This window comes from Scyliorhinus torazame, chromosome 14 (assembly GCF_047496885.1).
Source record: "Scyliorhinus torazame isolate Kashiwa2021f chromosome 14, sScyTor2.1, whole genome shotgun sequence".
Lineage (NCBI taxonomy): Eukaryota > Metazoa > Chordata > Chondrichthyes > Carcharhiniformes > Scyliorhinidae > Scyliorhinus > Scyliorhinus torazame.
The window spans coordinates 107058325-107130244 of NC_092720.1; positions in this window are offsets into that span (position 1 = coordinate 107058325).

The window sequence follows — 71920 nt, forward strand, 5'->3', positions numbered from 1 at the left end:
TGTCATTTACCCCAGAATTGTTTCTTTCGTTTGCGCTGCCCAAGAACGCTGACAACAACGGTATCAGTCCTCAGAAAAATCTGCCCCACAATCACAAATTAAGTGTCACATTTTTCCTGACTGGAAATTGATCTGCTTGAAGAAAGAACATGCATTTATATTTTACACCACCTCTGGATGTTCCAAAGTTCGGGATAGCCAATGAAATAAGTTTAAAGTGCAACGTTCGAAATGTGCTAACCAGTTTACCAACAAGGCTGATCGCTTCCTCTTCAAAGTATTCTTATAGGCTATGCAATGTAAAAGGTGTTTATGAAATGTTTATCTCTTTACCGCTCAGAGTGTTTACAGGTTTGTTATTCATATTATTTTAAGATAGATTAACTGCACAAACTGATAACAGGTGATTACTAATCTTTGATAAAATCATCACAACTGCGCTTCCTCTTTTATCTCTCTCTGGCATCTTAGGTGAGCAGACCCTGGCTTTTATGATCTGAGTGTTACATCTTTAGCAGACTTGCATGAATAAAATCGATCCAAGTTGTTATCGTCGACCTATGGTATTCACCATTAATTTGCAATGTTACTGCGTTCACTTTGGACGGATAATTGTGAGGGCAAGATATTTGTCTTCGCGCAGCTGCTGTTAAAATTCAGAACTGGAAAATTTTGAGCAGGAGAATTGTGCACACCTTCACATTCTAAACATGCATTCCTGAAAAGGTGGATTTTAAGTCAAGGTTTTGGAAAGTGGCGAAATGTCAAGGCAGAGGATCATGTAAAGAGGAAACCTTACCCCAGAACTTTGCAGACTACAATTGTTAAAATATACGTTTACAATTCAAATAGGCGTATCTAATCCAATTGTATTAAATCAGAAAATTGGAGTGAATCGGCTCAAGGTGTTAGCCGTTTAGTCTGGCAGCTCAGGTGTGGCCATCCTTCATTTCTTGCAGTGGAACACCATGGGCTGGATTCTCCAATTCTGGGGCTACGGCCCCCTGGAACGGTGCCAGGAAAACTGGTGCGAAACGGCCACCGATTCCCCGTTTTTGCTGGGAGCTAGCAGGACCGCAGCATAGAGCACCCGGCTATAGCTGCTGATATACCCCAGAGGAGAATTGCCGGGTCCGTGGCCGCACATTCGCACGGCGGCCTGTAGCGGCCGCGCCGTGCTTCATGGCGGAGGCTGCTCTTGGATTGCAAAATAGTCCCACCCTTCGGCCGGCGCGCGCGCCCCAGACCGCTAAGTTCCCGACGGATGAGACCACACGTGTCCTGCGCCGTCGGGAACTCGGGCGGTCGGGGGCGGAGCATGGGAGGGGTGGGCCTCAGGCAATGTCCAGAGGTCATCAATACAGAGGTGCGGAGGATCATGAAAGTGGCATCGAACGTGGCGAGGAAATAAGGACCGCCGCTGAAGCGATTTCAGAGAATCGCCCGCGCGCGATCTACACTGCACGGCTAGGGGGCCATTTACAGAGGTCCCCCAGCTCCCCCCCCCCTTGCGATTCTCCATACAAAGCTGGATGAGTCCCGATGGCGTGGTTCTAACCATATATAGGTCGTCGGGAACCTCGGGGGGTGGCTGCAGACTCAGTCCGCGGGTGCACTGGTTGGGGAGGCGGGGGGGAATCAATCTCTGGGGGGTGGGGGGAGCGATCGGGCGGCACGGATCTGCAGGAGTGTGTAATCTCGGGGGGGCCTACATTTTGGATGACGGTCCGAGTCCGCCATCGCGCATGGTGCAGCCGCTGCAGGCTGCCGCCGAGCGCATGGTGCGGTCGCTGCGGGCTGCCGCCGAGCGCATGGTGCGGTCGCTGCGGGCTGCCGCCGAGCGCATGGTGCAGCCGCTGCAGGCTGCCGCCGAGCTCATGGTGCAGCCGCTGCAGGCTGCCGCCGAGCGCATGGTGCAGCCGCTGCAGGCTGCCGCCGAGCGCATGGTGCGGTCACTGCGGGCTGCCGCCGAGCGCATGGTGGGGCCGCTGCCGGCTGCCGCCGAGCGCATGGTGGGGCCGCTGCAGGCTGCCGCCGAGCGCATGGTGCGGCCGCTGCGGGCTGCCGCCGAGCGCATGGTGGGGCCGCTGCAGGCTGCCGCCGAGCGCATGGTGCGGCCGCTGCAGGCTGCCGCCGAGCGCATGGTGCCGTCGCCGCGGGCTGCCGCCGAGCGCATGGTGGGGCCGCCGCAGGCTGCCGCCGAGCGCATGGTGCGGCCGCTGCGGGCTGCCGCCGAGCGCATGGTGGGGCCGCTGCGGGCTGCCGCCGAGCGCATGGTGCCGTCGCCGCGGGCTGCCGCCGAGTGCATGGTGGGGCCGCCGCAGGCTGCCGCCGAGCGCATGGTGCGGCCGCTGCGGGCTGCCGCCGAGCGCATGGTGGGGCCGCTGCGGGCTGCCGCCGAGCGCATGGTGCGGTCGCTGCGGGCTGCCGCCGAGCGCATGGTGCGGCCGCTGCGGGCTGCCGCCGAGCGCATGGTGCGGCCGCTGCGGGCTGCCGCCGAGCGCATGGTGCGGTCGCTGCGGGCTGCCGCCGAGCGCATGGTGCGGTCGCTGCGGGCTGCCGCCGAGCGCATGGTGCGGCCGCTGCGGGCTGCCGCCGAGCGCATGGTGCGGCCGCTGCGGGCTGCCGCCGAGCGCATGGTGCGGCCGCTGCGGGCTGCCGCCGAGCGCATGGTGCGGCCGCTGCGGGCTGCCGCCGAGCGCATGGTGCGGCCGCTGCAGGCTGCCGCCGAGCGCATGGTGCGGCCGCTGCGGGCTGCCGCCGAGCGCATGGTGGGGCCGCTGCGGGCTGCCGCCGAGCGCATGGTGGGGCCGCTGCCACCGAGCGCATGGTGCGGCCGCTGCGGGCTGCCGCCGAGCGCATGGTGCGGCCGCTGCAGGCTGCCGCCGAGCGCATGGTGCGGCCGCTGCAGGCTGCCGCCGAGCGCATGGTGGGGCCGCTGCAGGCTGCCGCGGAGCGCATGGTGGGGCCGCTGCGGGCTGCCGCCGAGCGCATGGTGGGGCCGCTGCCACCGAGCGCATGGTGGGGCCGCAGCAGTCTGCCGCCGAGCGCATGGTGGGGCCGCTGCCGCCGAGCGCATGGTGCGGTCGCTGCGGGGTGCCGCCGAGCGCATGGTGCGGCCGCTGCGGGCTGCCGCCGAGCGCATGGTGGGGCCGCTGCGGGCTGCCGCCGAGCGCATGGTGCGGTCGCTGCCGCCGAGCGCATGGTGCGGCCGCTGCGGGCTGCCGCCGAGCGCATGGTGCGGCCGCTGCGGGCTGCCGCCGAGCGCATGGTGCGGTCGCTGCGGGCTGCCGCCGAGCGCATGGTGCGGTCGCTGCGGGCTGCCGCCGAGCGCATGGTGCGGCCGCTGCGGGCTGCCGCCGAGCGCATGGTGCGGCCGCTGCGGGCTGCCGCCGAGCGCATGGTGCGGCCGCTGCGGGCTGCCGCCGAGCGCATGGTGCGGCCGCTGCGGGCTGCCGCCGAGCGCATGGTGCGGCCGCTGCAGGCTGCCGCCGAGCGCATGGTGCGGCCGCTGCGGGCTGCCGCCGAGCGCATGGTGCGGTCGCTGCGGGCTGCCGCCGAGCGCATGGTGCGGCCGCTGCGGGCTGACGCCGAGCGCATGGTGCGGTCGCTGCGGGCTGCCGCCGAGCGCATGGTGCGGTCGCTGCGGGCTGCCGCCGAGCGCATGGTGCGGCCGCTGCGGGCTGCCGCCGAGCGCATGGTGCGGCCGCTGCGGGCTGCCGCCGAGCGCATGGTGCGGCCGCTGCGGGCTGCCGCCGAGCGCATGGTGCGGCCGCTGCGGGCTGCCGCCGAGCGCATGGTGCGGCCGCTGCGGGCTGCCGCCGAGCGCATGGTGGGGCCGCTGCAGGCTGCCGCCGAGCGCATGGTGGGGCCGCTGCAGGCTGCCGCCGAGCGCATGGTGGGGCCGCTGCCACCGAGCGCATGGTGCGGCCGCTGCAGGCTGCCGCCGAGCGCATGGTGCGGCCGCTGCGGGCTGCCGCCGAGCGCATGGTGGGGCCGCTGCCACCGAGCGCATGGTGCGGCCGCTGCGGGCTGCCGCCGAGCGCATGGTGCGGCCGCTGCGGGGTGCCGCCGAGCGCATGGTGGGGCCGCTGCCACCGAGCGCATGGTGCGGCCGCTGCAGGCTGCCGCCGAGCGCATGGTGCGGCCGCTGCGGGGTGCCGCCGAGCGCATGGTGCGGCCGCTGCAGGCTGCCGCCGAGCGCATGGTGGGGCCGCTGCGGGCTGCCGCCGAGCGCATGGTGGGGCCGCTGCAGTCTGCCGCCGAGCGCATGGTGGGGCCGCTGCCGCCGAGCGCATGGTGCGGCCGCTGCGGGCTGCCGCCGAGCGCATGGTGCGGCCGCTGCGGGCTGCCGCCGAGCGCATGGTGCGGCCGCTGCGGGCTGCCGCCGAGCGCATGATGCGGCCGCTGCAGGCTGCCGCCGAGCGCATGGTGCGGCCGCTGCGGGCTGCCGCCGAGCGCATGGTGGGGCCGCTGCAGGCTGCCGCGGAGCGCATGGTGCGGCCGCTGCAGGCTGCCGCCGCGCGCATGGTGCGGTCGCTGCGGGCTGCCGCCGAGCGCATGGTGCGGTCGCTGCGGGCTGCCGCCGAGCGCATGGTGGGGCCGCTGCGGGCTGCCGCCGAGCGCATGGTGCGGTCGCTGCGGGCTGCCGCCGAGCGCATGGTGGGGCCGCTGCGGGCTGCCGCCGAGCGCATGGTGGGGCCGCTGCGGGCTGCCGCCGAGCGCATGGTGGGGCCGCTGCGGGCTGCCGCCGAGCGCATGGTGCGGTCGCTGCAGGCTGCCGCCGAGCGCATGGTGCGGCGGCTGCGGGCTTCCGCCGAGCGCATGGTGCGGTCGCTGCGGGCTGCCGCCGAGCGCATGGTGCGGTCGCTGCGGGCTGCCGCCGAGCGCATGGTGGGGCCGCTGCGGGCTGCCGCCGAGCGCATGGTGCGGTCGCTGCGGGCTGCCGCCGAGCGCATGGTGGGGCCGCTGCGGGCTGCCGCCGAGCGCATGGTGCGGTCGCTGCGGGCTGCCGCCGAGCGCATGGTGCGGTCGCTGCGGGCTGCCGCCGAGCGCATGGTGGGGCCGCTGCGGGGTGCCGCCGAGCGCATGGTGGGGCCGCTGCGGGCTGCCGCCGAGCGCATGGTGCGGTCGCTGCGGGCTGCCGCCGAGCGCATGGTGCGGTCGCTGCGGGCTGCCGCCGAGCGCATGGTGCGGTCGCTGCGGGCTGCCGCCGAGCGCATGGTGCGGTCGCTGCGGGCTGCCGCCGAGCGCATGGTGGGGCCGCTGCGGGGTGCCGCCGAGCGCATGGTGGGGCCGCTGCGGGCTGCCGCCGAGCGCATGGTGGGGCCGCTGCGGGCTGCCGCCGAGCGCATGGTGCGGTCGCTGCGGGCTGCCGCCGAGCGCATGGTGGGGCCGCTGCGGGCTGCCGCCGAGCGCATGGTGCGGTCGCTGCGGGCTGCCGCCGAGCGCATGATGCGGTCGCTGCGGGCTGCCGCCGAGCGCATGGTGGGGCCGCTGCGGGCTGCCGCCGAGCGCATGGTGCGGCCGCTGCGGGCTGCCGCCGAGTGCATGATGCGGTCGCTGCGGGCTGCCGCCGAGCGCATGGTGGGGCCGCTGCGGGCTGCCGCCGAGCGCATGGTGCGGCCGCTGCAGGCTGCCGCCGAGCGCATGGTGCGGTCGCTGCGGGCTGCCGCCGAGCGCATGGTGGGGCCGCTGCAGGCTGCCGCCGAGCGCATGGTGCGGCCGCTGCGGGCTGCCGCCGAGCGCATGGTGGGGCCGCTGCCACCGAGCTCATGGTGGGGCCGCTGCCACCGAGCGCATGGTGCGGTCGCTGCGGGCTGCCGCCGAGCGCATGGTGCGGTCGCTGCGGGCTGCCGCCGAGCGCATGGTGCGGCCGCTGCAGGCTGCCGCCGAGCGCATGGTGCGGTCGCTGCGGGCTGCCGCCGAGCGCATGGTGCGGCCGCTGCGGCTGCCGCCGAGCGCATGGTGCGGCCGCTGCGGCTGCCGCCGAGCGCATGGTGCGGCCGCTGCAGGCTGCCGCCGAGCGCATGGTGCGGTCGCTGCGGGCTGCCGCCGAGCGCATGGTGCGGTCGCTGCGGGCTGCTGCCGAGCGCATGGTGCGGCCGCTGCGGCTGCCGCCGAGCGCATGGTGCGGCCGCTGCGGGCTGCCGCCGAGCGCATGGTGCGGCCGCTGCGGGCTGCCGCCGAGCGCATGGTGCGGCCGCTGCGGGCTGCCGCCGAGCGCATGGTGCGGCCGCTGCAGGCTGCCGCCGAGCGCATGGTGCGGCCGCTGCGGGCTGCCGCCGAGCGCATGGTGGGGCCGCTGCGGGCTGCCGCCGAGCGCATGGTGGGGCCGCTGCCACCGAGCGCATGGTGCGGCCGCTGCGGGCTGCCGCCGAGCGCATGGTGCGGCCGCTGCAGGCTGCCGCCGAGCGCATGGTGCGGCCGCTGCAGGCTGCCGCCGAGCGCATGGTGGGGCCGCTGCAGGCTGCCGCGGAGCGCATGGTGGGGCCGCTGCGGGCTGCCGCCGAGCGCATGGTGGGGCCGCTGCCACCGAGCGCATGGTGGGGCCGCAGCAGTCTGCCGCCGAGCGCATGGTGGGGCCGCTGCCGCCGAGCGCATGGTGCGGTCGCTGCGGGGTGCCGCCGAGCGCATGGTGCGGCCGCTGCGGGCTGCCGCCGAGCGCATGGTGGGGCCGCTGCGGGCTGCCGCCGAGCGCATGGTGCGGTCGCTGCCGCCGAGCGCATGGTGCGGCCGCTGCGGGCTGCCGCCGAGCGCATGGTGCGGCCGCTGCGGGCTGCCGCCGAGCGCATGGTGCGGTCGCTGCGGGCTGCCGCCGAGCGCATGGTGCGGTCGCTGCGGGCTGCCGCCGAGCGCATGGTGCGGCCGCTGCGGGCTGCCGCCGAGCGCATGGTGCGGCCGCTGCGGGCTGCCGCCGAGCGCATGGTGCGGCCGCTGCGGGCTGCCGCCGAGCGCATGGTGCGGCCGCTGCAGGCTGCCGCCGAGCGCATGGTGCGGCCGCTGCGGGCTGCCGCCGAGCGCATGGTGCGGTCGCTGCGGGCTGCCGCCGAGCGCATGGTGCGGCCGCTGCGGGCTGACGCCGAGCGCATGGTGCGGTCGCTGCGGGCTGCCGCCGAGCGCATGGTGCGGTCGCTGCGGGCTGCCGCCGAGCGCATGGTGCGGCCGCTGCGGGCTGCCGCCGAGCGCATGGTGCGGCCGCTGCGGGCTGCCGCCGAGCGCATGGTGCGGCCGCTGCGGGCTGCCGCCGAGCGCATGGTGCGGCCGCTGCAGGCTGCCGCCGAGCGCATGGTGCGGCCGCTGCGGGCTGCCGCCGAGCGCATGGTGGGGCCGCTGCAGGCTGCCGCCGAGCGCATGGTGGGGCCGCTGCAGGCTGCCGCCGAGCGCATGGTGGGGCCGCTGCCACCGAGCGCATGGTGCGGCCGCTGCAGGCTGCCGCCGAGCGCATGGTGCGGCTGCTGCGGGCTGCCGCCGAGCGCATGGTGGGGCCGCTGCCACCGAGCGCATGGTGCGGCCGCTGCGGGCTGCCGCCGAGCGCATGGTGCGGCCGCTGCGGGGTGCCGCCGAGCGCATGGTGGGGCCGCTGCCACCGAGCGCATGGTGCGGCCGCTGCAGGCTGCCGCCGAGCGCATGGTGCGGCCGCTGCGGGGTGCCGCCGAGCGCATGGTGCGGCCGCTGCAGGCTGCCGCCGAGCGCATGGTGGGGCCGCTGCGGGCTGCCGCCGAGCGCATGGTGGGGCCGCTGCAGTCTGCCGCCGAGCGCATGGTGGGGCCGCTGCCGCCGAGCGCATGGTGCGGCCGCTGCGGGCTGCCGCCGAGCGCATGGTGCGGCCGCTGCGGGCTGCCGCCGAGCGCATGGTGCGGCCGCTGCGGGCTGCCGCCGAGCGCATGATGCGGCCGCTGCAGGCTGCCGCCGAGCGCATGGTGCGGCCGCTGCGGGCTGCCGCCGAGCGCATGGTGGGGCCGCTGCAGGCTGCCGCGGAGCGCATGGTGCGGCCGCTGCAGGCTGCCGCCGCGCGCATGGTGCGGTCGCTGCGGGCTGCCGCCGAGCGCATGGTGCGGTCGCTGCGGGCTGCCGCCGAGCGCATGGTGGGGCCGCTGCGGGCTGCCGCCGAGCGCATGGTGCGGTCGCTGCGGGCTGCCGCCGAGCGCATGGTGGGGCCGCTGCGGGCTGCCGCCGAGCGCATGGTGGGGCCGCTGCGGGCTGCCGCCGAGCGCATGGTGGGGCCGCTGCGGGCTGCCGCCGAGCGCATGGTGCGGTCGCTGCAGGCTGCCGCCGAGCGCATGGTGCGGCGGCTGAGGGCTTCCGCCGAGCGCATGGTGCGGTCGCTGCGGGCTGCCGCCGAGCGCATGGTGCGGTCGCTGCGGGCTGCCGCCGAGCGCATGGTGGGGCCGCTGCGGGCTGCCGCCGAGCGCATGGTGCGGTCGCTGCGGGCTGCCGCCGAGCGCATGGTGCGGTCGCTGCGGGCTGCCGCCGAGCGCATGGTGGGGCCGCTGCGGGGTGCCGCCGAGCGCATGGTGGGGCCGCTGCGGGCTGCCGCCGAGCGCATGGTGCGGTCGCTGCGGGCTGCCGCCGAGCGCATGGTGCGGTCGCTGCGGGCTGCCGCCGAGCGCATGGTGCGGTCGCTGCGGGCTGCCGCCGAGCGCATGGTGGGGCCGCTGCGGGGTGCCGCCGAGCGCATGGTGGGGCCGCTGCGGGCTGCCGCCGAGCGCATGGTGGGGCCGCTGCGGGCTGCCGCCGAGCGCATGGTGCGGTCGCTGCGGGCTGCCGCCGAGCGCATGGTGGGGCCGCTGCGGGCTGCCGCCGAGCGCATGGTGCGGTCGCTGCGGGCTGCCGCCGAGCGCATGATGCGGTCGCTGCGGGCTGCCGCCGAGCGCATGGTGGGGCCGCTGCGGGCTGCCGCCGAGCGCATGGTGCGGCCGCTGCGGGCTGCCGCCGAGTGCATGATGCGGTCGCTGCGGGCTGCCGCCGAGCGCATGGTGGGGCCGCTGCGGGCTGCCGCCGAGCGCATGGTGCGGCCGCTGCAGGCTGCCGCCGAGCGCATGGTGCGGTCGCTGCGGGCTGCCGCCGAGCGCATGGTGGGGCCGCTGCAGGCTGCCGCCGAGCGCATGGTGCGGCCGCTGCGGGCTGCCGCCGAGCGCATGGTGGGGCCGCTGCCACCGAGCTCATGGTGGGGCCGCTGCCACCGAGCGCATGGTGCGGTCGCTGCGGGCTGCCGCCGAGCGCATGGTGCGGTCGCTGCGGGCTGCCGCCGAGCGCATGGTGCGGCCGCTGCAGGCTGCCGCCGAGCGCATGGTGCGGTCGCTGCGGGCTGCCGCCGAGCGCATGGTGCGGCCGCTGCGGCTGCCGCCGAGCGCATGGTGCGGCCGCTGCGGCTGCCGCCGAGCGCATGGTGCGGCCGCTGCAGGCTGCCGCCGAGCGCATGGTGCGGTCGCTGCGGGCTGCCGCCGAGCGCATGGTGCGGTCGCTGCGGGCTGCTGCCGAGCGCATGGTGCGGCCGCTGCGGCTGCCGCCGAGCGCATGGTGCGGCCGCTGCGGGCTGCCGCCGAGCGCATGGTGCGGTCGCTGCGGGCTGCCGCCGAGCGCATGGTGGGGCCGCTGCGGGCTGCCGCCGAGCGCATGGTGCGGTCGCTGCGGGCTGCCGCCGAGCGCATGGTGCGATCGCTGCGGGCTGCCGCCGAGCGCATGGTGCGGTCGCTGCGGGATGCCGCCGAGCGCATGGTGGGGCCGCTGCGGGCTGCCGCCGAGCGCATGGTGGGGTCGCTGCAGGCTGCCACCGAGCGCATGGTGCGGTCGCTGCGGGCTGCCGCCGAGCGCATGGTGGGGCCGCTGCAGGCTGCCGCCGAGCGCATGGTGCGGCCGCTGCGGGCTGCCGTCGAGCGCATGGTGCGGCCGCTGCGGGCTGCCGCCGAGCGCATGGTGCGGTCGCTGCGGGCTGCCGCCGAGCGCATGGTGGGGCCGCTGCGGGCTGCCGCCGAGCGCATGGTGCGATCGCTGCGGGATGCCGCCGAGCGCATGGTGGGGCCGCTGCGGGCTGCCGCCGAGCGCATAGTGGGGTCGCTGCAGGCTGCCACCGAGCGCATGGTGGGGCCGCTGCGGGCTGCCGCCGAGCGCATGGTGCGGTCGCTGCGGGCTGCCGCCGAGCGCATGGTGGGGCCGCTGCAGGCTGCCGCCGAGCGCATGGTGCGGCCGCTGCGGGCTGCCGTCGAGCGCATGGTGCGGCCGCTGCGGGCTGCCGCCGAGCGCATGGTGCGGTCGCTGCGGGCTGCCGCCGAGCGCATGGTGGGGCCGCTGCAGGCTGCCGCCGTGCGCATGGTGGGGCCGCTGTGGGCTGTCGCCGAGCGCATGGTGCGGCCGCTGCGGGCTGCCGCCGAGCGCATGGTGGGGCCGCTGCGGGCTGCCGCCGAGCGCATGCCCGGACTCCCGGCCGGAACTGTGGAACCCATATCCACACCCAGAGCCCTGCCAGCTCCCTGCAGGTAGGAGAATCATTCAGGACTTTCTTAAGGAAAGTCAAGAGTGAAACGGCAGTATTTGTACGCTGGCGTGGGGACATAGCCCCATTATTGAAGAATCCCGCCCCCTGTATCCGCAGAAGTTTGCTTTTATTAAACATCTGCAGCTTGTTATTAAAGGGAACGTGTGGAGTGGGCGTGAGTAATGATATTCCCTTTGAACAGTTTGGGGTTCTTCTGCAAGGGGTGCAACAGAACGGGTTTCAAATCACCCTCAGTTAAAAACACAGGAGCAAATTATATTGAGAGAGGTCTATGCAATCAACAAAATCCTCTGTATATGGGAAAAGAAGGATTAAAGAATGGAGCCTGTACTCAATGCTGCCATGATGGCAGTGTTCAGGTAAAGGAGGAGGGCTGGGCAACAACTAGTGCAGCTTCGAGAGCATGTCCAGCCACGGGTCCATGGCCCGGGGAAGCTCCAGCAATGCCCCGAGGATGAGGAGATTAGACCCATCCCATGGAGATGACTCGCTTGACCAAGCGTCTATCAAAAAAGATTTTTCTATTTGGGATAAGTGAAAGGCAATTCGATGCACATCTGTGCTTCTGAAAAGAGGTGGTAGATTGTGGGCAGGTTTCTCCGTTGCCCGACGTCAAAATCGGGGTTCAAGCATTGACACCTGTGCGTTGTCTTCCGAGGAGGGATACAACATGGCGCATAAGGCAACATGATTAAGCATACCATTGGCATCTTGAAGATGTGCTTCCAAACTTTGGATTACTATAAAGGGGCTCTGCAGTACTCTCCACAGAGGGTGTCCCCATCAGAGTGATCTGTTGTGCTTCAAAGGGGGGATATCTTGCTAGGGGAAGACATGGAGGAGGCTGAGAGCTCCTCAGCTAATGAAGAGCAGGAACCTGAATAAAGGGATGAGGGTCTGTTTCCATGGGAGGATACCATCATAGAAGAACAGTGAGGAAGATGTGTCCGTGTCACAATGATAGCCACACAATTCCAGGAGCATTAAGGCACAGACGAGGGGACACACCACATACCTTCTGTCTCTTAGTGACATGCCAGTTAATGGCAGTTCCCATGACTCCTACATCCTACTTCATTCCTGGGGTGTCCAGCTGCTGGTCGTCCTCTTGTGAGTGCCCAAGAGTCCTTGTCTGACTCCCTGAGGAGAAGAGATGCCAGGAGGGAAGTCAAATTGCCCCTGTCTTCTCTTGCCTAGCTACTGATGGATCCCACTGTAAAAAGGTATGGCAGTTCTACACACTTGGATTTCTTACAAGCATGTTGAGAGGTTTATTAGGAGATGTTGCTCAGACAATCTAAGATGGAGAACTGAAGCCCATGTAAAAAACACTCTGCTGATGTCACTACAAATCATGTGATGTTCCACCAGCAGGCGTGCAGGCCCGAGCGCAAACCTGGCAGGATCTGCTGGACCAAGGCCTCCAAGGCAATTCCCATGGAAACCTCGCGATGCTCGCATGCCGCAGTCATGGCATCAGACAAAATGCGGATGGACTTTCCATCCTTAGCTCTAGTCTATTGACTGCCTCTCGCAATCTGCCTAATTTCCTGCTGGCTGTCATTGCATCTGCAGCATGTGTGACGTGGCCGTTTCCCACGGCTCATCAGTCTTCGGCTCAGTGGTTACCTGATCTCCAACAGCCCTCCGACAGCCAGAGACCTGGGCTGTCACTGCCTCCAACTGCTATAAAGACATGTCAATGAGGTATTCATCAGAATGTGACCCCAAACATACTCTATTGTTAGGACCCATCGGGGAATGTATATTTGTGCTAGTGGAGGAATCAGATGAATTCAGTGATGTGTCTTCATCTAATGGCTCTTTAACTTCCTTGTCTGAGGTGGCCTGGGGACTGGGCCTTATGTTCGGTCTGGGTGTGTGTCTGTAAGAGGGAGCAGATAGATTTAGTTAATGAACAGGCAGAATACAACATTGCATGTTACTGAGAATATCAGGATGTGATCATCCCAATGAACGCTCATCCGCACTGGCTAGTTGGAAGAGACCAATCCCGCATTACCCACAGGAACAATCTTTGTCCTGCCCGTCAACTCTGAAACATTCTCCTTGCATTTTGAGAGTTCCATGATGTCAGCCCTGTCAGCCACCCCCCCCCCCCCCCCTCCTCCAGTCTGGGATTGCTCCATCTTGCTGTGGGTGAGCTTGGCCTGCATGAAAACAAATGGATGGTGTGTGATGAGAAGCGGCTCAGAAGTATACATGCCTGCTGTGTGTGTTGAGCCCTCCCCAACAAAGGCTGAGGATGGAGTTTGTGCACAATGATAGATAAGATGCTGGTAATGGTAAAGTGTCCATGAGACCATCAGTGCTGGTGTTGAATGAGGCCCCTGAGCAGTGTAACCCATTGAGTGCATGAAAATGCAAGACTGGAGTGAGTTAAAGGTTGAATGGTGGAGCAGATGAGATCATTCATCCTCTTCCCACATTGGATAGCATTTCACAAGTGGCTGCTCTGATGGACTGACCATCCTTGCAATTGCCTCCCAGGCTGGCAAGGTTGGTGGGCTACCTGGATCTATCCCTGGGTTGCCGGATATCCCGGTGTTGCCACATTCTATTGATAAGGCAGAGAGTCATTATTACATTTTGGGGCATCACTCTCCTTTGACGCAGCCATCTGGAAACATCATGTTCACATAGCTGAGCTGGAGAGAGTAAGGGTGACATTTAAATATGGCGCCTGGACCTTCGGTTCCACTAGGTGACGGTGGGCCCGACAAATCCATTCCTGACCCACCGTGTGATTCGGAGAGAAACTCACTTCTGCATAATGAATGAACTTCCGCGCACAGAATTTGGTATGATCTTCCTCCACACCATCCAACGGGTGCCCTGCCTGCCAAGGACATGGATTCCAAAATGGAATATTCCACCCAACATCTTAGACAGTGACCATTGTCATGTGCAATGATGTTTCAGTACATGAATTGTGTAGAAACTTTCTTTCATGAAAGTCAGGTATTGATATAAAGAGTCCTGATACAACCAAGCACAGTGCGCACTTTGCAGCTTCTCATTTGGCTATCTATGTGCCTGCTATTCCTATTCTTTTACCAAGAGAAGTGCTTGTCAATCACATTCGCAGCCAACATTGAGAAGCATGACATGGACTTTGAGCAAGTGGAATAACCAGCTAAATTGTACTCAACTGAATAAGATTAATTCACTTTTGACATAACCTTTATTGCACAGAAAGCGGAACCTCAATTTTTGCAATACTTGAAGGCAATATTGCTCTTTTCTGTTACTATTAGAGCACATTAAATAGCTAACTGGACCTGTAAATCGTCTTGGATCAGGAAATAAAGAAAACATAGGGATACATCCTGATTTATCAGAAAAGAGAAAACAAATCTGAGATCCTGCTATGCTCTGAAATTAACTATTATGTCCATTTATTTACTTCGAATCGGATATTTTTTAGTTTTGAAATAAATGAAGAAACTATGGAAGTGGTCAGTTCAGTTTGCTCGCAGACATTCATTAAGAGTCATTTGTTGAAGGTTCCTCCTTAGCTGATCAATGGAATCGCTATTGATCTGCAATAGTAGTTGATTTCAAATAAATCATTCAAGATCTGAAGAAGAATGTTTTTGTCTTCATGTTTGTGATTTATATTATTGTCTGTGATACTCAAGTGACTCACCAGAGCCTTGTTCCAAAGGATCTCACATTCCTGAGTGCACAACCAGTTTAATTATAGATACTCAATAATTCATACTCTCATGCACCATTAAAGTATTGATGCCTATAATAGGTTAAAAACTCTGAAGGTGCCAAATCTTATACGTTACTCCCATCTGGCAAGCCCAAGGACACTTCAAAGCACTTCAAAATGCACATCACTCAAAACATCACATTCACTAACACTTGCACACAGGCTGAAATCCCACCAAAATTACCTTTCAAAGTAACAGCAAAATTGGAAATCATGCAGCCCCTATTATTTCCTTAATCATTCCTCACATCATTTTTTAACTCTTGCTGTGAGTTTAACCTTCTTTCTCCATTTCCTGACCCCTTCATTACAGCTCAGAGCTGGGAATGCGCAAGAATCCAGAATTAGAGGAGCACAGAGATCTTTTAAGTGTTGTAAGGCTGGATGAGATTACAAAGATAGGGAGGGACATGATCATGGAGGAATTTTGAAAATATCAATGAGAATTTTAAAGTCAAGATTTGTTTGCCAAACTCCATTTTTACTTTGGCCCTCCGAAGTAAGGGTTATTGAAACGTGAACAAAGATCCCGGGCGTCATTCTCCGACCCCCCAGCGGGTCGGAGAATGGCCGTTGGCCGCCGTGAATTCCGTCCCCGCCGCCCGCCGAAGTCTCCGAAGGGAGAAAAGTCGGCGGGGCGTCAATGGCGCCGCAGACCTCGGAGAATGGCACGGGTGGGCCTGCCGATATTCTCCCGCCCGGATGGGCCGAAGTCCCGTCGACGTGATGACAGGTCACGTCGGCGTAAATCAAACCTCCTTTTAATCGGCGTCAACCTGTGCTCAAGGTTCACGCCGACCAGCGTGGAGGTGAGTGACGGCCTGGGGGGTTGGCCGCTGGGCAGGCGATGGCGTGGCCGCAGTCTGAATGTGTGGGGAGAGGTGTGTCAAGGGTTGTGTGTGTGTGTGTGTGGGGGGGGGGTGGTTAGAGTGGGCTGGGCTCCAGGGGAGTGCCGGGAGGGGGGTTGCATGCCGGGGAGGAGGATGGGGGGGGGGTCCGTGCCGGGGAGGGGTATGGGGGGGTCCGTGCCGGGGAGGGGGATGGGGGGGTCCGTGCCGGGGAGGGCCGGGGAGGAGGATGGGGGGGTCCGTGCCGGGGAGGGCCGGGGAGGGGGATGGGGGGGGTCCGTGCCGGGGAGGGCCGGGGAGGAGGATGGGGGGGTCCGTGCCGGGGAGGGGGATGGGGGGTCGGTGCCGGGGAGGGCCGGGGAGGGGGATGGGGGGTCCGTGCCGGGGAGGAGGATGGGGGGTCCGTGCCGGGGAGGGGGATGGGGGGTCCGTGCCGAGGAGCGGGATGGGGGGTCCGTGCCGGGGAGGGGGATGGGGGGGTCCATGCCGGGGAGGGGGATGGGGGGGGTCCGTGCCGGGGAGGGCCGGGGAGGGGGATGGGGGGGTCCGTGCCGGGGAGGAGGATGGGGGGTCCGTGCCGGGGAGGACCGGGGAGGGGGATGGGGGGTCCGTGCCGGGGAGGGGGATGGGGGGTTCCGTGCCGGGGAGGAGGATGGGGGGTCCGTTCCGGGGAGGGCCGGGGAGGCGGATGGGGGGTCCGTGCTGGGGAGGGGGATGGGCGGTCCGTGCCGGGGAGGGGGATGGGGGGTCCGTGCTGGGGAGGAGGATGGGGGGATCCGTGCCGGGGAGGGGGATGGGGGAGTCCATGCAGGGGAGGGCCGGGGAGGGGGATGGGGAGGTCCGTGCCGGGGAGGAGGATGTGGGGGTCCGTGCCGGGGAGGGCAGGGGATGGGGATGGGGGGCCCGTGCCGGAGAGGGGGATGGGGGGGTCCGTGCCGGGGAGGGTGATGGGGGGTCCGTACCGGGGAGGGGGGGTGCGAGGGCAAGTGAGTTAGTCCACCTGGCCAGGTGCCAGCCTCCAACAGTTGGACCCATGCGGTCCATGCCACCTGGCTGGGGGGAGGAGGGGGTATGGGCAATGATGACATGTCGTCGTTCCCCCGCCCCCCCCCCCACCAGGCCGTCATGTTTTCCGATCATCCAGCAATGTTGGCCGCCGTGGCGGCAGCCGCTAATATCTATGTTGCCCTGGATGAGGATGGGGAGGAGGAGCGTGCCAGAGAGGCGGCGCAGGCTGCCGCAGAGGGGCAGTCGGCAGCCGCCCAGGCTGGAGGGACACCTGACTGACAGGACGAGGAGGGGGAGGAGGACGTCGCGGCCCCACGGCAACGGAGGCACCCGAGGGCGCCCCGTGTGTACCGGCACCGGCAGTCATACCAGGACCTCACGGACCGGGAATGCAGGAGGAGATTCCGGACGAGGCGGGAAACCGTGGCACACATCTGCCACCTGCTGGCACACCTGTCACCGCGTGGCACTGGCGGGGGACACCCTCTCCCCGTGTCCGTCAAGGTTACGGTGGCCCTGAACTTTTATGCAACGGGGTCATTCCAGGCACCGAGTGGGGACCTGTCCGGCATATCGCAGACATCGGTGCACCGGTGCATCCGGGCAGTGACAGACGCCCTATATGCCATGGCGCACCGCTACATCCGCTTCCCTGTGGACCGGGCCAGCCAAGATGCCCGGGCCGTGGGCTTCTCTGCCGTGGCCGGGTTCCCCATGGTCCAGGGCGCGATTGATGGGATGCACGTCGCCGTGCGGCCACCTGCAGATAACAGGGCCGTGTTAACCAATAGGAAGGGGACCTATTCGATGAACGTACAGGTGGTCTGCGACCACCGCATGATGATCCTGCACGTCTGAGCCCGTTACCCGGGCAGTGTACACGACTCATACGTGTTGTCGCGGTCATCCATCACCGGCATGTACGAGGGACGCCATCCCCGGCTGTGGGGCTGGTTGCTGGGCGACAGGGGCTACCCATTGCGATCGTGGCTGATGACGCCTGTACGGAGGCCACGCAATGAGGCGGAGAACCGCTACAATGATGCCCATGTAGCGACAAGGGGAGTGATAGAGAGGTGCTTTGGCATGCTTAAGATGCGTTGCAGTTGCCTGGACCTCTCTGGGGGCGCCCTCCAGTATCGGTCAGATAGGGTCGGCCGCATCATTGTGGTGTGCTGCGTCCTGCACAACGTAGCCCAGCAGAGGGGCGATGTGCCGCAGGCAGAGGAGGGCGGAGTGGAGGAGCAGCAGGAAGAGGTGCAGTCCTCCCAGATGAGGGGGATGGGGGTAATGGTCAGGGCAGACGGGCTAGACACGGGCGGGTGGCTGTCCACCGTTACCGGCTGGGCCAGCGGGCACGGGACAGGCTGATAACCGCCCGCTTCACTGACTAGATGGGCGTGGGAATCGGGTAGTATGGCCACAGGCCGCACACCATGGCAAAAGCCGACCACCCACACCCCCCACCCATCCACCCACCCAGCACCCTCACCCCCCTCCCCAACCCCACCCACCCCACCCGCATGCACACCACCCCCCCCCCATTGCCGATCCACCTGCGGCACAACGGCCGGGCTCACACAGTTGCCGGTGGACGCGTGTCTATTGCAGGCCAAGGAGGATGATGACAACCCGCCCTGCCATGAGCTCCTGGCTCCACATCGTTGGACTATGTCTGACCCATGGCCACAGTACCACCATCCACCCGGACCATCCCTGCATGCGGCTGTGACACTGCAGCGCACGGTCCCGTCCTCTGCCCGGGGGGATGTTGATGGAGGCCCAGGGGGAAGGGGGCAGACTCACCTGGGGCTGAGGTAAGACCACCCCTCACACACACACTTGCGCTCAACGTACATGACACCCACGCACGCTTTGGGGGTGACCCCCCCCCACGTCTACGTGGTTCCCCAGACGGTACAGCAGAACTGGAGGTGGACTCCTGTGATTCCTGCCCTCTGACACGGGATCCCTTTGGCGGCCGTTTCCTGGGGCGTCCTGGCCTAGATGGGCCAGGCTGCGGCCCGGGCGACTGGGATGGCGAGCTGCCAGCCTGTCCTGCCCGTTGCCCACCCGATGCACCTGGGACGGAAGGGCAGGGGGGTCCGAGGTGTCGCGGTGTTCCGCGACCTCCCTTACAGGGGGACCCGGGACGGACCACACCACCTCCTCCTCCCTCAGGGTGCCCGATGGCCCCCAGGCCTCTACATGGGTGGGGGAAGTGAACGGACTGGCCATCCGACGCCCCCCCGCCATCTGGCGCTGCCAGTCCTGGAGGCCCGTGCTGGTATCGACAGGGGTCTGCAGGTTTGCAGCCATGGAGCCCAGGGGATTGGCAAACCCTGTCTGTGATTGTGCGACGCCGGCTCGCGCATGGCCAATGGCGCCGATGCCCTCAGCGATGGCCTGCAGAGACTGGGCCATGGCCTGCAGAGACTGGGCTATGGCCTGCTGAGACTGGGCCATGGCCTGCAGAGACTGGGCTATGGCGTTGAGCGCCTCTGCATCTGCCGCTGGCGCTGGCTCATGGCCTCCTGTGAGAGGGCAGCCATGTCCTGGGCCACAGACGCCGCCTGCACGGAAAGCCCCAGGCCTCGTAAACCGTTCCCCATGTCTGACACCGTCGCACCCATTGCCTCCACCGCGGACGCCACCCGTGCGGTGTCGGCCTGGGTGGCACGTATGACCGGCACCACTCCCAGCTCCTGGACGCGGGTGGACTCCTCCACCTGCGACTGCAGCCGCCGCAAGCTGGCCGTCACCCTCTTCGCTCGTCTCCGGTTCGGTGGTTGCATCGGATCTATGGGTGGGTGTGGTAACTCCAGGAACCCGGGATCAATCTGGGCGGCAGATGTTCGCTTGGGCTGGGCTGCCCTCCGACCGCCCGGTCCCTCTGCTGCTCCTACCTCCGCCTGCTGTACCGGGACGGCTGTGTTGTGCGCACCAGTGAGTGTACCAGACGCCTCATCACTAAAGCGCCCAACCGAGGTGAGTGTTTCGGCGATGGTGGAGGGTGTTGGTGACAGCAGTGGCGTTGTGCCGTGCTCTTCGTCCCACTCTGACTCCATGGCACTTTGGGGTGGGGGTTCGTCTCCACCCATCCACTCTGTGTCACTGTCCGGTATTTCGTTTTCCTGGGTAGTGCTGTCCTGGGTAGGGGTGTCCTGGGTAGTGGTGTCCTGGGTAGTGGTGTCCTGGGTAGTGGTGTCCTGGGGAGTGGTGTCCTGGCTCGGCTGTGACGGGGGCCTGTGGCTGCCCCTCTCATCGCTGGGTGGCACACGCCTGCGTCGTCGCACCCGCACGAGACGGGGGCGTCGTCTCCCTGTTGCTCCAGGTCTCTCCGTCTCCAGTGGTCTCCAAGGGACATCCTGCGGGCGTCGCATGCCGGAGGGTCCGGGTCTCTCCGTCTCCCGTGGTGTGCGAGGGGCATCCTGCGGGCATCGCATGCCGGAGGGTCCGGGTCTCTCCGTCTCCCATGGCCTCCGAGGGGCATCATGCGGGCGGTCTGCATCTGCGGGGATGGGTGCCTCGACGTTTGCTCCTGCGATACACAATGAAGCATGCATGGTTAGACACGCAGGCAGTGATCAGGTGATATGGGGGAGGGGGCTATAGGGGAGGGGGGATATGGGGACGGGCTGTCGGTGGCTCACTTGTTAGTACGCCCCCGACCTCTGCATCAGCAACCTCCCGGTCCTCAGGTCCGTCAGCCAGTTCCAGGGCCCTTTCCTCTTGTTCGGTCAGTGGACTCTCATCAGCGGGGCCTCCTCCAGTCCTCACATGCTCCCTATTGTTGTGTGCGCGCTTCTCCTGTGGGGGGTGGTGGCAGGGGCAAAAGGCAACAGTGTTAGACAGGTATATGAATGCGCGCCATCGGTTGCGCGTGTATTGCAGAGGTTAAGGTTAGGGCTGGATTCACTTGGGGATATGGGGGATATGGGGGAGGGGGGATATGGGGGAGGGGGGATATGGAGGAGGGGGGATATGGGGGAGGGGGGATATGGGGGAGGGGGTTATGGGGAAGGGTGATATGGGGGAGGGGGGATATGAGGGAGGGGGATATGGGGGAGGGGGATATGGGGGAGGGGGATATGGGGGACATGGGGAGGGGGATATGGGGAGGGGGGATATGGGGCAGGGGGGATATGGGGGATATGGGGAGGGGGATATAGGGGAGGGGGGATATGGGGAGGGGGATTTGGGGGAGGGGGATATGGGGGAGGGGGGATAGGGGGGATATGGGGAGGGGGGATATGGGGAGGGGGGATATGGGGGATATGGGGATATTGGGGATATGGGGAGTGGGGATATGGGGGATATGGATATCGGGCGGGGGGGGGCGGGGGGGAGGCTCACCCTGGCTGCTCTGACGAGGTCGTTCACCTTCTTGTGGCACTGGGTGCCTGTCCGTGGTGTCAGGGCCACAGCGGTCTCCATCTCCCTCCACAGACGCCGGCTGTGGCGTGGGGCAACTCTGCGGCCATGCCCGGGATACAGGGCCTCCCTCCTCTGCTCCACCGCGTCCAGGAGCGCCTCCACATCCCGTGACTAGAACCTCGGGGCTGAGCGGCGGCCAGCCATCCAGTCGGGTGTTCCGGTCGGGTGTCCCGGTCGGGTGGGGGGGGGAGCAGCGCGTCCTGATGAGCCGTCACGCCGTGCGGCGTGTATGACGCTGCACGGTGTGAACCACGTGAGCAAGCGCGGATCCCGTCACGTCGCTGCTAGCCCATTCCGGGCCGGAGACTTCGCGACGTTTTTGGCGGCGTGATGCAGGTGGGATTTGCGCCGTTTTTTTGCCGATAATGGAGAATTTCGCCCCCCAATACAATTTGATTAATATTAAAACAAAATATCCAACACAACTGCAAACGCATCAATTCCACTCAATATTAACTCCTTATCCACTTTAATTCATTATTCAATAACAGTCAAATATTCCATTTACTTTTTTGTATGTAACGGTCTCTTGTCTGGAAGTACAACACCCCACATAATTTACCATGTTCAAAATTTCACAGTGAACACACTAGAAGCCTGTTTTTCACAAGTTAATAAGATAGCTAACTCTAATTTTGTTAGAGTTAGCTGGGAGCCCCAGGCTAGCTGAGTGGGGCTAGTGAACAGTAGCCGAGGTGGGGGGTGTCCATATAGTTAGATTAGGGCAGGGGTTAGGTGATAGGATGGTGTTGCTAGGGGGAGGGGGAGTTGTTCTGCTGATGGGGATGGAAACTGGGCATGGCAACAGTGAGGAGGTCATGGGTGGAGCCGGTCAGGGGGCCAGATGAAGCACGACACATGGCTGGGGGGCTGGCCAAGGAAAGGGGATGGCTGATCGGCAAAGGGCGGGGGGGGCGAAGTGCCCCTCAACCAGGCTGATCACCTGGAATGTTAGAGGGTTAAACGGGCCAGTGAAGAGGGCACGTGTGTTTGCGCATCTGAGGGTTCTGAAGGCGGACATAGTCTTGCTGCAGGAGACGCACCTGAAAGTGGCAGACCAGGTTAGGTTAAGGAAGGGCTCGGTCAGTCAGGTCTTTCATTCGGGGCTTGATTCTAAGACGAGGGGGGTTGCGATCCTGATTAATAAAAGGTTACAATTTGAGGTGGAGGGCACAGTCATGGATGGGGTAAGGGGTTATGGTGAGGGGTAAGCTCGAAGGGGTGAGAGTAGTCCTGGTCAGTATGTATGCCCCTAATTGGGACAATGTGGATTTTATTAGGACAGCTTTCAGCACCCACATGGAGGCTGGAAGTTGGATTACTCGTGGACGAGGCTGAGGAAATGCATGCAGAATTACCTGCAGGTGAATGATACTGGGGAAGTCTCGGCAGCGGTGCTCTGGGAGGCACTGAAGGCAGTGGTGAGAGGGGAGCTGAATTCAATCCGGGCGTACAGGGACAGGACAGATAGGGCAGAGACAGATCGACTGATTAAGGAAATGCTACGGACGGACAGGGGTTACGCGGAATCCCCGAGGCCAGAGTTACTCAGGAAATGACAGAGGCTGCAGGCGCCGTGACCAGGGCTGCTAAGCTAGTGCCCCTGCACGAAGCAGCCTCCATCCGCTCCCAAACCGACCCCACACTCACCATCTATTTCCTTATCATCGCTATGTTGGCCGCCCAGTAACAGTTGCTGAAATTCGGCAGGCCGAATTTGGGGTGCTGACTACAGGCAAGGCTGTAGAGCAGCTTAGAAAGGTAAAAGGCGCGGTTTATGAGCATGGGCAGAAGGCCAGTAGAATGATTGCGCAACAACTAAGGAAGAGGGAAACGGCTAGGGAAATAGGGAGGGTAGTGGATGGGGAAGGTAATCTAGTGGGTGATCCAGCAGGGCTGAACAAGGTCTTTAGGGACTTTTATAGGAAGCTGTACACTTCGGAATCACCCGGGGGACCGGGGGGGGATAAGGCAATTCCTGGACGGACTGACCTTCCCAAGAGTGGGAAGGGGGTTGGTGGACGGACTGGGGGCCCTGGTCAGGATCGAAGAGGTATTGGGGGGCCTGAAAGTCATGCAGTCGGGTAAAGCCCCGGGGCCAGACGGGTACCCGGTAGAGTTTTACAAAAATTTGCTGGGATAGTGGGGCCGGTGCTAGTCAAGGTCTTTAAGGAGGCAAGAGACAGAGGGAGTTTACCCCTGACGATGTCGCAGGCCACTATCTCGCTTATTCTGAAACGGGATAAGGACCCGGAGGCCTGTGGGTCAGACAGGCCGATCTCTTTGATCAACGTAGACGCCAAGTTACTGGCCAAGATTTTGGCGACCAGGATTGAGGACTGTGTCCCGGATGTAATTGTGGAGGACCAAACCGGGTTTGTAAAGGGGAGGCAGCTGGTGGCCAACATAAGAAGGCTTCTCAACGTGATTATGATGCCCCAGAGAGTAGGGAGGTAGAGATAGTGGTAGCCATGGATGTTGAAAAGGCTTTTGACCGGGTCGTGTGGGATTATCTGTGGGAGATACTAGGATGGTTCGGGTTCAGGGCGGGGTTCATCGACTGGGTTAGGCTATTGTATCAGGCCCCGGAGGCGAGTGTAAGGATGAACAGGACGGCATCGGACTACTTTAGACTGCACCGTGGGACAAGACAGGGCTGCCCTCTCTCCCCACTGCTGTTTGCGCTGGCCATAGAACCGCTGGCAATTGCACTGAAAGCTTCTAGGGACTGGAAAGGGCTGGTCCGGGGGGGGGGAGTGGAACATAGAGGGCGTCATTCTCCGCCGGCGGGAGTCTCCGTTCTGCCGGCGCCCGGGGGTTTCCCGACGGCGTGGGGCTGCCCCACAATGGGAAACCCCATTGACCGGCCGGCGTTACGGAGACTCCCGCCGGCCGGTCAGCGCAGAAATGTGGCGGGGCGGGTAGGAGAATTTCGCCCAGAGTCTTGTTATACGCAGACTATCTGCTGTTATACGTATCGGACCCAATGGTGGGGATGGACGGTATTATGGCAATCCTGAGGGAATTTAACTGGTTCTCCGGATACAAACTGAACATAGCTAAGAGTTAAGAGTGAGTTGTTTGTAATTCAGGCGAGGGGGCAGGAGAGTAGGCTGAAGGAGTTGCCGTTCAGGCTAGTGGGGGAGAGTTTCCGATATTTGGGGATTCAGGCGGCACGGGACTGGGGCAACCTGCATAAGTTCAACCTGTCCTGACTGGTGGAACGAGTGAGGGAGGAGGTCCGGAGGTGTGATACGTTCCCGCTGTCATTGGTGGGGAGGGTGCAGACTGTTAAGATGACTATTCTCCCGCGGTTCTTGTTTGTTTTTCAGTGTCTCCCCATCTTTATCCCGCGGTCCTTCTTTAAGAGGCTGAATAAAATTATTCTGGGACATGAATGGGCTGGGAAGTCCCCGCGGGTGAAGAGGGTGATGCTTGAAAGGAACAGAGGAGAAGGGGGGCTGGCGTTGCCGAATTTCAGCAACTGTTACTGGGCGGCCAACATAGCGATGATAAGGAAATGGATGGTGGTTGCGGGGTCGGTTAGGAAGCGGATGGAGGCTGCTTCGTGCAGGGGCACTAGCTTAACAGCCCTGGTCACGGCGCCTCTGCCGCTTTCGCCGGCACGGTGCTCCACCAGCCCAATAGTGGTGGCGGCTCTTCGGATCTGGGGCCAGTGGAGGAGGTATGTAGGGAAGGTAAGAGCATCGGTGTGGACCCCAATCTGCGCCAACCACCGATTTGCCCCGGGGAACATGTACGGGGGGTATCGACTGTGGAGGAGGGCGGGGATTGTGAGGATGGGGGATCTGTTCCTGGAAGGGAGCTTTCTGAGCATGGGGGCGCTGGAGGAGAAGTTTGGGCTGGCGAGAGGGAACGACTTTACATACTTACAGGTGGGGGTTTTGTACGCAGACTGGTGCCAAAGGGGAGGCAGGACAGGGTAGTTTCTAGGGGAAAGGTGAGAGAGGGTAGAGTCTCAGACATCTACAGGGAACTAATGGGAGCTGAGGATACGCATACCGAGGACCTGAAGCTTAAGTGGGAGGAGGAGCTCGGGGGGGGAGATGGAGGACGGTATCTGGGCAGAAGCCCTGAGCAGAGTAAACACGACCGCAACATGCGCTAGGCTCAGCCTGATCCAGTTTAAGGTCGGGCACCGGGCCCACATGACGGTGGCCCAGATGAGCAAATTCTTCGGGCTGGAGGACAAGTGTGTTAAATGCGCCGGAGGTCCGGCTAACCATGGACACATGTTCTGGTCATGCCTTAAACTCAGGGGGTATTGGCAGGGATTCGCAGATGTCATGTCCCGGGTATTGAAAACTGGGGTGGTAATGAGTCGTGATGTGGCAACCTTTGGGGTGTCGGAGGACCTGGGAGTCCAGGAAGAGAGGGAGGCCGACGTTCTGGCCTTTGTTTCCCTGGTAGCCCAGCGACGAATACTGTTAGCATGGAGGGACCCAACGCCCCCGAGGGCTGAGGTATGGCTATCGGACACGGCGAGCTTTCTTGGCCTAGAGAGAGTCAAGTTCGCCTTGAGAGCTTCGCTACTAGGGCTCGCCCGAAGGTGGCAGCCATTCGTTGACTTCTTCACAGAGGAGTAAGCGTCAGCGGGGGGGGGGGGGGGGGGGGGCTAGGGTAGAGTAGGGGGATATTAAGGTAGGTCCGTGCGTGAACAAAGCTATGGTTTGCACTATGTTTAATTTGTGTCCTGACTTCTTTGTTTGTACTGGACAATGTCACTTTTTCCATATGCCTAAAATACCTCAATAAAATTGTTTGTTAAAAAAAAAATAGCTGCAGTGATGTCAGAGTGTGGGTGGAGCTGAGCTGTGACTCTGCTTTTACTTTCGCTTTGAGCAAAATGCTGGTTTGTGTCTGTGTGTTTTAGTTTCATTTTCAGAGTTGAAGAAGCTGCAGTTACAGCAAGAAGGTGCATTGATCTCACTCTGTAATCAAAAGACTGTCTCCAGATCATTGGAGGATTTCAAAGTAATACCTGTTTCTGTAGAGAATTTAAACCTGCTGTCTTTCTGTAAAAAGGGTCTTGTGGACTTATGGATGTTATTAGGAAAGTTATGAAGGGTTAGAACATAGAACAGTACAGCACAGAGCAGGCCCTTCGGCCCTCGATGTTGTGTCGAGCATTGTCCAAAACCAAGATCAAGCTATTCCACTCCCTGTTACTTATAGAATATTGTACTGTGGGGATTATTGGTGTTGATAGTTAAGATGTTTACTGTGGGTTTATAAAATGTTAACTGGATTCATAAATAAACATTGTTTTGTTTTAAAAGTACTTTAGATCTCTGTTGCATCACACCTGTAAAGTAGGCCCTTGTGCTCCCCATAACCGCAATCTATTAAAAGTTGTGGGTCAGGTGAACTCCATGATATACTTTGGAGTTTTCTAAACCCTGGCCCATAACAGTGTCAATCTGAATTGGGTTCATTCCAAGAGGCTGCTTCAATTTGTTATCCACACATAAAACATGTGTTGTAAACTGGCTGATGAACAGCAAATGCAGGAAATACCGAACAGGTCTGGCATCATCTCTGGGAAGAGAAACAGAGTTGATGGTTGATGAACTTTCCATAGAATTAGAGCATGGTATATGGTTTCTCTGTATCCATCCTATCAAATCGTTTGTCATATATTAAAGACTTTGGAGGGAAGTTTCTGCCCCCCCCCCCCCCCGCCCCCCCCCCCCCCCCCCCCCCCCCCCGCCCACACCCCTCCCACCCCACCATGGCATGTTACTCAGCTGCCTGCAATGGGATCTTCTGGTTCCACTGCTGTCAATGGAATTTTGCATTGAACCTACCCCCCCCCCCCCCCCCCCCCACCGTTTTCGGGAAATCTGCTGCGGGGGTGCATCGTCCCACTGGCGAGATCAGCCGGAAAATTCCCCCCATTGATAGTGTCAGCTCTCAACCTCCTGAATGGAAAGGAATACATTATATGTTTATACCTCTTGACCATATAATTACATCCTTCAGTGAAGGTATCATTCTGGTGAATCTGCACAGTACCTCCTCCAAGGCTAATATGTCATTTATGAGAAATGGTGCCCAAAACTGAATGCTGCATTATTTTCAATGCCTGATCAAGGTACGGGAAAAATGAAGTCCTATTTCCTCACTTTTCCATTCAACTCCGCTTGAGATGAAGGACATTTCTCCTGAAATCCACATGGACAAAATCCATCATTTTAATAACCTCTTTCAAATGCTCAGTCTCTGGATTTTGATAACTTCGTAACAATTGTTGTTAAACTGGCATATTGAGGGCCTACATATTCCATTTTCAGGAGCAGGAGTCGGCTGTTCAGGCCCCCGGATCTCTTCAGCTATTCGATATGCTCATGGATGAACTTCAACCTAACGCCACAACATCTTTGTCACATATCCTTTGATCGCTCCGGAGAACCAACAAAAATCACTCTCAGGTCTAAAATTTACAATAGAAATTTACAGCAGAGTGGAATCCATTGGTTTGTGCAGAAGAGAGGTCCAAGCTTCTGCTATCCTTAGCACAGGAAAGTGTCTCCTAATTTCACTCCTGAAAGTTCAGGCTGGTACGTATTTACTATGTCCCCATGTCCCAGTGCCCTGCACGCAGCCCTGTGGGAGCGGGAGCGGGGACGTCTCAGAGAGGAGGCGGAGGCAGCAGCAGAGGAGCGGGCTGCAGAGGGACAGGTGCCAACCAACAAAACTAGTTTCTTTCTATCTACCCTATCTGTCTATCTTAAATATGCTAATTTAAATATGCAGATCTGGGGCTGGAATCTCCGAGGCTCTGCGCCGAAATCGCGAACCGCGATCGGCCGGAGAATAGGTTCTGAATCCGAAATCGGTTCCGACGCCAGTTCAGCGGCGATTTTAGATTCTCCGCACCCCCAAAAATGTCGGGATCGCGACGGGCGCAGCACGGCCCGGAGAATCGCGGGAGGTGCCCCGACAACCGACTCTCCGGGCCTACACACATTCTGCACCCCGGATGGGCCGAAATCCCGACAGTGTGGTTCTAACCACGTTGGAAAAATCGGCAACCAGTCGTGCTGGCTGTTGAGGCGCCTGGAGGAGGTAGGGGTCGGAGTGGGGGGGGGGACCTCGGGATCTGGAACGGACATGGCCGTGGCTGCTGCGGGGTGCGGGGGGGGGGGGGGGGAGGCCTTCCAGGTCGGGGGAGTGTCGGGGGAAAGTGGGGGGGGGGGGAGAGACAGGCTGGGTGGCCGGGAACCACTCGCCATGGCAGGGCTGTACCCACGCAATGGACGCCATTAGGGCGGCCATGTTGATGGGCACCTACCCCAGGCGCTGGCTCAGCGCAGGTCTCTCGGCTGTTTGGGTGGGTGCCCTACCTCTCACAGGGCACCCCACCCAGCCGGCAGCGCCCAGCGGGGGTAGACCCAGGGCCACACCCATGGCAGCCCCCAGTGATGGCTGTGCCATTAAACAGTGGCCCTGGCAAGAGGGACGGGCGACAGGAGCCGAGGCACCGAAGGGCGGGGGTGGGGGCACGCGTGGCTACTGCACGCGCTGCCAACTGGGGCGACCATGTAGCCCATGGCACCTGGTTGTGGAGGGGTGTATGCGCCATGATAACATTTTGCGTACCCTCACCCCATGCAGATCATAATGTTTGGGCACCAGCCAGCGATATTGGCTGCCGTGGCGGGGGCCGCTGCCCTGCATGCAGCCATGTGGGAGTGGATGCTGGGGCGACTCAGAGAGGATCCGGAGGCTGCAGCAGAGGAGCGGGCCGCACACAGGCATGTGCCAGCCGCTCAGCCTGGAGGGCCGCCCGCCCGACAGTCCGAGGAGGAGGTGGCAACGACGAGTGGGAGCCACAGGACGAGGATACCGATGAGGAGGAAGAGGGGAAGGGGGAGGAGGTGGTGCCAAGGAGGCGTCTGATGAGGCCTCGTGTGTACCAACGCCGCATGTCCTTCCAGGACCTCCCGGACAGGGCATGCAGGAGGAGACTGCGGATGAGCTGGGATACCTTCGCCCATATCTGCCACATGCTGCCACACCTGGCACCGCATGGGACAGGGGCAGGACACCCTCTCCCGGTGGCCGTCAAGGCGACGGTCGCCCTAAACTTCTATGCCACGGGATCATTCCAGTCGCTGAGTGGGGACTTGTCCGGCATCTCCCAGGCATCGGTGCACTGGTGCATCCGTGCCATGACGGACACCCTTGTGGACCGCTACATTCTGTTCCCTATGGACCGCGTCCACCAGAATGCCCGAGCAACGGGGTTCGCTGCCGTCACCAGGATGCCCATGGTTCAGGGGGTAATTGATGGGGTGCCACCGGCGGATAACTGGCCGATGTTCATGAACAGGAAGGGATACCACTCCATGAATGTTCAGGTAGTCTGTGACCACCAGATGAAGATCCTTCACGTCTGCGTCCGAACCCGGGCAGTGTGCATGACTCATTTATCCTGGCACAATCGTTCATCCCTGGCAGGTTCGAGGGACATCCCCCCCAGCTGTGGGGCTGGTTGCTTGGCGTCAGGGGTTACCCGTTGCGGTCGTAGCTGATGACGCCTATACGGAGGTCACAGACCGAAGCGGAGACTCGCTACAATGAGGCCCATTGTGCGACCAGGGTGTGGTCAAGAGGTGCTTTGGCGTCCTGAAAATGCGCTTCAGGTGCCTGGACCGTTCTGGAGGGGCCCTCCAGTACAACACAAGGAGGGTGGGCTGCATCGTTTGTGGTCTGCTGTGTACTCCACAATATAGACCAGCAGAGGGGCGACGTGCTGGAGGGGGAGGAGGATCAGGAGGAAGGGCAGGCCTCTCCAGATAGGGAGGAGGAGAAGGGAAAGGGACAATGTACGGGACATGGGGGCTGGACATGGACGGGAGGCTGCTACACCACCGGCAGAGCCAGTGAGCATGGGACGATTTAATCGCCATACGTTTCACCAATTAGGGGCGGGCGGGGAGATTTTGCTGAGCAGGGGCACAGGGCGGCACCACCTCACCACCCACCACCCTCACCTCCCACAAAACCAATGAGACTCACCTTCCCCACCACCGACCAACCTTACCTCCCACACCACCGCATCACCCTCATGCACACCACCCCTCCATTACACATCCACCTGCGGCACAACGATCTGGGGGCACAGGGTTGCCAGTGACAGCGGGTCTGGTCCATGGCATGGAGGATGATGACAGCCCGCTCTGCGATGAGCTCTGAGTTCCACATCGATAGACAATGTCTGACTTATGGCTACGGTAACACTCTCCACCTGGGTGGCCTTTGTATGCAGACTGGACACTCCATCATATGGCCCTGTTGCTTCACTGGGGCATGGTGGCATGGATGTCCAGGGGGCAGGGTGAGGGGATTGCACGGCACACCCGCTGGGGCTCAACGTTCCATCGCCCCTCACCCACAGTGGCACTCACTTTCCGCCCCGCACATATCAGAGCACAGAGGCAGTTTCCATCGGTGGTAAAATGTGTTTAATTTGAAAAGTTATGTAGCTGGGGCTATCTGGGCAGGCAGGAGCCGTGGCTCAGGACATGGCTATCTTCCTGTCCTTACGGGCCCTAACATATGCCTAGGTCATTTCCCAGATGGTTCGGCTGTGAGCCCTGCCCTGCGACTAGGTCCCCGTTGGCGCACGTTTCCTGGGGCGGCCCGGCCTGGGCATGCTCCTGCCCTGTTCTGCCCACTTTCCACCAGATGCACCAGGGATGGTAAGGGGGGAGTCCGTGGTGCTACGGTGTTCCAGGGCCTCCTCTGCCGGAGTCACCGGCACATCCTCCTCCCTCCGATGGCCCCCGGGCTTCTATATGGGATGGGGATGCGAGCGTAGGCATCCCCTGAGGCACCCTCGATACCTGGCGCTGCCAGTCCTGGAGGCCTGCTCTGGTATCGACCAGGCTCTGTACGTTAGCGGCCATGGAGCTAAGGGAGTGGGCCACCTGACTGGGTTTGTGACACCTCCCCCTGGGATTGTGAGACCTCCCTTTGGGACTGTGCCACTTCCCTCTGGGACTGCACCATACCCCTCTGGGTCTGTGGGACATCGGATGCTCTCAGCCATGGCTTGCTGAGACTGGGCCATTACCTGAACAATGCCGCTAACGCTTTCGATCATGGCCTGATAGACTGGGCCATGGCCTGCTGGGGCTGGGCCATGGCCTGATAGACTGGGCCATGGCCTGAACAATGCCGCCAATGCGCTCAATCATGGCCTGATAGACTGGGCCATGGCCTGTTGGGACTGGGCCATGGCCTGCTGGGACTGGGCCATGGCCTGCTGGGACTGGGCCATGGCCTGCTGGGACTGGGCCACACTGAGGAGCGCCGCCGCAATCTGCAGATGGTTCTGGCACATGACTGGCTGTGAGTGGGCAGCCATGTCCTGAGCCACTGCCCCCGCCTGCCAAGATAGCCCCAGGCCTTGCATAACCTGACCCATGTCCGACACTTTCGCCCCCATTGCCTCCACCGCGGACGCCACCCGTGCGGTTACAGCCTGGGTGGCACACACGACTGACACCACTCCCTGCTCCTGCAGGCGGTTGGACACCTCCACCTGCCCATGCAGGTGCTGGACACCGGCCGTCATCCCCTTCTTCGTCCCTGGGTCGCTGACTGCATCGGATTTATAGGTGGGAGTGGAAATTCCAGGAACCTGGGATCTGTCTGGGCGGCAGCTGGTTGCTGGGGCCGTGTGCCCTCCGACATTCCTGCCCCTCGGCTGCTCCCACCTCCACCTGCTGCACCGGAGCGGCTGTGTGATGCACACCAGCAAATCTCTCAGGAGCCTCATCACTAAAGAGCTGAACCGAGGTGATAGTCTCTGCAATAGTGGAGGGTGTAGGCGATAGCAGTGACGGAAATGCCAAGTCCTCATCGGACCCGAAGTCTGGAGTCTCCTGTGTCGTGTTGTGCTGTGTGTTGGATTCCTGTGTCACTGTCCCCTGTGTGTTGGTCCCCTGTGTGTCCGTCTCCTGTGTGACCGTCCCCTGTGTGTCCATGTCCTGCGTTTCTGTCCCCTGTGCTGTTATCTCCTGGCTCGTGTCGGGCGTATGGCTGTTGAGACGGCTGGCCTCCCTGTCAGTGCTTACGTCCCTGGGGTGCACCGGCCCTGGCACTAGCTGGGGGGAGGGGGCGCCGGATGTGCCGGGACCATCACCGGCTGGTCCTGTAAGACATAAGATAGCATGTATGGCTAGACAGACGGACGAGGGTGGGGTGGGGGGATGAGATGAGGGGGTGGGGGTGAGGGTTGGGGTCAGGGGGTGGGGGTTGGCACGAATGTGTTGTGAGGAGCCGCGGCCAGGCAGGGGGTTCTCATTTGGTGGCGCGCCTCCGATCTCGGCAGCGGCACTTTCCCGCTCCTCGGGCCCGCCAACGATGTCCAGTGTCCTCTGCCCGTGTACGGTGAGGAGACGCAATTCAGGTGCTTCCCCTCCAGTTTTCTCCCACTCCCTGTGGTTGAGGGCAGACTTCTCCTGGGGGGGAGGGGGTGCATGCAGTCCAGCTGTTGGGTCTATGATGGCATAGGTGCACACGGCACGCGGCCACTGCGGCTGGCATGGGTGGGTGCAGCCATGTGGGCCAGAGCGGGGGTTGGACCGTCCCTCTGGGGGAGGGGGGTGTCACATGTGTGGGGGTAGGGGAGTTGGTGCCAGGGGCACAGTGCTGGGTACTTACCCTGGCTTCCCTGAGTATGTCGTGAAGCTCCTTCCTGTACTGGTCACTTGTCCTGGCAATTGGCCCAACTGCGCTGATGGCCTCGACCACCTCTGCCCACGAACGCTGGCGACTGGTGTCCATGGCCGGGTCCGGGGTATCTCCTCCTCTGCTCCGCGGCGTCAAGAGGCTGTCTAATTCGCCGTCTCAGAACCTGGGCGCTGCACGGTGGGCGGCCATCTTCCCTCTGACGGGGGTGTGTTGGAGGTAAATTTTTTTAAGCTGCCGCGGCTTCGCATCAACGACGCAACTCGCGTATCACGGCCGATCGGCGGCCGCTCCCTCTGGCGCTTCCCATGGTGCCCGTGCTGGCCTCTTGTGGGCCGTTGAATTGATGGACCTGGGGTCCGTTGACGCCGTCGTAAAACGGGTATTTACGACGGCGTCAACACTTAGCACCATTATTGGTGAATCCCGCCCCCGGTTCTTGCCCAACGAGACCGAGATCCAGATTGCAATGTCTCGCAAAATTCAAAGGAATCTCACAAGATGTTTTGAGAGACGTGAATAGCATGAGTGGCCTCTCGCGAGATTCAGCGACCTCCCCTCGAAAGTGAAAGGAGGGGGAACGGTAGAGCTATAGAAAGTGCAACAAAAAGTAGTAACTAAGAACAAAAACCAGAGATGGCCTGGTGTGAGAGGGGGAGGGGGTGTTTTGCATCGAGTTAATACATGTATGGAATATCAAAAAATAATAAAAAGAAAGGAGGGTTTATGCTGGCAGGAGAAAGGTTAGCATCTAAAGTTGCCAAATTCAACGTGGTGTCATGAGAAATGCCGAATATTGACCTTGAATATTGACTAAACATTTCCATGACATTTTGATTTCTTCAAAACACTTGGATGTGGGCAGTGATGCATATGCCATCTTTAATTGATATCAGTATTAGATTTCAGGTCAGGAAATCTATCTACTCTGAGGATCTTTGATAAGGACAGAGCATTTTACTGTTGTTTCTGAATTTGCTCCAACTACATCTGCCAGTGCCAAAGTAATATATTCAGAAGCCTTGCTCTATTGTACGTGGTATACTTCCAGATGATTTGAGATCACTAAGAGAATGGCTTTATTGTAAACACAATAGGTCGTCTATCTATCATCTGGTAACTTTAACTCACACCATCACTAGAATTACAGAAACCCTATTCAGCTCATCACGTTTTCGCCGGCCTTCTGAAGGAGTCCCTACCTGGGCCCACTCACCAGCCCTATACCCGCAACCCCACCCAACCTGCACATCTTTGGACACTAAGTAGCAATTTTATCATGGTCAATCCACCTAAACTGCACAATCTTTGGATTGTGAGAGGAAACCAGAGTACCCAGAGGAAACTTTTAATTTAATAATCTTTATTGCCACAAGTAGGCTTATATTAACACTGCAATTAACTCAGGCAGACACGGGGGTAAAGTGCAAATTCCACACAGACTGTCACCCAAGGACAGATTTGAACCCAAGTCCCTGGCCCTGTGAGGCAACTGTGCAACCATGCCGCCCTACCTGTCGGCATTTCCTATTGATACTGGGTGATTATGTCTTAGGAAAACAGGATCAATCCCATGTATCCATGGCTACTGATTCCCTCTAATAGCAGTGGAGCACTTGTCCACCTCCTCCAAATTCCAATTAAAACATGGCAAGGAATGGGGTAGATTTTCAACTTGTTGCCCGTGTGTAAAATTGAAAATGTACCCCAGGTTGGCAAAGTACAATGGTTGTGTAGAATGAATCAAATTTTACCTTCCAGAGAAGATGGTAAGTAAAATTTTTTTTGGCATGTTCCATGGTTGATGTACAACACAAGAATAGAAAGCAAAAATGGGAACTTCAATTACCTTTATTTTTTTTGTTAACCAGGAAACGTATTCTTCGTTGAGAGCCATTGAGGTGATAGTGACATGGGTAACTGCTGTTTTTGTAGCCTTAGTATGCATACAGCTGGTCCAGTTCAATTTCTGAGCAATTGTGACACCCAGGCTGTCGATAGAGGGGGATTCATTGATGGTAATGTCATTGAATGTCAAGGGGAGATGGTTAGATTTTCTCTCATGGGAGAGGGTCATTCCCTGGCACCTGTGTGGTGCAAATGTTACTTGCCACTTATCAGACCAAGCCTGAATGTTGTCAATGCCTTTCTGCATATGGACAGGGACAGCTTCAGTACTTGAGGAGTCACGAATGGTGCTGAACATTGTGCAATCATCAACAAACATCCCCACGTCTGACGTTATGATGGAAGGAAGGTTAATGATGAAGCAGCTGAAGATGATTGAGTCTAGTTACCTGAGAAATGCCTGTATAATGTCACAGAACTGAGATGATTGACCTCCAACAATCACAACCATTCCCATTGTACTAGGTATGACTCCAACCAGTAGATAGTTTCCCCCCTGAATCTTACTGACCAGTTTTGCTAGGGCTCCTTGATGTCAGACTCAGTCAAATGCTGCCTTGATGTTAAGGGAAGTCACTCCAGCCGCATCTCTTGAATTCATAGAATCTCCACAGTGCAGAAGGAGGCAATTTGGATAATTGAGTCTGTACCAACCCTCTGAAAGAGCACCCTACCTAGGCTCACTCTCCCGTTAGATCCCTGTAACTCCACCTAACCTTTGGGCAACTTGGGCAGCCTTTGGACACTAAGGGGCAATTTAGCATGGCTAATCCACTTAAACTGCATGTCTTTGCACTCTGGGAGAAAACCGGAGCACCCAGACGAAATCCACGCAGACACGGAATGTGCAAACCCGACACAGATAGTGACCCAAGGTTGGAATTGAACCCGGATCCCTGGTGCTGTGAGACAGCAGTGTCCAGCTCTTTAGTCCAAGTTTAGACCAAGTTTGTAATGAAGTCAGAAGCTGAGTGGCGCTGATGGAACCCAAACTGAGCGTCAGTGAACAGGTTATTGTTGAGTAAGTGTCATTTGACAGCACTGTCGGTAATATCGTCCATCACTTTTAAAAAAAAAAAATTTTATTAAAGGTTTTCATAAAATATCAATAACAAAATGAGAAAGAAAAAAGAACCCAACAGGGTTAAGTACAAAACACAATCTAAAAAAGCAACCCCCCAAACCCCTCCCCCCCGTACCTAAATAATACATTAACACCTCGACTTAAGACAACAGGTGTATACACCCCCTCAGACCCTTCCAGTGTAAATAACATAAACAAAAATAAAGTAACCCCCCCCCCCCCCACCCCCCCCCCCACCCCCCGAGCTGCTGCTGCCATTGACCAATGTCTATCGTTCTGCCAGAAAGTCTAAGAACGGTTGCCACCGCCTAAAGAACCCTTGTACCGACCCTCTCAAGGCGAATTTCACCCTCTCCAATTTAATGAACCCTGCCATATCGCTAATCCAGGATTCCATGCTTGGGGACCTCGCATCTTTCCACTGAAGGAGAATCCTTCGCCGGGCTACCAGGGACGCAAAGGCCAGAATTCCGGCCTCTTTCGCCTCCTGCGCTCCCGGCTCCTCTGCCACCCCAAATATCGCGAGCCCCCAGCCCGGTTTGACCGTGGATCCTACCGCCCTCGACACCGTCCTCGCTACGCCCTTCCAAAATTCCTCCAGCGCTGGGCATGCCCAGAACATATGGGTGTGATTTGCTGGGCTCCCTGAGCACCTAACACACCTGTCCTCACCCCCAAAGAACCTGCTCATCCTTGTCCCGGTCATGTGTGTCCTGTGCAGCACCTTAAACTGTTTGAGGCTGAGCCTCGCGCATGAAGAGGAAGAGTTCACCCTCCCTAGGGCATCTGCCCACCTCCCCGTCCATCACTTTTTTGATGATCAAGAGTAGATCGATGGGGTGGTATTTGGTTGGGTATGATTTGTCCTTCTTATTTTGTACAGAATATACCTGGGCAATTTTTGACATTGCCGGGTAGATTTCAGTGTTATAGCTAACTGAAAAAGCTTGGTTAGGGGCACAGCTAGCTTTGGAGCACTGGTCTTCAGTGCTATTGCCAGAATATTGTCTGGACTCATTGGGCAGGATTCTCTGAACCTGAGGCTAAGTGTTGACACCGTCAGGAGCAGCGATTCTGACCACGACAGGGGGCCAGCACAGCACTGGAGCGACCCACGCCTCTCCAGCTGCCGATGGCTGCCACGGGTCTGCGCATGCGCAGTGGGACCGGTACCAGTGCACGCATGCCCAGTGGCTCCCTTCTCCACGCCAGCCCCGACGCAACATGGCGTAGGGCTACAGGGGCCAGCACGGAGCAAAAGAGGCCTCCAGCCCGAGAGGCCGGCCCGCCGATTGGTAGGCCCCAATCGCGGGCCAGGCCTCAGCGGAGGCCCGGACCCCCCTCCCCACCCAGCAGGCTGCCCCTGGATGCATGCACACTGAGATCCTGCCGGGTAAGGGCACACGTGGACGGCGCCGGCGGGACTCGGATTTTTTGTGCGGCCGCTCTCTTGGGACCCAGCCTCTGAGACAGTCAGAGCTCATGAGCTAGCCAGTGCCTACACCATGTGGTAGCTAGGTTAGTCTGGTCAGACTAGTGTCAGGTCTCCAGTCAAGTCAGCATAGTGTCAACCCACAGTTGAACATGTATAATAGTTTGGATGTTGAATAAAATCGTGTTGCATTTTATCAAGTGTTGGAGGTCTGTCTCTCGCTACACTACATCAAGTGCAGTTCACCTCGACCCAGCCTACCCAACACATCATGGTACCAGCTGAGTGATGCTGAAAATTTGACGGACCTACCTTGAGTGAATCAGCGCTGACCAGCAGCCATCCGGTGACATGGAAAACGTCCGCCCTCCTCCGCAGCTCCGCATCACCGGCAACCTCGGTGCAAATTGGAGGATCTTCAAACAAAAGTTCCAACTCTATCTCGAAGCCACTGACCTCGAGGCCGCATTGGATGCCAGGAAAATCGCACTATTCTTCTCCACAACCGGGGACCACGCCATCCACATCTACAACTCCCTTACATTCGCTGAAGGCGAAGACAAGACGAAATTTAAAACAGTCCTACTGAAGTTCGACAGCCACTGCGACTTTGAGGTGAATGAGAGGTTTGAACGGTACATTTTCCAGCAGAGGCTTCAGGGTAAGGATGAACCTTTTCAATCCTTTCTGACCCATCTCCGCAACCTCGCGCAGTCATGTAACTATGACTCGAGCACTGATTCCATGATCCGGGATCAGATCGTTTTCGGGGTCCACTCCGATTCCCTTCTCCAGCAGCTCCTGAAAGTCAAGCAGCTCACCCTCACCATCGCCATCGAAATGTGCGTTCTCCACAAACATGCTAACAATCGGTACTCCCACATCAGGGCGGCAGAAACGGCAAAGTTAATCTCCCATGAGGCGGAACGGTTGCAGGCCATCGCACAAATGCAGGGCCTAAGTATCGACGAGAGTGGCTATTCCGCATGCTTTTCCCGGGCACCTGCGCATGTGCGCCATGACCGAGGGGACGGCGAGACCGACGACCAGACTGCGCAGGTGTGTACGTCGTTCGACCACACTGCGCATGCGTGATGGCGCACGGAACGCGCTGACGTTGGCGTCATGACGTGTCCGAATTGTGGCTCCGCCTATTTAAAGCGGCAATGTCCGGCAAAATCACGACGATGTCTACAGTGTGGCAAGCTTGGCCACTACGCAGCCCTTTGCAGATCTGCTCCACTGCCCAGCATCCAGCGATCCCAGCCACGGTGCAGAAGTGTACGTTCAATACAGCAAGCTATGTCAGATTCCGACCCCAACAGCCCAACAGATCCTGATGGTGCGTGCCTCAAATTTCCATAAACGGTGGGCATCATTACGAAGCATGCGCTGCCTTTCTCCAAGACAGCGACGCACCTCTCGATCCTCAGCGTGGATCCCGACGACGAGTGGTGTGCTGTCCTCACAGTCAACAAGGCTTGCATCCGGTTCAAACTGGACACCGGCGCATCGGCGAACTTCATCTCCAAATCCGATCTCGACACTATCCGCGTCAGACCAAGCATTCTTCCACAGGCCTGCCAGCTCCTTCACTACAATGGCAATGCCATACCTGCCAGTGGCTCATGCCAACTTGGAGTTTCCAATAAGTCATTTAAAGTGACACTGCGATTTGAGATTGTGGGACCTGACAGAGCATCCCTGCTCGGTGCTCGGGCCTGCAAACTCCTGAACTTGGTTCAGCGAGTCCACACCATGTCATCCTCACAGGCGACGGCTTCACCTGATGAGAACTTCTAGGCTGAAATTGATGACATCATCACGCAGTACCACAGCGTGTTCGACGGACACTCCCATACCAATACAAAATCCTGCTCAAACCGAATGCCACCCCTGTGATCCACGCACCACGTCGGGTGCAGGCACCCCTCAAGGACCGCCTCAAGCAGCAGTTAAACGACCTCCAGGACCAGGGCATCATATCAAAGGTCACAGAACCCACGGACTGGATCAGCTCCATGGTCTGCGTCAAGAAGCCGCCAGGGGAGCTTTGAATCTGCATCGACCCCAAGGATTTAAACCGTGACATCATGAGGGAACATTACCCGATACCAAAACGAGAGGAGTTGACCAGCGACATGACTCATGCCGAACTCATTATGAAGCTGGACGCCTCCAAGGGGTTCTGGCAAATACAGCTGGATGCATCCAGTCGCAAGCTGTGCATATTCAATACCCCGTTCGGTCGCTCTTGCTACAACCGGATGCCTTTTTGCATCACCTCTGCCTCAGAGATATTTCACCGCATCATGGAACAGATGATGGAGGGTATCGAGGGGGTGCGCGTGTATGTTGATGATGTCATAATCTGGTCCACAACTCCTCAAGAACACATCGATCGCCTCAAGCAGGTATTCCACAGAATCCATGATCATGGCCTCCGACTCAACAGAGCCAAGTGCTAGTTCGGTCAATCAGAAATCAAATTCCTTGGTGACCACATCTTGCAGCAAGGCGTGCGGCCAGATGCTGACAAGGTCTCGGCGATCAACGCCATGAAGACCTCAGAGGACAAGAAGGTAGTCCTCCGCTTTCTAGGGATGGTCAACTTCCTCGGGAAGTTCATTACCAACATGGCGGCACACACCACAGCCCTCCGCCATCTTGTCAAAAAGTCGACGGAATTCCAGTGGTTGCCTGCTCATGAGAATGAATAGCGTGAGCTCAGGGCAAAACGCACCACAGCCCCGGTTCTGGCGTTCTTCGACCCTACCAAAGAGACCAAAATATCCACTGACGTGAGCCAGGATGGTATTGGGGCGGTGCTCCTCCAACGGGATGACTTCTCCTCATGGGCCCCAGTTGCGTATGCCTCCAGAGCCATGACGCCCACTGAGCAACGGTACGCTCAGATCGAGAAGGAATGCCTGGGCCTCCTAATGGGAATCGACAAATTTCACGACTATGTGTATGGCCTCCCAAAGTTCACGGTTGAGACGGACCACAGGCCACTAGTCCACATAATCCAGAAGGATTTGAATGACATGACGCCTCGGTTATAATGAATCCTTCTCAAGCTACGCCGCTATGATTTTGAACTTGTCTCCACGCCAGGTAAAGAAGTCATTGTTGCAGATGCCCTTTCCAGGTCTATCACCACACCGTGTGAACAAACTGACTTAGTCTGCCAAATCGATGCGCAGGTGCAATTGTGTGCCTCCAACCTTCCGGCCACTGATGAGAGAGTCATCCAAATTTGTGAGGAAACGGCCAAGGATCCTCTGCTACAGCATGTGATGCAGCACCTCACGAATGGCTGGCAGAAGGGGCAGTGTCCCCAGTTTTACAATGTCAAGGCCGACCTGACGGTGGTGGACGGCATCCTCATGAAGCTCAATAGGATTGTGATTCCGCAGAGCATGCGAGCTATGGTGCTCGGCCAACTCCATGAGGGTCACCTGGGAATCGAGAAATGTCGACACAGAGCTCGAGAGGCAGTCTATTGGCCGAGCATCAGCCAGGACGTTGCCAACACGGTCCTCAACTGCCCCACATGTCAGAACTTTCAACCAGCTTAACCCAATGAAACTCTGCAGCAGCATGAGATAGTGACCTCCCCATGGTCCAAAGTCGGTGTCGACCTTTTCTACGCCAAGGGACGTGACTATGTCCTCCTGGTAATTCTCCAATTACCCTGAAGTGGTGAAACTGTCTGACCTCATGTCGAAGGCGGTGATTAAAGCATGCAAAGAAACGTTTGCCAGGCATGGGATACCGCTTACGGTGATGAGTGACAACGGTCCCTGTTTTTCCCGCCAGGAATGGTCTGATTTTGCCCGCCTACACACCTTTCATCACGTAACCTCCAGCCCCCACTACCCGCAGTCAAACGGGAAGGCCGAAAAAGGGGTCCATATCGTTAAGAGATTACTATGCAAGGCTGCAGACTCAGGCTCTGACTTCAACCTGGCACTGCTGGCATACAGAGCATCCCCGCTGTCCACTGGGTTGTCTGCCGCGCAGATGCTGATGAACCGCACTCTGCGAACCACGGTTCCAGCCATCCATGTTCCAGACCTTGACCACCTCATGGTCATAAAAAAGATGCAGCAGTCCCGGGCCCAACAGAAGTCAGCATACGACGCTCATGCCACGGATCTCCCTGAGCTGGTCCCAACTGATTGTGTTCGTGTGCAGTTGCCTGACGGCGGCTGGTCCATCACAGCTGTGGTAGTCTAGAAAGTGGCCCCGAGATTGTTCCTCGTCCGCATGTCTGATGGCTCCTTCCTACGACGCAACAGATGGGTGCTGCGCAATGTTCCACACCCGTCACCTAACCATGTTGTCCCGCCTCACACAATGCTTCTTCCGGACGTGCCCTACCACGAGGCCACCTATCTACCAGCAATCCTGCCGACCTCTATGACCACCTCATTGGCCGCGGTCCCGCCTATCCAAGTGCAGGCGGCCCCTGATCCACCCTTGAGGCGGTCAACCAGAATTCGCCACCCGCCGCAGCGACTAAACTTATAGACTGAACTTTTGCACAACTGTGTTACCTTATCGTTTTGACCTCTGTAAATATCGTTGTTACCATTGCATCTGCCTTATATCTGCACTAGCAACACCTTCCTGTGTACATAAGGTCATTTTAGCACATTCTGTATATAGTCGCGCACATATACACATCCACATGCACAGGCACCTTAATATTTATTATCTCAACACACACAATATAGAGAAAAAAAAGGGGGGGGGAGATGTCATAATATATATCTATGCAAACAATGGAGTGCAGACAGGCAGTGATTGATACACAGGATGACCAGTAAGCACACAGAACAGAGCAGCCAATCACTAGACAGGACACGGCCACTATAAAGCCAGAGGGCACCAGTTTTCCCGTTCTCTCGGGGCCCAGCCTCTGAGACAGTCAGAGCTCATGAGCTAGCCAGTGCCAACACCATGTGGTAGCTAGGTTAGTCTGGTCAGACTAGTGTCAGGTCTCCAGTCAAGTCAGCATAGTGTCAACCTACAGTTGAACATGTATAATAGTTTGGATGTTGAATAAAATCGTGTTGCATTTTATCAAGTGTTGGAGGTCTGTCTCTTGCTACACTGCATCAAGTGCAGTTCACCTCGGCCCAGCCTACCCAACACACCAAACACCACTTGGAGGATGCACTGAGGGTGGGAAGGGTGAAGAACATTCTCAATGTCCATCACTCAGAATGGCTTGGTAATACACAGACCGAGCTGGTTGGGTCCTAAAGGTCATAGCTGTTAGGCTGGGCCTGAGGCAGCTGGTGAGGGAACCAGTAAGAATGAAAACATAGTTGACTCACCAAACCTGCCTGCCATAGATGCATCTGTTCATGACAGTATCAATAGGAATGACCACCACATGGTACTTGTGGAGACCAAGTCCTGTCTTCACATTGACGGTAAGCTGGTTCAATGAAAGTGCAGGAGGGCATGCTTGGAACAACACCAGGCATACTTAACAATGAGGTGTCAACCTGGTGAAGATACAAAGGAGGACCACTTGCTTGCCAAACAGCGTAAGCAGCAAGTGATAGACAGAGTTAAGCAATTCTACAACCAATGGATCAGATCTAAGCTCTGCAGTCCTCTATCCAGTTGTCAACGGTGAACAATTAAACAACTCACTGGAGGGAGAGGCTCCGCATATATCACCATCCTCAATGAAGGAGGAACCCAGCACTTCAGTGCAAAAGATAAGGCTTAGGCATTTGCAACAGTCTTTAGCCAGAGGTGCTGAGTAAATAATCTTTCTCGGCCTCTCTGGAGATATCAACATCACAGATGTCAGCTTTCAACCAATTTGATTCACCCCACATGATATCGAGAAAAGGCTGAAGGCACTGCACATTGCAAAGGCAATAACCTAGCCCTAACCCTAACCCTGACAAGATTCTGGCAATAGTACTGAAGATTTGTGCACCAGAACTTGCTGCGCCACTAGCCAACCTGTTCCAGGACAGATACAAAACTGGATTTACCTGGCAATGAGGAAAATTGCCCAAATATGTACACAAGAAACAGGACAAATCCAACCTGGCCAATTACCACCCCACCAGTCTACTCTCAATCATCAGTGAAGTGATGGAAGGGTTCATCACCAGTGTTATCTAGTGGCACTTGTTTAACTATAACCTGCTCACTGACAGTTTAGATTCCGCCAATGTCACCCAGCTCCTGACCTCATTGCAGCCTTGGTTCGAACATGGACAAAAGAGCTGAATGCCAGAGGTAAGGTGAGAGTGACTGCCTTTGACATCCAGGCGGCATTTGTCCTATTATGGCATCCAAGGAGCACTCGCAAAACTGAATTCAATGATATTTGGGGGCAAAACCCCCTGCCGGTTGGAGTCATACCTGGCACAAAGGAAGATGATTGTAGTGGTTGGAGGACAATCATCTTAAACCAGGACATCACTACAGGAGTCCCACAGGGTAGTGTCCTAGGCCCAACCATCTTCAGCTGCTTCATCAATGACCTTCCTTCCACCCTAAATCAGAAGTGGCAATGTTGTTCAGCACCATTCACAACTTCTCAGATACTGTAGCTGTCCATATTCTTATTCTGTAAACTACTAATTGTGAGAGGATTGCCAAACCACCAATAAGGAATGAATGGGGAATTCTTGGGAAAATGTTTGACAATGTTTAAGTCTCTCAGGGGTGATGGAGAGAGACGGAGGGAGGCCTGATCCAAAATGGTAGATAAAAAAACCCGGGATGAACAATAATGTGCTTGATGGCCTTTTGGAAAGAAATAGCGGCAATAGTAGTATGACCCCCCCTCAAGCCTGCTCTGCCATTCAGTAAGATCGTGCATGAACCTCTCCATCAACTCTACTTTCCCACCCTATCCTCATATCCCTTGATTCATTAGTGCTCAAAAAAATCAGAGCACTCAGTCTTGAATCTACTCATTGATTGAACGTCTACAATCCTCGGGTGTAAAGAATTCCAAAGATTTACAACTCTCTGAGAGAAAGAAGATCCTCCCCTTCTGAGACATAAATGGTTTAACCTTTATCGTGACATTATGGCCAGAATTTTATGTTGCTTGGATGGGCGTGTGCCCAACCTGGAAATGAGTGAAATCGCACGAGAAGCTGTCGGGCGCGTATCCTGTGATATTTCAATTGGCGGGCATGCGCTCAGCTAGAGTTGGAAGCACGCCCACTGACAGTTAAGCAGGAAAATAAGCCCATTATGGGGCCAATTGACTTCAAATTTTATGTGGCTCACCTACTTCTAAAGTTGGCAGGCAAGTTATTTGGCCAGGCAGCCTTTACATTTTATCTGGAACGTCGACCCAGGGCAGGGTGAAATGTCAGGGCTGAAATAAAATTTAAAAGGTGTCTGGGGTGAGGTTTGTGTTTTAATGTGCTACCTAGACACAATTTGCTGCTGTATTGCATCCTTTAGCCTGCACATTCCCTTTTCTCAGGGCCTATCCTCCTCCCACTCTCCCAGGCAATGCTGAGCCGTTCGCAGTTCTCATTTCACGCTGGCTGCTGTTAATTGGCCAGCCAGCATGATATCACATTCTGCGACCACTACCAGGCCTGCCGGGTGTGCGTGCCCAGTGGGCACAAAGATAAGGGCCGCGATTCTCCGAACTCCCAGCCAAGTGTTGATGCCGGGGGCAAAACTGGCGCGAGCGACGCCGACATCAACGGGCCACCAGGCCCAGTCCTTCACCCCGTCCTTTGGGGCTAGCACGGCGCTGGAGTGCTGTGCGTTGCTCCGGCGCCAGAAGCCAGCCCTACACGGCCAGCTCGGGTCCACGCATGCGAGCCACGGGCAACATGGTGGAGCCCTACAGGGGCCTGGCGTGGAGGAACCTGGGCTCCCCCTGGAATGAGCGCCCCCGCCGATCGGTTGCCCCCGATCGCAGGCTTGGTCACCATGGAGGACCTCCGGAGTCGGCTCCCACCCCCACAAAGACAGCCCCCGCAGCCAGAACGCCAAGGTCCCGCCGGGTAGGACCACATGCGAACGCCGCTGACAGGACTTGGCCCATCGAGCGCGGAGAATAGCCGGGGGGGGGCCACTTTCAATGGCCCCCGACTAGCGCCACGGTGACCGCGCCGCCGCGATTGCCGCCGATTCTCAGCGTCGGAGCGGCGTGGCGGGATTCGGGCGCCCCCCGCGATTCTCCGACCCGGCGCGGGCTCGGAGAATCCCGCCCAAGGCTTTTGATTTTAAATTTAATTCTCGGCTCTTAGGTTCGGGGAAGCAGTCTCTCACTATCTACAATGTCATCCTGAGAAAGACACCTCTCATTTTCTGAAACTCTAGGGAATATAGGACCATTTGACCAGTCTCTCTTCTTGGACACACCTTCCCTGCGGGGAATCGCGTCCTGGCGTCGGGGCGGCGTGGCGCAATTCGGGCCGGTCGCGGCGATTCTCCGGCCCGGCCCCGGGCTGAGAGAATCCTGCCCAAAAACTGAACAATGGAATTTTCCAAAGTGCCAAAAGGCAGTTTCCCGCCGTCAGGATATTAGTTTGGAATTTTGTTCTCCCAAATGTCATGGCAGCATAAAGGAGGGTTGACTGTCCCACTGATCAATGTCAGAAATCATATCTAAATCCAACTTCATCTCATGAATCACCAGAGTGTGAACCCAAGCCTAACGTAGACCTATACCCACCAAAGGGTGTGATGGTACCGGTGGAAGTTGCAAGTGAATTTAGTGATGGGGTCGGGAGGTGCTGAACCATCTTCGTCCTCCTGCAGGTGGCCTGGAGGCTGTGGCTTTATTTTGCGGAGGAAACTGTTTTACCTCTCTTCTTGCTGGTACCTGGAATGGCGAAAAGAGAGAATGAGTGATTGTTTCGGCTGGCTCAAACATTATACATAACTCACAGTCATTGTCCAAATGCTGTCGCTGCATAATGGATACTTCCACATTGGGATATTGGAGCAGGCCAATCTCACATTCAGAGCAGCTACAGTCCGTGTCCTCCCTGTCAGTATAGGGCGCACAGTCAGGAGATTATACCTGAGTGAGATGGTGACGGAGTGAGTAGCGAATCATGTTCACGTGGTAAATTCTGGGAAATCTTTTTCAGGTTTCAATATAGATTAAGATTTAAGCTCTGACACAGAACGATCAACCTTCAAGCAGTTTAGACTACCTTATTAAACAGGCATCTGTCAATCAGCTGAAAGCAGTTGCTTCAAGTAGTGTTCATTACTGGAGCAGAAAGCTAAATTATCTAATGACTCATCATGCTTTTTAAATGCACGGTCAGTGAGAGGCGTACAGTCTACAGTCGACTATGCCTGAGTGTAACAGAGACCAAATGAGTAGAAAATTAGGTTCAGTGCAAGAGGCCAAAGGTGCTTTAAGTAAGGTTTACTGCAACTTGTGAAGTTGGTTAAATATGAATCAGAGTTAACACTACTAGTAAGGATTAACAATAGTTGTAAGGTTTAGTGAATTAAGACCAAGAAAACCAATATAAGTAAACCAAAGTAAACATAAGTGAAGCAAAGTTCAGCATGGCAGGGCAGCTCAGCTGCATATCAGGGGCGTCATTCTCTGACCCCCTGCCGGGTTGGAGAATCGCCGGGGGCTGCCGTGAATCCCGCCCCCGCCGGTTGCCGAAGTCTCCGGTACCGGATATTCGGCGGGGGCGGGAATTGGGCCGCGCCGGTTGGTGGGCCCCCCCGCTGGATTCTCCGGCCTGGATGGGCCGAAGTCCCACCGATAAATTGCCTGTCCCGCCGGCGTGGATTAAACCACCTTTTGTATGGCGGGACAAGGCAGCGTGGGCGGGCTCCGGGGTCCTGGGGGGGGCGAGGGGCGAGCTGGCCACGGGGGGTGCCCCCACGGTGGCCTGGCCCGCGATCGGGGCCCACCGATCCGCGGGCGGGCCTGTGCCGTGGGGGCACTCTTTCCCTTCCGCCTCCGCCACGGTCTCCACCAGGGCGGAGGCGGAAGAGACTCCCTCCACTGCACATGCGTGGGAAACTGTCAGCGGCCGCTGACGCTCCCGCGCATGCGCCGCCCCGACATGTCATTTCCGCGCCAGCTGGCGGGGCAACAAAGGCCGTTTCCGCCAGCTGGCGGGGCGGAAACTCCTCCGGTGTCGGCCTAGCCCCTCAATATTGGGGCTCGGCCCACAAAGATGCGGAGCATTCCGCACCTTTGGGGCGGCGCAATGCCCGTCTGATTGGCGCCGTTTTGGGCGCCAGTCGGCGGACATCGCGCCGTTTCAGGAGAATTTCGCCCCAGATGTGTGTTGTGGTATGTGGGAAGATATGGATGCTATGAATGAGCTAGTGCAGGAAGTGTCACCAGCTGCAGGAACCACCAGCCCCGAACACCACCACACATGACACCCCAAGCCCGGACACCACACCACACACAGAGATAGACACTGAAACCCCCACTCGGTGCGAAAACATTGCCAAATTGTACCCCCTTTCATACACAGTAGAGGCTCCTCTGGTAATTGCAATAATCTGCAGTGTCATCCAGACACTTAGACTCCGCAAATGGTGAAAAAGAGCTTCCTGCTCCCCGATATACACACTCCCAGCCCCTTCTTTGGAATTCACCCAACTCAACAACCACTATAATCGCTGATAAAAATAAAGACCATATACCTCTCTAACTTTGATGGATTAAGTAGGAATGTGATGCTGCTGTTTTGAAATCTTGTATTGTACATAAATTATTTTTATATTTGCCAGCAGCATGAGTGTAGCTAAGATAGTGTTAGTTAGATATTCAATTTTGCGGAACAGTGAAATGTTTTATAGTGACCCATTAGAAATTATGAATGTATGCTGTGCTACTAAAAATGTTAGGTAAATGCTCCAAAAACATAGGACAGAGTAGTGTAGAGCCTGTCCTTGACCAAGGGTAACCGGCACACCAGGGATGGATAAGGGATCAACAGTGTGATCCACCACGCTTTGCGTTCAGGATCAAGAGGACGGGATGTAGCCATCTCAGATGGCCACCTGCAAAGGACCATGGGAATTATGGCCAACCCAGGACTCAGACAGACTCAGAGCTTGTGTGTGTGTTGCAACCCAGATAGCTAGACGCGATAGAAAACCCCGCTCATTTGCATTCTAATGGCCAATTTCCCCAGAACAAAAGAACTGTACTCAAGAAACCAATACAGCCACTGACTGATCGGCACCATTCCCTTTACTCAGGGAGACCAAACAGCCAAGGTCAATGACCGCTAATGACATGCCCAGCCATCAAGGCACCCGCCGCTTTATTGGCCAAAATTGAAGGCAGTGATCGAAGCCTGTCGAATTATTGGGTCCAAGTTAAGGACCGCCCCAAAGTGCGCGAAATCCCAGAGGGATAAGAAGAGACACAGCCATCTGCTCGGTCTCTCTTGGATCCGGCCTATGCCAACCCAAGTGCAGCATAACGACCAGACAGACAAGTTCAAGACCAACAATCGCTACCAGACAGATGAGCCCAGCAAAAACAGAGCCACTTCTTCCACCCGGCCTTGCAAGATCCAGACAAAGGCCTTGACCATCTGCATAGAGCCTGTTGCCCTGAAGTTAAGTGTAGGTTATTGTAGTTGTTCGGTGTAGTTTTCCTTGTAGTGTTTTATGTTGCATGTCGAAGTCATCCTTGTGTGTAAATAAACCAGCTTTGAACTTGAATTGTTCAACAAAGATTGTGTGGTCCTTTGATCGATATCCGGTAAAGCCTTGTGGTGGTATCATTTGATATCTGGCGAGGCTAAAGAGCATCATTATTAATTGGCAACATTATTGGCGACTCCGGTGCCGATTGGCAACACTAACCCCTCCACATTCGTTGAATCGATCCAGGTTCGGCGCCAGTTTTGCTGTCGTGGAACTCCACAAATCCTTCCCTGGCATCAACATTTAGTCTCAAGAACTGAGAATCCTGCCCCATATGTTCACGTGTTAATGTAAGAAATTCAATTAGGTTTGTCAGACAGGACCTGCCCTTTACAAATCCAATGTGGCTTTCTCTGATATCCTCCAATTTTGTAGGGTATCTGTCATACTATCCTCAATTATACGGTGTGATTTAGCAGAAAAATTTCTAATGTCATTTTTGGCGAGTCTGGCAGGGTGTTTCACGTTGGCCGTATTCAACCGCACTTAGTCCCACAAATGAGCGCATATGTCAATCTCGACATTATATCGACATCTCGATTATAACAGGTAAAACAGATGAACTGAGAGCCTGGATTACTACAAAGAACTATGATGTAATTGCAGTTACGGAGAAATGGTTAAAAGAGGGACAGAACTGGCAGCTTAACATTCTGGGATATCGTTGTTTTAGATGGGGCAGAGGGGAAACAAAAGATTTGGGGGGAGTTGCATTGCTGATTAGGGAGCAGATCACAGTTGTGTTGAGGGAGGACACATTGGAGGGATCTTGTAGTAAGGCATTATGGGTGGAGCTCAGGAATAAGTAGGGCAAAATCACAATGTTGGAAGTGTACTACAGACCTCCCAACAGCCCGCAGGAGACAGAGGAGCAGTTGTGTAGTCAGATACTGAAAAGATGTAAAAAAAGCAGGACGTTGTGATGGGTGATTTTAACTTCCCCCATATTGACTGGGAATCCCTTACAGCTAGGGGCTCGGAAGGAGAGCAATTTGTTAGATGTGTCCAAGAGGACTTTTTGATACAGTATGTTGACAATCCAACTAGGGAGGGGGCCATACTGGACTTGGTATTGGGGAATGAGCCCGGCCAGGTGATTGATGTTTCAGTGGGGAGAATTTTGGGCTTTGCGACCTTAATTCCATAAGATTTTGAGTAGTCATGGATAAGGACAAGAGTGGTCCGTGGGTGAGGATCCTTAATTGGGCAAGGGCTAATTACAACTGAATTAGACAGTAACTGGGGAATGTGGATTGGGAGCGGCTATTTGAGGGCAAATCCACATCCGACATGTGGGAGGCTTTTAAAGGCCAGTTGAAGTGTAGGACTGGCATGTCCCCGCAAAAATTAAGGATGGAAATAGCTGGATTCGGGAACCCTGGATGACAAGGGAAATTGTAGGTTAGTCAAAAGGAAACATATGATAGGTCTAGGCATCTAAAATCTGATGAAACCTTTGAGGAGTACAGTGAAAGTAGGAAGGAACTTAAACATGGAATTAGGAGGGCTTAAATGGGCCATGAAATGTCTTTAGCAAATATGGTTAAGGAGAATCCTAAAGCCTGTTATGCATATATATTAGGAGCAAGAGGGTAGCAAGAGAAAGAGTAGACCCACTTAAGGACAAGGAGGGAAGTTATGCGTGGAACAACAGGAAGTGGGTGAAATCCTTAATGAGTACTTTTTATCGGTAATCAGCAGGAAGGAGGACATGACAGATGCTGAGGTCAGGGATCGGTGTGTGAACTCTCTTAAAAACATCAATATATCAAAGGAAGAAGTGTTGAGTATCCTAAATTACATTAAGGTAGACAAGTCTTCAGGGTCGGATGGAATCTATCCCAGGTTACTGCGGGAGGCAAGGGGAGAAATAGCTGAAGCATTAACAGATATCTTCACATCCTCTTTGACCACAGGTAAGGTTCCAGAGGACCGGAGAGTAGCCAATGCTATTCCCTTATTTCAGAAAGGAAGCAGAGACATTCCAGCAAATTGTAGGCCGGTGAGCCCGACATCAGTGGTGGGAAAGCTTTTGGAAAAGATACTGAGGGACAGGATATATGCACATTTGGAGGAAAATGGACTAGTTAGTGATGGGCAACATGGTTTTGCACAGGGAAGGTCACATATCACCAACTTGATTGAGTTTTTTGAAGAGGTGACAAAGAAAATTGATGAGGGAAGGGCTGTGGATGTAGTTGATGTGGACTTTAGTAAGGCACTTGACAAGGTCCCACATGAAAGACTGGTACAAAAACTAAATTCACATGGAATTCGGGGTGGGCTGGCGAGATGGATACAGAACTGGCTTGGTTATAAAAGACAGAGAGTAGTGGAGGAAGGGTGTTTTTCTGAATGGAGATCTGTAGCTAATGGTGTTCCGCAGGAATCAGTGCTGGGACCTCTGTTGTTTGTAGTGTAAAAAAATGATCTGGAGGAAAATGTGGGTGGTCTGATTAGCAAGTTTGCGGATGACACGGAGATTGGCAGAGTTACAGATCGTGCTGAGGATTGTCAGAGGATACAACTGGATAGAGATAGTTTGGAGACTTGGGCACAGAAATGGCAAATGGAGTTTAATCCGGACAAATGAAAGGTGATGCATTTTGGAGGATCAAATGTAGTTATGAATTATATTGTAAATGGCAGAACCCTTCGGAAAATTAACATATAGAGGGATCTGGGCGTGTAGGTTCACATTTCCCTAAAAGTGGCAACACAGGTGGCAAGGTGATTGAGAAGGCATATGGCATGCTTGCATTCATCAGCCGGGGCATTGAGTATAAGAGTTGGGAAATCATGTTGCAGCTATACAAAACCTTGGTTAGGCAGCATTTGGAGTATTGTGTGCAGTTCTGGTCACCACATTATCAGAAGGATGTGGAAGCTTTGCAGAGAGTGCAAAGAAGGTTCACCAGGATGTTGTCTGGTCTTGAGGGTGTTGGCTATGAGGAGAGGTTGAATAAACTAGGATTGTTTACACTGGAAAGACAGAGACTGAGGGGAGACCTGATAGAGGTCGGCAAATTTATGAGAGGCAGACAGGGTGGATAGTCAGAGGCTTTTTCCAAGGGTGGAAGTGTCAATTAAAAGGGGGCACAGGTTCAAGGTGAGAGGGGGAAAGTTTAAAGGAGATGTACAGGGTACATTTTTCATTAGGAGAGTGGTGGGCGCCTGGAACGCGCTGCCAGAGGATGTGGTGGAGGAAGGCACATTAGCAACATTTAGAAGGCATCTGGATGGATCCATGAACAGGAAGGAAATAGAGGGATACAGACCGAGTAAGGGTAGAAGGCAGGTTTTCTTTTTTAGTTAGGGCACAGGCTTGGAGGGCCGGAGGACCTATTCCTGTGCTGTACTTTCTTTATTCTTTGATTCTACGACCCCCCCGCCGGATCGGAGAATCGCCGGGGGGTGCCATGAATCCCGCCCCCGCCGGCTGCCTTATTCTCTGGTGCCAGGGTTTTGGCGGGGGTGGGAATCGCGCCGCGCCGGTTAGCGGCCGGTGGCAGCTGCCCCCCCCCCCCCCCAGCGATTCTCCGACCCGCAATGGGCCGAGTGGCCGCTCGTCTTCGGCGGGTCCCGCCGGCGTAAATCACAACAGGTCCTTACCGGCAGGACCTGGCACAATGGGCGGCCTGCAGAGTCCTCGGGGGGGGGGGGGGGGGGGGATCTGGCCCCAGGTGGTGCCCCCACGGTGGCCTGGCCCACTGATCCACAGGCAGGCCTGTGCCATAGGGTCACTCTTTCCCTCCACACCGGCCGCTGTCAACCTCTGCCATGGCCAGTGTGGAGAAGAACCCCCCTGTGCATGCGCTGGGATGATGCCAGCACATGCTGGCCTCATCCCGCCGGCAGAGGCCCTTCAGCGCCGGCTGGTGTGGCGCCAAGCCCTTCCGTGACGGCTGCTGTGGCCCGACGCCGGAGTGGTTCACGCCACTCCTCGGAGCCGAAATGGCCTGCCCCGCCGGTTCGCGGAGAATCCCGCCTCAGATGACCCGCCATTGACCCACCATTGGGAGAATTGCAAAATGATTTTACACCAGCGGCTTTCCGACCTCTTGGCTCCCACTAGATTCTCCGCTTCCGCCCACCGCCAAACCCACTGAGGGCGGGATGGGAGAATTACGCTTTAGTCTCCGCAGTGGAAATTTCCACCCACAGAGGAGGAACGTAAATTTAATAAGACAGGAAGATCGCAAAAATGATTTGAACAAATAGTTTGCACATATGCATTGCTTAAAAACAAAACTGTTGGGAATACTGGCCATACAAAGGACAAGAAATTCAAGGTGAAATAAAGTGAGGAAAGTTTTAATTAGGTGGATATTGCACTTCTTCAAAGTAATTCATTTTCAAAGCTGCTTCAACCAGCTTCAAGTTTCAACTCACAAATTGAACAAAAAATTATATTTACCTTTTAATATATTTGATGCAAATAAAGATAGCCCAATCTTTATTCATCTTTAGAAATAATGTGGGAATTGATGATAAGCCCAGAAACCACATCCTCATTGGAGAGTTACAGTATTTGATGGAAATAGGTTAACCCTTTAGAATTAAAATTGCAATATGTCAGGGGAGCTCCAGGGCATAAATGCAAATTTAATTTAATTAATGCAAAAGATAATAGCCAGTCTTTCAAGGTTTTTAATAGTGTTAATTTCAGATCATTTCTGCAGCAGGTGGTGGCTGTCTACAGGATATAATATTTAAGCATTGTCGTCAGGGCCGGTAACTTACCAGAAAACTGTTGAAGGCCGAATGACATCAACATACATCTAAGTGCATCCTTATTATTCAATTATACGTTCAAGAGGCTGTAAAATAAAAAGTCCTTTGATGAAGAAACTTACATTTTTCATGCTTAAACATAATTTCAAAACACTCCAACAATTGCAGCAGCACATCGAGAACTTTTGTAAACTACGCCCTGGCCATAGTCTTTCCTGTTTTATTAGTTTTATTACTGTTTTAAGTATGTAATAATCTCACTGGCGATTCTTCCTTTAGGATACACATACAGGTCAGCAAAATGAGATAGGCCCATCACCAGTACAATACTGGTACTCTTTACAGCAAATTCCTACGGCTGCTTAAGGCCATTTTGCACACAAAGCAAAAGCTGGCTTTCAATTGCATCTAACCCAGTCGGCACTCCGTAGCAGCTAGATTTAGGGCTATGGTAATTTAACTATTTCAAACAACAGCAAAGTGCATTATATACCAATTTTAATGCACGAAAATGTTGGAAGGGACTTCACAGGAACATCAACAAAATTTGTCACAGAGCAATATAAGGTGATATTAGGGCAGGTCTTGGTAAAAAGGTAGGTTTTAAGGAGTGTCTTAAAGAGGCAGAGATGTTTAGAGAGGGGATTCCAGAGCTTGGGGCAGGTGTTTTGGACAGGAGGGGATTAATTTAAACAGCACTGATCCCTCCTCTCACTACCCAGCCACAAACAGAACGGTGCTTTCATTTTGATTTCCCTCTTTATAAGTGGTGGCGTATTTAAGACCATGATGCACAATCAATTACTCGTGATTCATACTAATCGGCTTTAATCAGCTAGAACTGTACCCAGCAGCTCCGATACAGAAGGTGAGGGCTGCTGGGACGGCATGGGTTCTTATACCCCGCCTCTCAGGGCGGAGCTACATACGTTGGCCAATGGTAGACTCCTAGGTCTGGCCAATGGGCATCCACCTCTCAGGTACTGCAATACCTGGTATTACCACATTCACCCCCTGTTAAAAAAAGAACCCAGCGGGATGATGGCCAGTGTTACTGTCGCCTTTTGCATGGTAGGACCAGGTATTGCAGGTACCATGATGTCGAGGGTAACAGAGAAAGTTTTTATTGTTTTATGGTGCAGCAATCAGACGATCGGGTGGCCTGGTCGTCCTTCTGGAGCGTCTGGGCTTCGGCGGTGATCCTGGTGTAGGCCCCGGCGGTTGTGGCTCCGGGAACGGGAACGTGGTGTCTTCCTCCATGGAAGCTTCGTCACCCCTAGGCGGTGCTGTTGGGGCGAAAAGTGGGCAGGGGGGGGCGCCTGTAGGGGGCGTCGGTGCCTGTTCGGCGCTGAGTAGGGGCGGCGGCAGTACTGACCCTCCGGTCAGGTGCTGCGGGGAGGGTGTGGGCAATGGTGCTGGTGCGCGTGGGGCTCCGGTGGGCGCCACGTCCCGAAGGGAGACCGTGTCTTGGCGGCCGTCAGGGAACGCTACGTAGGCGTACTGGGGGTTGGCATGCAGCAGGTGGACCCTCTCGAACAACGGATCCGACTTGTGCGCTCTCACATGTTTCCGCAGCAGGACGGGTCCGGGTGTCGCTAGCCAGGTTGGGAGCGAGGCCCCGGAGGAGGACTTCCTGGGGAAAACAAGGAGACGTTCGTGAGGTGTCTGCTTTGTGGTAGTACAGAGCAGCGACCGAATGGAGTGAAGGGCCACCGGGAGGACTTCTTGCCAGCGGGAGACTGGGAGATTCCTGGACCGAAGGGCCAGCAGGACGGTCTTCCATACCGCTCCGTTCTCCCTCTCTACCTGCCCGTTTCCCCAGGGGTTGTAACTGGTCGTCCTGCTGGAGGCGATGCCTTTGCTGAGCAGGAATTGACGCAGTTCGTCGCTCATAAAGGAGGACCCCCTGTCACTGTGTATGTACGCGGGGAAACCGAACAGTGTAAAGATACCCTGGAGGGCCTTGATGACGGTGGTTGTGGTCATGTCGGGGCAGGGGATGGCGAATGGGAACCTGGAGTATTCGTTAATCACGTTAAGGAAGTACGTGTTGCGGTCGGTGGAGGGGAGGGGGCCTTTGAAATCCATGCTGAGGCGTTCAAAGGGACGGGAAGCCTTTATCAGGTGCGCCCTCTCTGGCCGGTAGAAGTGCAGTTTGCACTCTGCGCAGATTTGGCAGTCCCTGGTGACTGTCCTGACCTCCTCGATGGAGTAGGGCAGGTTGCGGGTCTTAACGAAATGAAAGAAATGAGTGACCCCCGGGTGGCAGAGGTTCTCGTGGAGGGATCGGAGGCGGTCCACTTGTGCTGTGGCACAAGTGCTGCGGGACAGGGCATCTGGAGGGTCATTTAGCTTCCCGGGACGATAATGATCTCGTAATTGAAGGTGGAGCGTTCTATCCTCCACCGCAAAATCTTGCCGTTCTTAATCTTGCCCCGCTGTGCATTGTCGAACATGAACGCCACCGACCGTTGGTCCGTGAGGAGAGTGAATCTCCTGCCGGCCAGGTAATGCCTCCAGTGTCGCACAGCTTCTACAATGGCCTGGGCCTCCTTTTCGACTGAGGAGTGGCGAATTTCGGAAGCATGGAGAGTGCGGGAGAAGAAAGCCACGGGCCTGCCCACTTGGTTGAGGGTGGCCGCCAGAGCTACGTCGGACGCGTCGCTCTCGACCTGGAAGGGGAGGGACTCGTCGATGGCGCGCATCGTGGCTTTTGCGATGTCCGCTTTGATGTGGCAGAAGGCCTGGCGGGCCTCCGTCGACAGGGGGAAGGTTGCGGACTGGATCTGGGGTCGAGCCTTGTTTGCGTAATTAGGGACCCATTGTGCATAATAGCTAAAGAAGCCGAGGCAGCGCTTTAGGGCCTTGGGGCAGTGAGGGAGGGGGAACTCCATGAGGGGGCGCATGCGTTCAGGGTCGGGGCCTATGACTCCATTTCGCATTACGTAGCTTAGGATGGCTAGACGGTCGGTGCTAAACACGCATTTCTCCTTATTGTAGGTCAGATTAAGGAGGTGCGCGGTCTGGAGAAATTTTCGGAGGTTGGTGTCGTGGTCCTGCTGGTCATGGCCGCAGATGGTGACGTTATCAAGATACGGGAACGTTGCACGTAAACCGTACCGGTCAACCATTCGGTCCATCTCACGCTGGAAGACCGAGACCCCGTTCGTGACACCGAAGGGAACCCTTAAAAAGTGATAGAGCCGCCCATCTGCTTCGAAGGCAGTGTACTGGCGGTTTCCAAGACAGAGGGGCAGCTGGTGGTAGGCAGACTTGAGATCCAACGTGGAGAAGACCTTGTATTGCGCAATCCTGTTTATCAGGTCGGCTATACGGGGGAGAGGGTACGTGTCCAGCTGCGTAAACCGGTTGATGGTCTGGCTATAGTCGATGACCATCCTATGTTTCTCCCCGGTCTTTACCACCACTACTTGAGCCCTCCAGGGGCTGTTGCTTGCTTCGATGACCCCTTCCTTCAGCAGCCCTTGGACCACGGACCTGATGAAGGTCCGGTCTTGGGCACTGTACCGTCTGCTCCTGGTGGCGACGGGTTTGCAATCCGGGGTGAGGTTCGCAAACAGGGAAGGCGGTTCGACCTTAAGGGTCGCGAGGCCGCAGACAGTAAGGGGGGGAATTGGGCCGCCAAATTTAAAAGTTAGGCTTTTCAGATGGGACTGGAAATCCAGCCCAAGGAGAGTGGCTGCGCAGAGGTGCGGCAGAACGTACAGGCGGAAATTGCGGAATTCCCTGCCTTGGACAGTGAGGTTCGCTAGGCAGAACCCCTTTATCTCCACTGCGTGTGACCTGGAGGCCAGGGAGATCCGTTGGTTTATGGGATGGGTGACGAGGGAACAGCGCCTTACTGTGTCGGGGTGGACGAAGCTTTCCGTGCTCCTGGAGTCGATCAGGCACGACGTCACGTGGCTTTCGCTAGCGTCCGGGGCCGACTCTGGTCCAGGGTCACGGAGGCCAGCTGCAGCAAGGAGGAGTTCTGGTCAGGCAGCGTGGAGTCAGCGGTGCTGGGGGCTTGAGGGTAACGGAGGCCAGCTATAGCAAGGGGGAGTTCCGGTCAGGCAGCGTGGAGTTGGCGGTGTTGGGGGCTTGAGGCCGGTTCAGGGTAACGGAGGCCAGCTATAGCAAGGGGGAGTTCCGGTCAGGCAGCGTGGAGTCGGCAGCGCTGGGGGCTTGAGGCCCCATCCAAGATGGCGTCAGCCACGGGTCGCACATGGAGTCCGGGGATACAGAGGATGGCGTCAGCGAGGGACAAAATGGCGGCGCCCATCCACCCAGCGTGGTGGCCGCGGGGCAAAATGGCCGCGCCCGTGGGTCGCACGTTGCCTGTGGGTAGGAGGGCGGCGGTGGGCCTTGGACGGCCGGGATCTGGAACAAAGGCTGATGATAGTCGCTGGCGACCGCTGCCACGGCGCGGGCCTGGCAGACCACGACATAGTGGCCTTTCTTGCCGCACCCTTTGCAGGTGACGGTGCGGGCCGGGCAGCGCGCGCGGGGATGATTCGCTTGGCCACAGAAGAAGCAGCATTGGCCTGCAGTGAAAACGGGCCGTCTAGCGGCGCAGGCCTGCGGGGTTAGCGGGAAAGTCTGGGGGCTGCCACGACGGGGTGCCACGCAGCCCAGGGGGGTGCCGTGCGCCCGGGAGCAAAAGCCAGTGCGTTCTTGTACGCAACGTCCATGGACCCTGCCAGGGCCCGCGCCTCAGTGAGGCCCAGCGTGTCCATTTCAAGAAGCCTTCTGCAGATGTCGGGAGAAGACATACCTGCCACGAGAGCGTCCCGAATTAAAAGTTCCGTGTGCTCATTCCCCGTGACTGGTGGGCAGCCGCAGTTCCAGCCCAGCACTAGTAGGGCCCGATAGAAGTCCTCCAGTGTTTCGTCAGGGCTCTGCCTTCTCATTGGCAACAGGTGATGGGCCTAGACCTGGTTCAGAGGACGGATGTAATGTCCTTCTAGCAGCGTGATAGCTGCAGCATAATTCTCCGCCTCCTCGATCAAAGGGTAGATTGCAGGGCTGACTCGGGAGCGTAGAAGGTGCATCTTCTGCCTTTCCGTGGAGGTGTCGGCGGCTGTGTCGATCAAGCTCTCAAAACACGCCAGCCAGTGCTTAAAAATACCAGCGGAGTTGTCTGCGTGGGGACTGAGCTAAAGGCACTCCGGCTTGATGCGGAGGTCCATCCTTTCAGAAGTAATAGCTGATTAAATTGATGCACAATCAATTATTCGTGAGACAAGGAGAGTCATACTAATCGGCTTTAATCAGCTAGAACTGTGCCCAGCAGCTCCAATGCAGAAAGTGAGGGCTGCTGGGATGGCATGGGTTCTTATACCCCACCTCTCAGGGCGGAGCTACGTGCGTTGGCCAATGGTAGACACCTAGGTCTGGCTAATGGGCATCCACCTCTCAGGTACTGCAATACCTGGTATTACCACAGACCATAATATGTAGGCCACTCAGTCCATCGAGTCTGCTCTGTCATTCAACGAGATCATGGCTGATCTGATCAATCCTCAATTCTACTTTCCCGCCCTATCCCACTGACCCTTGATCCCCTAACTGATTAAATATCCCAACTTCTCAGTTTTGGTGTGATCCAATTTCTATTAACAACCCCACAGCAATCTCAAGATCGGATACATTTGGAGAGGTGGTTTATTCGCATCACTCCAGAGTAAGAGGAAGGGTCAGAATCGAGCCTCTTTTTTCACTCATACAATGAAAGAAGGGGGACTAGAGATAGAAAGGGGTTCACGGGGCAACAAACACAGAATAAACAATTATTATTTCATGTGAGGTCATCGTCTAGAATCAATGTCCAAAGCTGTCTACGTTCACAGAGATGGCAGGTTGAAGTCTGATGCTGGATACTTTTCGAGCAGCAATGACTTTCACAATGGAAATGGACATGTAGAGATGAATTAGTCTTGTAAGTGCTGGTACAGAAGTTCAGAAGGTCCAACAGAAACAGTGTAGATGTGGCCAGGCATTTAAACCCGGACAGAGTTCTGGTTCAGAGCTGTTACTCGCTAGATGGAAGGTGGCAAACTGAATTTAAGAACATAAGAACTTAAGAACTAGGTGCAGGGACAGGCCATCTGGCCCCTCGAGCCTGCTCCGCCATTCAATGAGATCTTGGCTGATCTTTTGTGGACTCAGCTCCACTTTCCCGCCTGGACACCATAACCCTTGATTCCTTTCTTCTTCAAAAAACTATCTATCTTTATCTTGATGACCTTTAATGAAGGAGCCTTAACTGCTTCACTGGGCAGGTAATTCCATAGATTCACAACCCTTTGGGTGAAGAAGTTCCTCCTAAGATCAGCCCTAAATCTACTTCCCCTTATTTTCAGGCTATGTCCGCTAGTTCGGCTTTCACCCGTCAGTGGAAACAACCTGCCCGCATCTATCCTATCTATTCCCTTCATAATTTTATTTGTGTGGTGATATACATCACTGTAAGTACACAAAGGGTTAATGTACATACACTACACCTAGCTAGACACTAGAGGGAACACCAGAGACATGACACACAGACAGTCAACCAATAGGTCAGTAAGATAGGACACGACTAATGGGCAATCACGATACACACAGAGGTGACACTACCACAGGAGGGCATTACACCAAACCATATAAAAGGACACTGCACACATGCTCAGTCTCTTTCCAGTGGAGACACTCAATGAGCACAGACACAGGGTTGATTGAATATCACTCCCATCAAGTAGATTGTAGCAGACTGGTTAGTCAGTCTGAGTAGCTATCTCAGGATTAACAGTAGCGTCGAATCCGAGTAGGAGAATTGTAAATAGTTTAATAAACGAGTTGAAGTTATCTCCACGTCTGAACCTTCCTTGGTCAGAGTGCACATCAAGGAAGCAGCTTAAGCTGTGTCAAGAACATAACAAAACAAGATGTTTCTATAAGAACCCCTCTAAATTCCAATGAGTACAGTCCCAGTTTACTCAACCTCTCCTCATAATCCAACCCTCCCAACTCTGGGATTAACCTAGTGAATCTTCTCTGCACACCCTCCAGCGCCAGTATGTCCTTTCTTAGGTAAGGAGACCAAAACTGAACACAATACTCCAGGTGTGAGCTCACTAACACTTTTTGCAGTTGCAACATAACCTCCATAGCCTTAAACTCCATCCCTCTAACAATGAAGGAAAACTCCATTCGCCTTCTTAAGGCACAGGACGGACAGTGACGATGACGCACAGAGAATGGCCACACAGCCCACGGATTCACCTGGAGGGCAACATGACGTGGGCCGCATGCACCTTGCACCGGGCCATGAGGGGGACCAGTACACACCAGACTTTCTAACGGATGATGACCTCGAGCTAGCGGCACTGCTGTCTCCCACACCATCCACCATCGCAGAGACACTCACCTCGGTTGGGCAGATAAGTGATGAGGCTCCCGGGTCACGGTCTGGTGCGCACCACACAGCCGAGCCGGTACAGCAGGTGGAGTTTGGAGCAGAGAGCATTGACCGCCTGCCGCACGTGATGGATGGCATAGCATACTCACAGGTTGAGATAGCACAGTCCATGGCACCCTGATGCACGCCATCCTCCTCCTCCTCCTCCTCCTCCCCCCCAAGCACTTCGATTTCAGTGCAAGCTTCCTCTGCATTCCTCACCGTCGGGTGGTCAATGTTCCCCTCGGCATCCCCCTGGACATTCCGGGCCTGAGCGCCTGCGTCCGCGTGGCGACGACGAGCCACTCCACGGCCATCCCCTCTGCTGCAGCAGCAGCCGCTGCATCTGCAGCCACTGTGGGCTGTCTGAGTCTACGCTGCTGGATGGCCACCTGCAGTGCTGCGGCTCCAACCACGGCAGTGAACATCGCTGTCTGGTTGGCATACATGGTGACCTGCAGGAGGGTGGTGTGGGGCAGAGAAACAACATGTTACACGGAGGTTCTTCCACAACTCGCCAGCCGGGTTGCATGGGATACCTGTGTGCCCCGGTGGCCTGGTCGCGCTGCAGAAATGCAGCCAGCCTAACACCAGGTCACTGTCTGCGTCCAACGGTCAGTTCACACCGTCCTCCTCACCAGTGTGCCAGTCGCCTGTGCCCATCAGCCACACAACAACCTGCGGCCGTGTCCTCGTCACCGTCCTGCCATATCAGGGCGGCTGACATGTGGCATTCGCGGATGAACGACACCCTCCACACTCTCCCTCACCCCCCTCCCACCTCCACTCCGTCCTTCACCCTCCTCCCACCTCCACTCCCTCCCTCAACCCCCTCCCACCTCTACATCTGATTGGCGCCGTCTTTGGCGCCAGTCGGCGGACATCGCGCCGTTGGGGGAAAATTTCGCCCCTGTGACCTCACTCTGCTACACTGCTGCTATCTGGTAACTCCGGCATGGAAAAGAGAGCTAGAGCTTCTGGGAGCTCAGTTAGATAGTGGATCTAGTAATGCCCTCTAGTGGTAGTGTTACAGATAGGTGTTGTGATTAACCCTTTAGTTACATATCTGTCTACATATCATTACACTTTGCGCATGGTAAGTTCTATGATCGACAGTTGCATACAAACAGAAATGCAATGTCCATTTACCGTACAGGGGAAGATTTTCTCAGAAATTGGCAAAGGCTGATGGTGGGCAGGTAAAGTGGCGTTGAGCCTGTCGACGGCTAAGTCGGCTTTTCCCCCAATTCACGCTGCACTGAGTGCCAAAGATTTTCATCCACGGGTTCCGCGCTGTATTGTTGTCAGGCTGGCCTCTGATTCACCTGCCCTACCATCACCTCAGTGCTGCAATCTTCGGGGTGCTACATTTAAAGGCTGCCCCAGCACACAGCAGCTACACTTCAAAGTTGCCGGAAAAATTATGACTGACTGGAAATCTATTCCGAAGTTTTCTCAAGCCTACCTGGAGAGACTCCTTGATGCTGTAGAGGCTCACCATGATATCATCAACCTCCAGCAATGAAGGTGGTGCAGCGGTGGTTACCGCCAAGGACCTGCAGAAGAGGACAGCCATCCAGTGTCACAAGAGGATGAATAATCTCCTCAATTTTGCCAGGGAAAGTCACGCTTCTCATTATTCTCAACTCACGCCCCATTACGCATCCACAGGGATCTCACTCATTGCCAGCTCAAGGGACATCACCACTCACTCTTCCACTCAGGTCTTCATCTCCAATGTGGGCCATGCTCTCATCACCTTGCTTATCCCACTCAGACTCCACAAATGCCAGATATTCTTATTGTCTGCTCTGGCACGCGTCCTGCTTACACTCTCTCTATCTGTTTTCATGCAGGACAAACTGGCGCATAACAAATGGAAGCTATTCCAGATGTGCAGAGGGATGCGAGAAGTCAAGGTCCTCAGGGATTTTGAGGATAGATTTATCCAGCTGGTGGGAAGGACCTCAATCCTGTACTGGTGGCGACGCCATCATCCTGTAATGATGGTGAGGTCATCGGCGATACATCAAGTGAGGATCTAGCACTGCATCATCCATCAGACAACAATACTGTGAATGATGTGTCCTGTTTCTCAGGTTCCTGCCATACACCAATAACCTCTCCTTTCTTTCACAGGCACATCCAGGAAGCAACCCAGGGGTCCATGTGCCAGGTCCTCAACTCCAGCTCCGACAGCAGCACAGTGGAGGGGTTCATGGACACCAAAATGGAAGGGCCCTCATAGTGCTCACCCACATCCTCCACCAGCGCAGAGATACACATCTCAGTGGAACTTAGTTCCAGAGTATTCTTGGACTCACAATCTGGTGAACACATCACATTCCCCACACCAGGCAGAGGCTGAGGCATCTCATGGTGTTGACCACCCACCTCATTTGGAAAAGGGATTTGGACGTATAACAGGTCACATGCGTGAGACAGCCATGTTTGTTGACTGATTTAAAACATGGGGCGGGATTCACCGTGACATTACATCGAAATCGCGAAACGCGGTCGGGCGGAGAATCGTCTCTGTCGCCGAAATCGGGCTTGACGCCGGTTTCGCGCCAAATCAACGAGATCGCAGCGCCTGCCGCGCGGCCCGGAAGTGCAGTACGCATCTCATTATCTGACCCGACGACCGATTCTCCGTGGCCTCAGCGATTCTGCACCTCAGATGGGCCGATCCCCGACGGCGTGATTCTAATGTCCTCGAAAAAATGAAGCTGGCGTGCTGGCTCAGGCGGCTGGGAGAGGAGGTGGTGTGGGGGGAATGCGGGCTCCCGGATCGGACACAGGCCGTACTTCCTGTGGGCGGGTTGGGGACCCCTTCGGGAAGGTGAGTGGGGGGGGGGGGGGGGGGGGACCGTTCCGAGCAGCCGGGGAGCCCCTGACAGGACAGGGGCGGTGCCCACGCACCGTGCGGCATTACGGCGGTCATTTTGCTGGCCACCCACCCGATTCTTGGGTGGAAGCAGAGAAAACGGTCGGATGGTTGGGTGCCCCCCCCCCCTGCCCGGCCACCAGTCACAACTGGAGACCCCCACCGGTGGTCCACCCAGGGCCACACTGACGGCAACCCCCAGCGAGGGCAGTGCCATCAAACAGTAGCCCTGGCAGCAGGGATGGGTGCCAGGGCTGGGGGCACTGACGGGGCCAGGGTGTGGGGGTGGGGGTCATGCGTGGTTGGGGCGCACAGTGCCAACTGGGGCCACCGTGCAGCCCATGGTACCTGGTTGGACACGGGGGTATTCTCCATGTTGAGATGTTGCCCTCTCACCCCCTGCAGATAATTATGGCCTTCGGTCATCAACCAGCGATGTTGGCCGCCGTGGCGACGGCCATTGCCCTGCATGCAGCCCTGTGGCAGCATGAGCGGGGGCCGCTCAGAATGGTGGCGGAGGCTGCAGCAGAGAAGCAGGCTGCAGAGGGGCAGGTGGCAGCCGCTCAGGCTGGAGGGCTGGCCGCCCGACAGGACGGGGAGGAGGAGGAGGAGGTGCCAAGGAGGCACTAGATGAGGGCACGCATCTACCGCGACCACATGTCCTTTGAGGAACTCCCAGACCGGGCATGCAGGAGGTGACTGCGGATGAGCAGGGAGACTGTCGGACATATCTGACACATTACGGCACAGCTGGCACCGCAGGGGAATGGGGGCGGACGCCCGCTCTCACTGGCCGTCAAGGTGACGGTCACGCTGAACTTCTATGCGATAGGGTTGTTCGAGTGGGGACCTGTCCGGCATCTCCCAGGCATCGGTGCACAGATGCATCCGTGCAGGGACCGACGCCCTGTATGCACTTTTGGACCAGTACATCCAGGACCCCGTGGACTGCACCCACCAGGATGCCCGTACAGTGGGCTTCGCCGCCAAATCCGGGATGCCCCTGGTCCAGGGGGTAATCAATGGGATGCATGTCGCCTCCGGCCACCGGTGGATAACAGGTCGCTGTTCACGAATAGGAAGGGGTACCACTTGATGAACATTCAGGTGGTCTGTGATCCTGCATGTTTGCACCCGATATCCAGGCAGTGTACATGACTCATTCCAATTGGCACAATCCGTGATCCCCAATATGTTCGGAGCTGGTTGCTGGGCGACAGGGGTTATCCGTTGCGGTCATGGCTAATGACGCCTACACGGAGCCCACAGACCGACGTGGAGACCCGCTACAATGATGCCCATTGTGCGACCAGGGGTGTGGTCGAGGGGTGCTTCGGGGTCCTGAAGATGCGCTTCAGGTGCCTGGGCCTCTCTGGAGGGTCTGTCCAGTACTCGGCCAGGAGGGTCGGCCGCATCGTGCTGGCCTGCTGCGTCCTCCACAATGTAGCCCAGCAGGGCGGCGATGTGCTGGAGGACGATGTGGAGCAAGGGAATGCCTCGTCAGACGAGGAGGATAAGGGGAAGGGGGACAATGAGCGGGACATGGGGGCTGGCCAGGCACGGGTGGCCGCACAAAGGTACCGCCAGGGCCAGTGTGCACAGGACACATTCATTAAGACACGTTTCACCAACTAGGGGGGAGGGAGGTTGCTCGGCAGGCGTACGGACACCACAATACCACACCCCTTCAGCACCGACCACCCTCACCTCCCACACCGCCAAACCACCCGCATGCACACCCCCTCCGTTATATATACCTGTGGCACTACGAGCCGGGGGCACTGGGTTGACAGTGACAGCGGGTCTGGTCCATGGGATGGAGGATGATGACAGCCCGCTCTGTGATGAGCTCCATGCTCCACATCACTAGACAATATCTGACACATGCCCACAGTAGCATCTTCCACCTGGGTGATCCCTGCATGCGAGCTGGCCAGTCCATCACACGGTCCTGTCGAATAGCTGGGGACGGAGAGATGGGTATGGTCGGGGGGGGGTGGGGGGTCCACCCACTGGGCCTCACTCGTCTACAACCCCTCACTGCCAGTGGCCAACACTGACCGCCCACCCCCGCACCCATCAGACAGAGCACCAAGGTTGGTTTTAACGGTGTGAACATGTGTTTATTGTGAACAATTATATACAGTCTGTGCCCTAGCCCCTATATCTAAGCCGTGCACCCATACCACTGAATTGGTGTCTAACTTTCTGGCCTTGCGGGTCCTAGCATTACACTTCTGTGGTTCCCCAAACAGTACAACAGGAGAGGAGGAGGCCTGCTTTGACTCCTGCCCTGCGGCGAGGGTCCCCATTGGCGCACGTCTCCTGGGGTGGCACGGCTGCTCCTCGGGCATTTTGGGTGGCATGGTGCCATCCTGATGTGCCCGCCGCCCACCAGATGCACCAGTGACAGGAGAGGGGGGAGTCCGAGGACCTGCGGCGTTCCGTCACCTGCCCTGCAGATGTCACCGGCATGGCCCCAGCACTGCCTCCTCCCTCGGGGTGCCCGATTGCCCCCGGGTTTCTCCATGGGACCGGGGTACGTGCGGAGCCATCCCCTGAGGTCACCCCCCCCCCCCCCCCCCCCCCGCCACCTGGCGCTGCCAGTCCTGGAGGCCCGCTCTCTGGTAATGACAAGGGTCTGAACGTTCGCGCCCATGGAGCACAGTGAGTGGGCCACCTCTCTCTGTGTCTGTGCAATTCCGGCCAGCACTGGGCAATGCAGCCGGTGCTTTCAGCAACGGACTGCTGTGACTGGGCCACGATGAGGAGCACCGCTGCAGTGTCGAGCTGGATACGGCACATGGTTGCCTATGAGAGGGAACGCCTGTCCTGGGCCTCGGCCCCCGTCTGCACAGAATGCCTCAGGCCTTGCAACCATTAACCTATGTCCAACACCGTAGCACCCATTGCCGCTACTGCGGATGTCACCTGTGCAGTTTAGGCCTTGGTGGCATGCATGACTGGCCCACTCCCTGCTCCTGCATGCGGGTGGAGTCATCTGGTCCCTTGGTCATCTCCTCCTCTAGTCCCTGGGCCCCTGCCTGCATCTGCACTGTGGGTGGGACTGGATGTTCCCGGAGCTTGGGACCCATCTGGGCGGCAGCTGGTTGCCGGGGCCGGGCTGCCCTTCGACCGTCCGGCCCCTTGGCTGCTGCTACCTCCACCTGCTGTACCGGATCGACTGTGATGCGCACCAGATAGTGTCCCAGGAGCCTCTTCACTAATGTGCCCAACCGAGGTGATTGTCTCTGAGATGGTGGAAGGTGTTGGAGACAGCTGTGATGGAAACTCGGTGTCCTCTTCTGACCCCAACTCCGTGGTGTCCTGAGTCTCGGGCAGAGGGCTGATGTTCTGGCTGCTCTCCCCATCGGTCCTCGGCTTTCTAGGGGGCACCGGCGCTGGCACTGGCTCGGGATGTGAGGCCCCGGATGGGCCGGGCCCATCCCTGGCTGGTCCTGTAAGACACAAGACAACATTTATGGTGAGACGGCGGGACAGGGGTGAGGTGTGAGGTGGTGAGGAGGGTTGGAGTGTGGGATGATGGGGGGTTGGGGTGTGGGGTGATGGAGGTTGGGGTGTGGGGTGATGGGGGATTGGGGTGTGGGGTGATGGGGGTTGGGGTATGGGGTAATGGAGGTTGGGGTGTGGGGTGATGGAGGTAGGGGTGTGGGCGGTTGGTGTGGGCACACATTTGGCGTGGGGACCCGCAACCAAGCAGGGGGTCTCACTTCGGTGCCCACCGCCAACCTCCGCATCGGCGACCTCCCTCCCCTCTATGCTGCTCCCTGTGCTCCATGGCCGCAAGCATGCAGACCCTGGCCGAAATAGCACCCAACCTCCAGGACAGCCTCCACTAGGTGGTGGGGGACCTCAGGGGTTAGCTCCGCCGCACCCCCATCCCAAGGAGTAGCCCGGGGGCCATCGGGCACCCCGAGGGAGGAGGAGGTGATGGGACCTGTGCTGGTGACTCCCGCAGGGGCAGTGCCAGAACACGGGAGCACCTGGCACTTCCCCCCTCCTGTCCCTGGCGCATCTGCTCAGCATTGGGCAGAACACTGCAGCACCACACCACCTGGGACATTTGAGCAGCAGCCGAGGCCATCCAGGCCCGATTGTCCCAGAAGATGACCGGCAAAGGTGACCCAGTCGCAGGGCAGGAGTCACAGCAGACCACCTCCACTCCAGATGTGCCATCACGGATGCACCAAGATGTAGCGTTATGGCCCATAAGGCCAGCAAAATAGACACCAGTTCAGTTGGCATGGGTGCAGGGCACAGTTTAGCAAAAGGGGCTCGGGCACAAATCTGTATATATGTTTTCACATCAAACACCTTTTCACAATATTACAAACTGCATCGGTGCTCTGTCAGAAGTGTGAGGGGCGTGGGTTCATCTGGGCTGGCTGCAGATGGCACACAGGGGTGGGGGTGAATGGACGGACATTGGGGGTGGGCTTGGTGCAAGGATCGTAGCTCAGCTGACACTCACCTCTCCGGTGTCCCACCCCCATCCCAACCCCCCACTGTCCCCACCTCTGTCATCCCAGGGATTTGATGGGACCGTGTGATGGAATGGCCAGCTCGCATGCAGGGATCACCCAGGTGGACAGTGGGAAGTGCTGCCGTGGGCAGGAGTCAGACATTGTCAAGAGATATGGAAGACCAGAGCTCATTGCAGAGCGGGTTATCAGCATCCTCCATACCATGGATCGTACCCGCTGTTACTGCCAACCCAGGGTCCACACCCTTGTAGTGCGGCAGGTATGTACCATGGAGGGGGTTGCAGCAGAGGGGTGGCCGGGGGGGAGAGAAAGGGGAGCTGGTGGGGGGGGGGTGCCGATGCCCGTGCCCCCTGGCCGCCCCCCCCCCCCACTCGTTGAACCTGGTGGTGATCAGAGCTTTACATGCACGTTGACCCTGACGCACACGTTGTGTGGCTTCCCGTATCTGTCCAAGCCCAATGGCTTGCCCATCCTCCCCCTCCCCCGCATCCTCCTTGTCGGAAAAGTATTGATGTTCATCTTCCTCCTCCAACACATTGCCTCTCTGCTGTGCGATGTTGTGGAGAACACAGAATGCCACCACGATGCTGGCGACACTGCCAACGCCATACTGGAGGGCCCCTCCAGAGCAGTCCAGGCACCTGAATTGCATCTTCTGGATTCCCAAGCACCGCTCGATCACATCCTGGTTGCTGCATGCGCGTTGTTGTAGCGGGCCTATGGCATCCTGATAGGCGTCAGCAGCCACGACCGCAACGGATGACCCGTGTCACCCAGGAGCCAATCCCCCCAGCCGGGTGTGCGCTGAAGAGGCCAGGAACTGTTGAATGTGCCAGGATGAAGGCATCGTGCACACTGCCCGGATATCTGGCGCGGACGTGCAAGATGCACAGCTGATGGTCACACACGTTCATCGAGTGGATGTTTATATATACCTCTGCAGTTATTAGTCTAATAAATTGAGGTACCCTCAATAATGATGCTTAGAGATTAAGCTGTAAAGAAGACTTTAATAGACTAATAACTATACTACAGCTAGAGACGAGAGCTGACTGTAACACTGTAACCATGAGGCAGGCCTTTATGTATGGCTCCCAGATGGGCGGAGCCAGAGGCGGAGTCCCCAGGGTTCCAAGCCCGGTCTTAAAGGGGACATCACCTTACATGATGATAAGGCAGTAACCATTCATCACATGAGCCATTATACATTTTGTGTTACTAAACAATATCAAGATTATTATAGACACCAGGGATAAAATTACTGACGCGGGCTTGGGACCTATGTTTCTCCCCCATGTTTATCCTCCTGAAGCCCATGGTATAATTCAGGTCAACATACACTAAATGTAAATAATGACTGCAGGTCAATAGGTTCTCTGAAATAGTGTTCTGTATTTTGTGGTTACATGTAATGGGGAGGCTATCAGCCACCAGAAAGAGCAAATCAAACAGTAACTCAGCAGTTGCACATGCTCAGAAATGCAGACATCTGTGAGATTGGTTACTAAGGTGCTCTTTGCTATACTACACTCACATTGAGAAACTCAATATTAAAATACAGGAAATAGACTGACATTGCTGTAGTTACCCAATAATTACCCACTAAAGATAACAGAAAACTTGTAACAAAATTGGGTAAGCTATCCCACAGACTAGTCAAGTAACAGTCTGACATGGATACAATCACAGAATCATACCTTACAATGTCCCATACTCCACCGTCACCATTCCTGGAGATATCATAGAACATACAGTGCAGAAGGAAGCCATTCGGCCCATCGAGTCTGCACCGATCCACTTTAAGCCCTTACGTCCACCCTACCCCCGTAACCCAATAACCCCTCCTAATCCTTTTTGGACACTAAGGCAATTTAGCATGTCCAATCCACCTAACCTGCACGTCTTTGGACTGTGGGAGGAAACCGGAGCACCCGGAGGAAACCCACGCAGACACGGGGAGAACATGCGGACTATGCACAGACAGTGACCCAGCGGGGAATCGAACCTGGCGTTGTGAAGCCACAGTGCTAACCACTGTGCAACGTGCTGCCCCAATGATGATGGACCCTGTTCCATCATCAGGACAGAGTCACTAGAATCGGCAGCACAGTGGTACACAGTAGAGAGGGAGCAGCCTTGGGAGTCCTCCCCATTGAGTCTGGACCCCATGAAGTCTCACTGCCCCAGGTCAAACATGGCCAAAGAAATCTGCTGGCCACCAACAACCATCTTCCCTCAGCCGCTGAATCAGTATTCCTTCGTGTTGGGCACCACTTTGCCAACATGGACTGGTTTGACCGAATGGCCCATTTCTGTGCCATACACCTCTTGGAAGAAGCAGAGGCGATAGAAAGTGTTTTGTTATGCTCTTGTCGTAGCATAAGCTGCTTCCTTGCCACTCTGACAAAGGAAGGTTCAGACTTGGAGATAGCTTCAACACGTTTATTGAGCTATTAACAATTCTCCTATTTGGATTTGACGCTACTGTTAATCCTGCTATACCTACTCAGACTGATTAATCAGTCTGCTACAATCCACGTGGTGGGAGTGATGTGTTTCAATCAACCCTGTGTCTGTACTCACTGAGAGTCTCCACTGGAAAGAGACTGAGCATGTGTGACGTGTCCTTTTATATGGGTTGGTGTAATGCCCTCCTGTGGTAGTGTTACCTCTGTGTGTATTGTGACTGCCCATTGGTCGTGTCCTATCTTACTGACCTATTGGTAGACTGTCTGTGTGTCATGTCTCTGGTGTTCCCTCTAGTGTCTAGCTAGGTGTAGTGTATGTACATTAACCCTTTGTGTACTTACAGTGATGTATATCACCACAGAAAGGTCACAGAATGTACTCTGAATGGGGGAATCCTAATATCATCCGCCCACCACCCCACCCGCCAAGAACAGCTCGGTAGCACCACTGCTGACCGAGTTCTGAAAGCCGTTTCTGCCAGACTGGGCACGTAGTAGGTGATGAGAGAAGCAACAAGAGGGGGAAGAAAAATTCTCTCACCCTCACCCACTTTCCTGTCACATATGCATCTGTCGATGATAGTATTTGTTTGGCCGTGTGAGGAATCACGAAGAGCTTCCGCAGTGGTTAAATGGAGCTCTCTGAGCCCTCTGCTGAATTTTGTCAGGGTACAGTCCTCAATGATGCGAGTCATTGACTAGGGTTCACTACAGCTGCAGTCCAGGTTCCATGCAAGGCCCCATTTGTGCTGTTTTACTGCCTTGGCCAGTGTGGAAATGGTTGACGAGTACCCAATGTTGGCATTTGTAGGAGTGACCATCCTAGTCCTTGTAGTGATCGATTTCCATCTTCATGCTGAAGATGCCCACCATTTTGTTGTGAAGCACAACCACTGTGCTAAATAAGAACTCGGAATAGATCTAACAGCTCAAACATGGGCATCCATAAGGCCATCAGTAGCTGCAGAATTGTATTTAACCACAACCTCTAACCTCACAGCCAGCATAGGTTCCACTCCACAATTACCATCAATCTGGGCGACTCATCAATGAAGAGTTCAGGAGAGCACACTGGGAGCAGCGCCATCTAAAAATGAGGTGTTAACTTGGCAAATCTACAACACAGGGCTGCTTGCATGTCAAACAGAGAAGCCGAATGTGATGGATAGAGCAAAGCTCGACAGGCTATTGGTGGAGGGATGCCAGGTCCTGATAGGATCTGCCACCTACTAGACTCCACCCAGAAATGCCGGTATAAGAACCCAGTTTTTCCCTCCATTTCCCTCAGCAGTTGTATTCTAACCACGCTGCTGGGGATAAATTTCTGCTTAATAAAGCCTTCAATTGACATTACCTCAACCTGCCTCGCGTCATATTGACGGTGCTACACAGCCTTGATCTAAACATGGATAGAAGCGGTGAGGTGACATGACTGTTCTTGCATTTGACTGAGTATGGCTGTCAAAACCCAGGAAAAAAAGAGAAAGGCACATAACAGAAATCTGCCTGCAAATAATAATAAATCAGGGGA